At 39.8% G+C, this 72,089-nt stretch overlaps 4 protein-coding genes across 4 annotated transcripts; 1 reads left to right on the plus strand and 3 right to left on the minus strand.

Annotated features, from left to right (window-relative positions):
* Window positions 1–2,098: 2,098 nt before the first annotated feature.
* On the minus strand, window positions 2,099–12,784 carry LOC124118428 (acanthoscurrin-2-like). Its single transcript, XM_046480538.2, has 3 exons — window positions 12,763–12,784; window positions 3,192–3,292; window positions 2,099–2,800 (listed from the first exon to the last, which is right to left on the minus strand). The coding sequence occupies exons 2-3, from the start codon at window positions 3,195–3,197 to the stop codon at window positions 2,099–2,101; spliced, it is 708 nt and encodes a 235-aa protein (XP_046336494.2). The 5' UTR covers window positions 3,198–3,292; window positions 12,763–12,784.
* On the plus strand, window positions 9,519–10,585 carry LOC124118429 (DBF4-type zinc finger-containing protein 2 homolog). Its single transcript, XM_046480540.2, has 2 exons — window positions 9,519–10,025; window positions 10,556–10,585. The coding sequence occupies exons 1-2, from the start codon at window positions 9,519–9,521 to the stop codon at window positions 10,583–10,585; spliced, it is 537 nt and encodes a 178-aa protein (XP_046336496.2).
* A 7,057-nt stretch (window positions 12,785–19,841) lies between the features above and the next one.
* LOC125376086 (filaggrin-2-like) lies at window positions 19,842–23,889 on the minus strand. Its single transcript, XM_048387681.1, has 2 exons — window positions 23,884–23,889; window positions 19,842–22,433 (listed from the first exon to the last, which is right to left on the minus strand). The coding sequence occupies exons 1-2, from the start codon at window positions 23,887–23,889 to the stop codon at window positions 19,842–19,844; spliced, it is 2,598 nt and encodes an 865-aa protein (XP_048243638.1).
* A 7,796-nt stretch (window positions 23,890–31,685) lies between these two features.
* LOC124118430 (hornerin-like) lies at window positions 31,686–56,653 on the minus strand. The gene is made up of 3 exons (XM_046480541.2): window positions 56,648–56,653; window positions 54,261–56,339; window positions 31,686–34,085 (listed from the first exon to the last, which is right to left on the minus strand). The coding sequence occupies exons 1-3, from the start codon at window positions 56,651–56,653 to the stop codon at window positions 31,686–31,688; spliced, it is 4,485 nt and encodes a 1,494-aa protein (XP_046336497.2).
* Between the last annotated feature and the right edge of the window lie 15,436 nt (window positions 56,654–72,089).

Consider the following 72,089-nt stretch of genomic DNA (forward strand, 5'->3'; position numbering starts at 1 on the left):
CCACTCTGCACAGCGAATCGCGGCGCCTCAGACGACTGGGCCACCCAGTGTCCCCCTTTCCCCTTTGTATATCTGAAAGTGAAACAGTAACAGATATAATAGAGTGGTCAGAATTCATACTGGGTATCATATCGCTGCCTTCAACTTACTGTAGCACATTGTGTGAGACTGAAAAATAACCCAAATGAGCTTTCTTTATTGTTGTGGGTTGTAGCCAGGTGTATCTTCTTGCAGATGGATATAATTCCCGCCATGGGTCTATAGGATCTAAACTATCAATTGTCTCCAAAGTTTTTGGTTAATATGTTTATAATGACAAGTGTCTATATCTTATCAATTATTAAATTCCAATGACCACATGGAATGATTCTTTCTCCTGTTAATTCTACTGCGAGTTCCTTTATTTCTTAAATAAATTCTGGTTTGTCAGAATTTGTTCCATATAAGTTAATTATGGTATATATTTTATCATCAATACTTACATCTAATGCCACAAACTTACCTTAATATTTATCTATAATTGAATGCATTACTTTGAATTCAAAATTGTTATTTAATAAAATAGCAGTAACTATTGCTTTGCTTTTAAAAGGACAAATATAACATTGTTTATAACCCCATTGCGGCTTAATTTGGCTTGATCAACTGTGAAATGTACATCTTGTAGACAGTAAATCTGGGCTTTTTTTATTTTACAAAAAATAAATACTTGTTTCCTTTTAAAAGTATTATTTAAGCCTCTACAATTGAGTGATAATATCTTAAATTTCCCCTTTTTTGTATTTTGTCATAAATTAATATTTTGCCATAATAAATAAGTATAGTTTTGTCTGTGTTGTGTATATTTGCACACTGCAGGTTTGGATGGAAAAACGTTGATAGATGACAGATGAACGATTTAATGTTTCCCCAAACTGTCCTGATTCTTTGAAAATAGTGATGTAACTATATCTATGGTTACAATGTTTAGGACACATGCTTCATGGATTAAGGAATGAAGTTTGTCGAGTGGCCAAGTCGTGTACAGCTGTTTTGACATAATTGAAGTTGGTTCATTTGTTTATTAAGATTACTGATGAAGCAACATTCACGAATGTAGTTTAAGTTAGTTCAGTTTTCCTTGGAACAGAAACCAATCCAGACGACTCAGCTAGATGCACAGAAGGGATATTAGTGACAGTTATTGTTCAAACTACATTACGATTAATGTAGGGATAATGGTCGCCACTAACATTAATACTTCAATACCTCTGATAAGTTTTGAAATAAAATAGACACTCCGCAGTCCCAAACCCTTTGAAAACCGTTACATTAGCATGGTGGTGTATTAAAATATTGAGTACCTATTTGTTTCGGGATTTTATTACTGGGTGAGGTTTTGAGCCATTAAATGGGTGAACGAAAGAGTGTTAGTAGCTCATCATACAAGTCGAGATTACGGGCAGGTATACACTACTAAGCACGGCCGCTGATGCCTAAGAGACACTATGAATTTAATTGAGAATATGCCTATCTTTTAGTTATTGGTTTCCTTAAAGTCATTATTATGTGTTCATCAGCTTTTAAGTTTCAACTGTGGAACTGTGATATGATAACGAAACCCTTCCCTGTACATATATTCGGTCTATGATGTTTAGGGCAAAACAACGTCCCCTAATGTTTGTTAAGTGAGAGTGTTAGATATTATCATCACTCAAGATGAATCTGGAAGAGTTGGGTGTTACGTCTCCTTTAGCATTAATCAAACCATATATCTGTTTTGAATAGTTTATATGTATATTGTGGTTATTCAGTTTCTATTTTTCACCAAACTACAACACAAAGCTATACAGTCATTCCAGCAGCAGTGCAGAAAGCGCATCGATATTTGATAAAAGGAGTGGATGAAAGTGAGAAGGGTCTTACGCATTTCTTTTCCATGTTCCAGCCATGTCATGGAGAGAGACATTGTGCCCATGCAGGAAATCGAGCCCGGGCGTTTGGCATGACGGGCCAACACTAAGCTAACCATACCGCCTTCGGGAAGATGAAAAACAAGAAAGTGCTCATATGACATCATATTTTTTTTTATTTTCAAAGATCAACCCATAACACTTTATTAGTGACCAATGCCGTGCCCAAAGAAGGACCCCTGTCCTCCAAAGAGACCGGCAAAGCCATGACCACCAATAAGACCACGCCCTCCAAAACCTCCAAAAAGACTATGTCCTCCTAGCCCCCCGAAAGCTCCGTGTCCAGCTACCCCATGTCCGCCAAGAATTGACCCAGACCCTCCTAAGCCATGTCCACCGACGAAGGGACCAGACTCTCCGAAACCCTGTCTGCCGAAGATTGAGCCAGCCCCTCCGAATCCATGTCCGCCGACGAAGGGACCAGTGTGACCAAAGCCATGACCACCGACGAAGGCACCAGACGCTCCGAGACCCTGTCTGCCGAAGATTGAGCCAGCCCCTCCGAAACCATGTCCGCCGACGAAGGGACCAGCATGACCAACTCCATGTCCAAAACCACGTCCGCCCATAAAGGGACCGGCATTTCCAAATCCATGTCCACCAACGAAGGAACCAGCATGGCCAACACCGTTTCCAAAGCCATGGCCAGCGAAAGGCCCGTGGCCATTGCCGTTGCCGTAGTTGTTGTAGCCTTTGTAGCTGTAGGTATAGCGGCCGTGACCAGAACCGAGGCCTCTTCCGAAACCGAAACCGTTTCCTTGGAAACCGCCTCCAAGGAGACCATGACCATTCAGAGGAAAGCCAGCATGAGCACATGCGCAAAGAGCGGCGAGCAAAACGGCAACGATCTGAATCAAAATAGAAGATCACTTCAAAGGTTTCATGTTTTATTCTATTGATGATTCTAATAGCAGATAAATTCAATAAGAAAGAATTGTATTGTTTCAATTGAATCAACCCATATAAGTAAAAAAATCAAATTTTGAAGATGTTATAAGATATGTGATGAAAGGTGTACGGATTTATCAGAATTGAATTGACTTGGATAAGGACATCGAAATTGAAAGCATAGTTTAGGCCGCGTTCAGAAATATTCATGCAATACTGATACAACACCAAGAGTTTTACACAATATACCACTTCTGGGACTAAAAAACACTTAACACTGTGCAGACCATCGCCTACAAGCCTAGAAGAATGGCCCATGAAACAATAGACAACCAAATTCAGATATCTTACCTTCATGGTTGAGTGTTGGGACGGTGCTCGCTGTTATGAAGCCCGAATCTCGAGTTGGTGTGATGATTAGCTTAGCCCGATGACTCTTATATACACAGCACCTGTACAGTAAAGTAATAGCAGCCATTCGTATCCTTTTGTTATGATAATATGAATCAGCGATGGGGGTTGTGACCTCTCACAGATGAAAGCACCCTGCGGTTTTAGAACCCAAAAGTAAGGATCACAAGCAATGTCTGATTAATATTTGATCAGGGATGCAATAAAGTTTGGAGAGAGTCAGTATCTGGGATGAATACCCAACTGTTACTATTCATCTTTAGGTTCAAGGAGCACCTTAATTTGCATATTGATAATTGAAAGGTATGGCTCTGTAGCCATGTCATGGACAACATATGTACTGAATTGAGAGCCTTGAAAGGTCTATTCACACACAAAATGTTGTTTGGTGTTTATTGCACTAGCAATATTCTCGTAATATGACATTGACTTGAAAATAATCGAGTCGGGATTTGACAATCTGTTGACTGATATTGATTGATATCTACGCCTTCGGGGTACGATGACACGCAATCAACCACGTCAAGAATCCCTACTGTCCGATTCATATGGTCATCTCTTGGGACCAAGATACATTGTATCGTAACTGTGTGTGAATGTAGTTTTTGTGTCATGAACTAAACTGTAGTTAAAAGGAAATATTTCATCAAGAAAACATGATTTTGTTCATATATATTTAGATTATAATCAGATAAGAAATTGTGTTGAAGTAGTGACACCAACGTTATTCACATGGTTGAGCATCTTGTGTCGACGTCTTATCCAACTGGATACAATCTCGTTTTCCAACAATGTCAGTCACTGTCCAGTAGGACATGATGCAATGTATCGTCAGATATTGGTTGTTCGGCAGACAGAGGTGATATGCGGCTATTATCTGAAGACTTTTCTATCTCACAGTTTGGCCGATAAAGCCATCTTATGTCGTTACATATGTACATATATTACAGATGTTAATATGAGAATGTAAACTACAATGGCAAATTGCGCAACGCCAGAGAACAACCAGCCTCAATTATCTACCGATTACAATGAGCGTGAAAGGCAAAATAGCGGTGAAAATTATATGAATGGATCACTGAAACTGATACCAGGTGTTCGCGAACACCGATACAAACAGGGAACGTCCCTAAACCTCATGTAGGTAGTCATGTACTTGTATTTTGGTGTAAAACCATGTAGATAAAATCTCAATATTATCCTATAACCGGTATATACAGTTGAACTGTATCATTCTCTTACAACCCCCCTGTCTTTACTGCACGTTGAATGTTGTAATTACATATGTACGCCCAGAACTCGAGTTAGTTATAAAGGATGTGTTAAATAAGTTGTTTTCCAATTGGTTCTATATATTGTTTGTAAAAATAAATTTAGGTTTTTTGTTTGTAAATGTCAATAATGGTTGCATCCTCTTCCAGTTTGGATTTGCTTCGCTAGGTGTATACATCTATCAAAAATGCATTCATGTTGTTTTTGGTACTCTGTACTCTCACATACATACGTAGATTGAAATACAAACATGTACAATGTACATAAAAAAAGGACACACAGTTCACCTTTTGAGTTTCGATCTGTCTTTGTGTACATAGCAAGCATGAAGGACCAAATATTTTGTGCGAATAAAAGCGTATATTCACTTCAAAATCCAAAGCATATTCTCGTTAATATGTACATGTATGCGCTTGTGTGTTGTGTCGGGGTTGGGGTGAGGACGAATATTCATTTAGAATATGGTTAAATGAGTATTTTACTTATTAATATATATTGTAGCTGTCTCTTAACTTGACCACCATCAATTCTTAATGTATAAGATCTCATGAATCATCATTGTCACAGCTTAACACTCTATACCATTTAATCAAAGCAAGAAATTCAATGGCAATGATATTAGATGAATATATGTGGTTATTCATTGATATTGTGAGGAAATAAAAACGACACTGTGTCAGATACAAGACACTGAATATTCGATTCCTTGTATTAAATTACAAGCAAGAAGGCTGAATGTTCCTTACGCTGACTGATGAACTCGTTAAGGTAACATTTAATTTTAAGATTCGCTCGCTGTGTAGACTCGGTTACCCACATGGGTACAATATATGAGAACACTTCTTACTGTCACGTCCTGGAATTCCTGGGATATATCCAAAGACGACATAAAACTCTACTTAATCTCTCACTTGCGTTTTCCTGGGACAATCACATTATTTTCAAATGGATTTAGTATCTTACTACGTCTTGTTGCATGATCTCATGACCAATTGAAAATGTATAACTGCAATATACAGAAAAAATATTGTAACCACTGCATCATTTAACTTATACGCCATGCTGTATCTCACATTGATTTCCTGATTCACCAAGAGCACATAGTTATTAAAATCAACATGCATTCATCCTCTAAAGTCATTTGGTTTTACTTTACGAAACGTTTATGAAATTTAGTATTAACAATATTTCGAAGCTAGAGAAATCCATTCAATTCCAAATCTCATAAATACATGTAAATATGTGCGATTTGAAACTAGATCTAGCTCTGTGAGGGAAATTGATTAAACAGTTTTTCTTCCATATATCATGCAAGTTCAAGTCAACTATTGAGAACAGTCTTGTGAGCTTCGCGAAATGCTGTGAATATTCATCATAGTTTATTGCTGTTTGACCGCAAATGAATAAATTTATTATCCGTAACTTTGTATTTAACATAACAATAGAGGATTGAAGGAAAGCAATAATTTATTCGTGATTTGTGTCTATATATGAGCGCTCGTTTCAACAAGTCTTCAAACCTTTCTTCGCTTCTCATCAAAGAACATTGCCAGATTCTGATCTCAACCATGAAGGTACAGTATTTGCATTTGGGTAGTCTAATTTCCGAGATAAATGCGCTTCACAATTGTGGAAATGGACCTCTTCGAACTTTCTGCTTAGACCATATACTCATGTTCAAATGTCCGAAAACCGCCTCATGAAAACCTCCACAATCCTTCATATTGACACATTTTATCCTTACCAATGCATTAACTGTTTCTGTTATAAGTCCCAGACATGCAATCGTTGAAATGAACAAATTTTAGTTCTCATTCACATGGACACATCTAATAACTTTTCTAAAACATGATAATTCTGAAAGTTTAATTGTACAGATCATGTGGGCCAAAACGAACGGCGTTAAACCCAACTCACTCACTGATTATCTCCATTTGAATGAAGAAATAATACTATTTCACCCTTGGGCTTTAAATACTTCCTTAAATAACAAGTGTATAATATGATAAAAGAGACACTTTGTTTTTGTTGCAGTCAGTTGCAGCATTGCTCGCTGTATTTTGCGCATGTGCACATGCTGGATTTCCTCTGACTGGAAACGGTCTCCTTGGGGTTGGTTTCCGTGGTAACAGGGGCCTAGGAGGCCTCGGTAGTAATGGTTACGGCTACTACCCTAACAGCTACAACGGCTACAACAACTACGGCTACAGCAATGGTCATGGACCTTTCGCTGGACATGGTTTTGGGCAGGGCGTTGGACATGCTGGTTCCTTTGTCGGCGGACAAAGCTTTGGGGGGATCGGTTCCTTCGTCGGCGGACATGGCTTAGGAGTTGCTGGTCCCTTCGTCGGCGGACATGGAGTAGGCGGACATGGGGCTTTCAGTGGCCATGGAGTAGGCGGACTTGGAGGTTTTGGAGGACGTGGTCTTGTTGGCGGACATGAAATAGGCGGACATGGAGCTTTCAGTGGATATGGAGGTTTTGGAGGTCGTGGTCTTGGTGGCGGACATGGTTTCGCTGGTCATGGTCTTAATGGTGGTAATGGCCTTGTCGGCGGACAGGGCCTCTTCGCTGGACATGGCGTTGGACATTATTAAGTGCGTATTACCATGATCATATTATGTTAAATTGTTGATGTATATATTGTAATACACCATCGATGATAATAAAATCATCGACACAATATTGTCCTTCGTTATGTGCTCTTTTCCGAACACGTGTTGGGGCTGGCGCTTGACTGTAAGTTAAACAGTCAAAAAGTGATGAGTCAGCTCAAATACATCGTCTCAAACAGAAATGTAAACATACACGAAATTCTTATGGAGAAATTATTTTAATGCGATTGAAATATTTGGTTGAATAGTTAGCTTGCAAGAAAGGTTCATGACAGGGAATGAGTTCTTGGTAGAGGGGGGGGGGGGGGGGGGGGGGGGGGGGTGTGATGTGTCGTGACATCATGTGACATCTTCTTTGATTGATACACACATTGATCACAAATGTATATTTGTTTCATACCTCAAACCCCTTTTTACATCTCAAAGCAGGTCTTATTTATGATTCAAAGTTAAACCGTTGGTCTTACTTGAAAGACGTAAGACCCCCTAGTAGGCCTTTTTGGGAAAGTAAGACCTTCCCATATGTTCAAAGTCGTTCCCTTCTTCGATTGAAACTACTTGGTCAGAAGAAAATCTCCTACAATGGTATGAAGTCACCGGAAGTTTACATTTTGAAAACACACATGTGTTGGGAGCACAGGTGGCCTTCTGCGGCACCTAGTTGCGTCCCTTAGTTGTGCATGGATCAAGTGATCGTGAGTCCTTGATTACTTTAGGTAGGTAGGTTTCACTGAAATGGATATAGATGCCGTGATATACCTGAAATACTGTTCAAAGCTCGTTACTCTCAACTCACTCATACCAGACGTTCATGTCACGAAAATAAAATCAATATTAACAGTAATGACTAATTATTATGCCTTTAACATGGTTGGTGCGAGTTTGTTATAGGAAAATTACTATTAGTAACATTTTTTCGGCGTCTCCTGCGTAATTTTCATTTCATATGGTTTGACATTTGAATACATGTACAAGCCAATCTCCCGAAGGACACAGTGCCATCTTTCCTGTCACCTCTCAGCTTGGTTCTTGGAATTCGTTTCTCATAATTCATTTATTTCATAAATTAACGTTGAAAAGGAAAACTAATTGTATTATTCCAGTGCATCGTTTCATGTAGATGACACGATGACGTGTTGAGGTGTCTCAATCAGTCGGAAAATACATTTTGCTGCATCGGGGGATTGCAGATTCGTATAGGCCCCGGAAAATACGTTATACTTCGGAATTCCTTGATAGTTAATCCTATCAAGCAAGTCCTGTGTAGGATTACTGGTTGAATTTTTTTAAGAATCTAATACAGGATTGGTATATTAGTAGAAACATTGCCTGAAGATCGTGAGTTAAAATAGAGATATATGTAATACGATAAACAAATTTACGGCGACGCCATAGAGCCCGACCACCCGATCCAATTTTCAGTTGGCTCTTACACACCACTGATGATGAAAAACAAACCTGATTTTGTCATAGTTAAATTTCAGTTTAGTTAGGACACACAAGCCCCCCCCCCCCCCCCCCCCCCCCCCCCCCACACACACACACACACACACACACACAAACTCCCCCCAGTCTACATACGGCACTGACACATCATTCCCTGTCTTGGGCAACTCATTCCCTAGAAATGTTTTAGATTATATTTTGCACGTATAGTTTAGTACATTTACATAATTCAGATGTCCCTCACAACATCACATTTGAAGACTTTTACTTTTTCCAAAAAAAGAAGGTTAGAATACATACAACGTTACGTCGGTCTGCCTTCTCACGTTTAATGTTATAACACATGCTGAGTTTGTGGTTTTGATATTGGACAGAAATACAAATACAACTTGGGCTTGATGTTATACATTCGTTAGTTATGTACACGACCCTCTTTACTTTACGTTAGAAAACAGCTGTATGCCCAGTAAACCGGACAAGTCCCTTAATCTCAGCAATGATATAATCATTTGAGTGTTTAGTCTCCCAAAGTCAAACCTTAGAATGATGCTGAAGATGAGGGAGTTTCTTTATCCACGTCGTAAATGTAACTTAATCGTGGTATGTTTGTAGCCTAAGCATTCATTTACATTTTGTCCCCGTTTGATTTTCGAAGCGTCCAAAGAAAAATGAGACGGGAAATAATAAGTTTAAATGATAGCGTTTCGCGAGAACTGTCAAAAAAATGCGATCTTATCAATATAATATTCATGTATAAGCGTATATTACCTTAATGTTTTAAATCACGAAACGAAAAAATTGAACATAACAACGTTTTTATTCACTAACCCAAACAAATATTCATGATGTACAATGCATAGGCATCAGTGCCGTTTAGTAACGCTCAAAAGAGGACCTCCGCCCAGCAATATGACTTCGATTTCCAAAGAGAACATGACCAACGAAACTGTGTCCGCCAATGAGTCCATGTCTAATAATTCCATGTCCGCCAACGAAGGGCCCTGTCCCACTGAAGCCGTGTCCGCCAACGAAGGGCCCTGTCCCACTGAAGCCGTGTCCGCCAACGAAGGGCCCTGTCCCACTGAAGCCGTGTCCGCCAACGAAGGGCCCTGTCCCACTGAAGCCGTGTCCGCTAACGAAGGGTCCTGTCCCACTGAAGCCGTGTCCGCCAACGAAGGGTCCTGTCCCACTGAAGCCGTGTCCGCCAACAAAGGGCCCTGTCCCACTGAAGCCGTGTCCGCTAACGAAGGGTCCTGTCCCACTGAAGCCGTGTCCGCCAACGAAGGGTCCTGTCCCACTGAAGCCGTGTCCGCCAACGAAGGGTCCTGTCCCACTGAAGCCGTGTCCGCTAACAAAGGGACCAGCATGACCAGCACCGTGTCCAAAACGATGTCAAACCAAAGGTCCATGACCATTGCTGTAATCGTAGTTGTTGTAGCTGTAAGGGTAGTAGCCGAAACCAGAACCGTGACCGTTGCCAAAGGAGAGTGTCAAGAAACCCATGCTTGTTATAACAGGAGTTATCGGGTGGTCAGGTTCGCTGACTTGGTAGATCACGATGCATGTCATGGTGTCCCAGTTACGAAGATCGATGCTTATTCTTTGATTGTCTGGTCCAGGCTGATAATTTATAGACCGCCATCATATAGCTGGAATATTACTTAGTGAGGCATTAAGAAACAGAACAAACTTGCTGATTAAAGAGGACACACGCCGCTTGTAATTAAATGGAATGATTACAAAAGATAATTGAAAGTCAGTAACATTGCAATCATAGCAAATATCTATATAATAGAACCTAACATAGTTTCTTTTACCTTCGTGCATCTTCGATCACCCAGTGTATTATATCTCCATTCTAGTATAATGAATATGAAGATACATGAATTATACACCGGATCAACGAGGGTGGACATCGTGATTCATGTTTTCATGTAATCACCTAACTACGTCTTGCACTTTTGTAAAAGGTTACGTGCATCGCTGGAGCTGTTTTGTGACTACAGAAAAAAGATATATGATCTCTGACATTATGATTTTCTGATCAATCCGAACTCGGCCGTTGTTTGAGATTGAGCTCTGCTGCCAACTATAAGTGAATAAAACATGTTCAATACCAACGAAATGTCAGATTGTCATAGATGTACATCGAAGAATTAGTTATTCAGACAGTTCGCTTTTGCTTACGGCAGAAAAGGAATGTGTTTGCGCAACAATATTTTAATCGACGATGTCAGTTCATTGCAGTCTGTCTACAATCCGCCTTAGCATCAGTATGACGATATCATTCTACTAAAATTCGGTATAATAACTTCACAAATCGTGTCCTTCAGAACAAAAAGAACACTGCGAGACTAAAAACGTTCATGAGAGAACGTGTCTTGTTTATAAATCTTCAAGTATGAATAGAAGATGAATATCATTTTGTACTGATGTGGAATTCTGGCTCTACGTCAAAAGAACATGTATCTCGTGGAAAATAACGTGTACATCCTAATAAATGAAAACTCAATGAACTAACGTCTGATCAAGATCGAGTGAACACATGAGCTTGCTATTTGCAAATACAAAGTAATGCTGTCAGTAAACACTTTAACTTAAAAATAATTTACTACACTTATCATGGTTCTCTTTAACCGTATGAATACAATACATGAGCTGATTGCCTCATAACAAACAAAATAACTTCTTCTTCTTCTGTTTCTTCATAATGTACGTACCTGGTTCGTAACTAAAGCGTAGGGCTAAACGATGTACTGTTGCCTTATTAAAAGATAACTGAGATCATCTCAGTTCAAATGTGTCTCTGTTCACCCAGCAGGGAATGGGTACCCGATATGTGAGGTGGGTGTAATTATAAAAACCTTCTAGCGCCCGTTGGCAGCTTGGGTTGTATTCTCCCCAGGGAGTTGAAAATGATAACTGGAATGGAAAAGGACCCACTGGTCGGGGACACATATAACCGCATTTGCATATATAATACTACCTGGGTAAACGTGGTATATAAATGTATATAATAATGATATTTTTTATAATATTAATAATAATAATAATAATGACAATAATCTGTTGACAATGAAAATCACTAGTTCTCATGAAAGGGACATAAAAGAATTTACAGATTGTTTTGCACACAACGAGTACCTCGCCAGACAGACCAGGGTACCTTAACCTCGTCCTTTTAAAGCGTAACAGTATCTAAAAGAACCCACCTCAAATATTTTCTCCATTTAAACTGCTGTACATCTCAAATAAGGAAAGAAAATAATCGGTATTTGAGCATGACCTATGGAAGGTAAAACACATTGCAACCCATAAGCCGAAATGAATATCAGAACAATGTATATCTATGGGGATCAATCGACAACCCACAGAAACACTCGACTTCAATCTTCAAAGAAAGGACTTATGAATTGCTTCTAAGAAATATAGCCAATGATGACATGATCACAGTCACGTTTGACTTTCAGTTTATGTCATTCGAAATCAACAGCTTCACACGGTTAAAGTTTCACACAGAGTATAGTCAGTGTATGCATCGCTCGTCAGATGGGTCAGAGGGCAGTCATGAATCAGAATTATGTAATCAAGGATAGGATCAAATTTTACGACAACCAATCATTACCATATTCATTAGGCCTGACAGTGAGATGTCCTTATGTATATGTGATTGGACCAACTGTATTTAGGAGATGCACTGACCTTGGCTTCCTTACCGGAGTCTTTCAGATCAGACTGGTACCATCCTTGCAGGGCACCCTCTTACAATCATGAAGGTAATACCATGATGGAAATAAATCACTGGTTTCACATCATTTGAATTCAGTAGTATGACGACATATATTCGTAAGTGTCAATTTTATGTGGGAAAGGTTCAACGAGAAATTGATGTAATTGACAGACAAAAACGATTCAACGTTAAAGTTTGATACAGAAGTATATGGTACTAAAGGATGAATGTTTATATATGTACCAGTAACCGTCAACATTTTGGTATTTTTCGTACATCATATTATGATGAACATTACCGTTTTACAACTGTGTGATATATTGTAATTCATGTATGTATAAGACGCCCGGTAACCTGTTCTGGTCGTAGGCGTCGACTAAATTGGATCGGATGATCGAACTCTGTGGCCTTGTCATCGGACACTCACTCATTCACTCACTCACACACCGTTATTCATTCCAGGTCACGCTCATTGTCTGCGCCGTGGTTTGTTCCTCTACCCTCGCTGTGGGCCCAGGGTACCTCGGCCTTGTCTTCAATGGAGGACTTGGCCTCACCAGAAGACATGGCTTCAACATGGGCCTTGGTCTCAACAGATTCGGTGTGGGCGGGGTTGGCAATGGTTTTCCTGGCAATGGTTGCTTTGGCTATCATAATGTTTATGGCAAACGCAAAGGCTACAATTACAACGGATACAACGGTCTGAATGGACATGGTCTCCTTGGAAACGGTCATGGTCATAGCAACTGTGGCTACAATGGCTTCAATAGCCTTCTTGGTTTCGGATTTGGAAAATTCGGAGGTGTTTACCCTTAGTGTAACCTCGAACTATGTGATAGCTATATATACAGTATACTATCCATGAACACTATTTTTACATATCATTTTACTTTATTGTGAATAAATGGTTTCTTAAAAAAATTATCTGGACTATTGTTGGTGAATATCAAGTCATTTTAAGCAGCCAGCATTAACAATTTTGGATCACGTATATTATCCAAAGAGATGAATGTACATTAATCACATGTACAGTGACATACACACTCTATTACTTTAATTGTTTAATTTGTGCCTTGGGCACGCCAGAAACATTTGATCTTGGGGTCAAACCCCGGTTCGCCCCGATTATGTTTCTAGGTTTGTCAGCACCATACCCGTGCTCGTGGGTTTCACCAAAGTGGCAAATGTCAAAGACTTGCATCACTTCGGGCTTTCCTCCTACAGTAAGCTGACTCGCTATGATAACTGGAGTACTGTTCAAAGCATCGTAAATCGAAACTCTAACTCACCTATACTCTAATTAGTCTTTGTGGGACACAAAATAGCTATACATTGATATCCACGACATACCCACGGATATAAATGCGTCTTGTATTGATCGAGGTCTTCGTCTTTGGAAGAGAATAAGCTCGAAACGATTCAATGGAAATTGTTCAGATATACCCCGCCTCCCAGGCTTATGAGTAAAGAAATCCAGATCAATGATGGAGACAAAGGTGTTAATACAGCTATCCATAATCTGGTCTCTTCAATTCTATGTGTCACACAATCTAATCCATAGTGAGAGAAAGCCATGCGAAAGAGAGAGTATAATTCTGAATTATGCATAAAAGTGATCCGATTTGCTATTTGAAGGAATATTTATGCTATAACTTTTTTGACTGTATAGTGCTAGCCCAATGAGATACCAGCGCTGCTTAACATGCATATCCCACTCAGACACAGTATACTGACTCAGAGCCGACCAGCCCTTCTTTTTAGCCCCTTAATGTTGACCTTAATGGTAACAACAAGGACCCTCTTTTAACGTCTTTTGGTATCACGCGGCCGGGTATCGAACACACGACCATCCGTTCTCCGGACAGACGCTCTATCCATTAGACCACGGAGGTGATGTCGCTGTATAAAGTCAATATATACTGCAGCAGCTATATTGTTTTGAACAATGAAAAACAACACTGTAAGTGGCAACCCTAGATTCGCCATGGCCCACCTACTATGGATGCGTGTAAAGGAAAGATGGTCATTCGGGGACTTCAGCCAGGCCCCGCCTACCTCTACCGCATCCTCTTCCCCAAACATCAAGGGATCCCGATGTAACTAAAGGACCTCAAGCGCAATATAATTGATTCACGTTCTACGCCTAATCTACACGTAAGTGTAGTACTTAGTTTTCAGGTTTTCCCTAAAGTACTATGAGATTTAGCAGTAATTCTTAATATTCATCATCTGCCATGATAATGGAAATCAGTTTTCGATTGTTTAAATAGAAAAATGTGGCTTAATTATACCATTCACAAACAATTAGTGTAGATCGGAAACAATAGGAAACCGCCAGTTGCTCACATTGACTTTCATCTCATACTAAATCATTTAAATAACTGACTGAGAGGGTATGCTCTGTCCGCCATGCCCTAGGCGTAATCCTTTGACCTTTGTAATACCTCTTTTCCAATAACCCCTTGTGGTTAAAGACGCCATGATCTTATGTCATTAGCCCGTAACAACCTCTTTGTGGAACTCGTGAAAAACTTTACAAGCCATGATGAAAATATCGAGTTTGAATAATCCTTTGTCCTCCGATAACTGAAAGACACCCTCTGTCATTAGTAGATCATGAATATTTCCAGATGAACTTGCATCTGTGTTTTGATGTCCTCTTTAAACAGAGAAAATACGTTTATTTTACGATTCACTCGAGAACGTACTTTAAAGGTTCTATGCAACACTCCTTAAAAGAAGAACGTGCGCGTCTCCAAGGCAATGATATGGCGACTACCTGCTGCAGCTGTTCGTTGGGTGGTTTATCTAAGAGGTTGTCGAATTGTTACATTATTATGCTATTAATATGGTAATGAATAGAAAAGTAGCTATGAAACTCAAGGGAAATGCTAGTTATTAACTACGTAAGAAAGCACATCATTTTAACATAATAGATTTTATCACAATAATGTGAACATGTACCCGGCAAGCTTAAACGACGAGCCTTCTCTCTCTCTCTCTCTCTCTCTCTCTCTCTCTCTCTCTCTCTCTCTCTCTCTCTCTCTCTCTCTCTATCTCTCTCAGTCGTCTAAGGCACCGCGATTCGCTGCGCAGAGTTGCGTCCCTTCGGCACGCCAGAAACCTATGATTGTGGGTTTGAATCCCGGTTCGCATCGATTTTGTTTCTAGGTTTGTCAGCACCATACCCGTGCTCGTGGGTTTCACCGAACTTGTAAACGTCTGAGACCTGCATCACTTTGGGCTTTCCTCACACATTCAGTTGACACACTGTGGTATAACTGGAATATTGTTAAAAACGGCGCTAAACCAAACTCACTCAGTCACTCTCTCTCATTCCTCCCCTCCATCTTACATTCAAAGCAGTTGCTTTAGTCAAACGATCCAATCAAAGTACCACTTACACTATAACTACAGTGTACACTATATCTACACTACTTGTGAACAAACTAAATCAGTTTCAACATCGTATTTACTTCAAATTGAGTCTCTTTATTGTGGAATATTTCATTATCGATGGATTAATAGAAGGAATGTTCCAAATATTGAATATCGCTTTATTCGTTATTTGCTTGTAATTTGTAAATTAAATTAAATTACACGGGGATTATATGATTGAACGGTTAATTGTTATACAATGTATAGACTATATACACCTAAAACAGCGTACTACCATATTGTTACCAAGTTGTAATCATGTCAAAACAAATTATTTTTTTTGTTTAACGCCGCACTAAGCAATATTCCAGCTAAATGACGGCGGTCTGTAAATAATCAGACCGGGTGCTTAGACTCGATTATTTACCCACCGACGTCATTTAGCTGTAATATTGCTGACTGCGGCGTTAAACAGCAAACAAAATGCAAATGATCGAATCTGGACCAGACAATCTAGTGATTGGCATCATGAGCCTCGATCCACGCAATAGGGATACGATGACATGCATCAACCAATTGCAAGTCAGCGAGCCTGATCACCCGATCCCGTTAGTCGCCTTTTAAGAAAAGCCTAGTCGCCTGTTACGGCAAGCATAGGTTGTTGAAGACCTATTCTATCCCGGATCTTCACGGGTCCAAAACATATATACCTACGTGTAAGTCGAATAGAGTTCATGATGCAGGATAACGTTACCGGGTTTTGCCACAAATTGAATTGAATAGTAAATTCATGATTGTGAACACCTGATCATACACAACTGCATGTCGTTTGGCTTAATACTTCTGTCTATAACCAAAGCTTTTATCCATATGCCAAATTTATCGAACCTTTTCCGATCCGATCCGAAAAAACATGTACATGAGAAAATAAAAACGTAAGGCGTGAATGAATGACTGAATAAATAATGTTTAACTTTGATGTATTTTAATCTAACAATAATAATTTTAAATGGTGCAGTTATTACTAGACATGCCTGCGCAAAAACACTACTGCATAAAAAACAACTTATGTCCACGCTTTGACTCTTGCTAAATGACAGACATACATACACATGAATTGCCTTTGAAAACGACTGGTACCAGCTACAGGGTGATAAAACTTGTTTCCATGTATACTTATATTGTCGCAAATTTTAGACTTTTACAATGCATGACGTACACGTATGTTCAAAGAAGAAATTTAGCAATGTCCAAGAATATATCCGGGAAGTTAATATATTTCATCCTTCTGCAAGTACGGGAACGAACGTGGATATATGATCGATCAAATGGATATAACAAACTATTCAAGTTGTCCTGATTGCAGCTGAAGAAAGGAAACACCATCTATGACTATTAAGTTTTGATTGTTTGTTATTTAGCGCTGCAATAATCCCCTATATTACGGCCTGTGTAGGCCTGTCTGAACCAGACAATCCACGGATCGATGCTTTGAGAAACGATATTCACCCTCGGGTACCATGACACGCCATCAGCCAAGTCACTGAGCCTGACCATCCGTTCCATTTGGTCACCTCTAACGACATGCACACATGTGTTGATACATCAACAGCATTAATCTGAGAGTAGAGGATGTTAGCAACGTTGAGTTTGTGTGATCTGACGACCAGTTCGCAATTGATTCGCCAGTATTAATGTTAACACCATTGAATGAACGAGTGAGTGAGTGAGGTTTTACGCCGCTTTTAGCAACTTTCCAGCAATATCCCGGCGGGCGACACTAGAAATAGGCTTCACACAATGTACCAATGTCGGTCTCCGACCGCCCCTTGAAAGAACGACTGAAAAAAACTGTTAAATAGATTGAAAACATTTTTTGATGTTTTTTAAAGTTTTCAATTATCATTTCAATCCAGAGAATGGTGGACATATTCTTTAGTTTCACGAATAAAGAACAAGGGTTATAACGAACTGATTTTCATGGTGTCTAGGTGTTCGTAATAACGAATAGTGTTACTATATGCACAACATTAAAAGCACAATTCTTGGCAAGATTAAGAAGTCATTTGGAAAATGTTAATAAAACCCCTTGTTAATATAAAGTAAATAATGTGTATGTAATTTTTTGTGTATGTCCATAAAAAAATGTATGGACATAACATTTTGTTTTGTAAATAGTTAATCGCCAAGACGAAACCACTGAACAATTCTGTTTATACCCAATGGTTAACAATAACATAGAACCTCCATCTGAAATAATTCAACGAAATTTAAATACCGTGATCACTGTAAACGCAAGATTAATGGGGATAATTTTAAGTGTGGTGAGCTTATCGCTAAGAATACGTTGCAATGGCAACCAAGTAAGGTACGCCCAGATTTCCCCATGGGGCGGATCGCCCGTCGGTAATATACAAACATTAAACTTTATGTCAGTTTGATTGCTACATTGCAGGGGAAGCCGGTTATCAAACTTGTTTATTCTCCCATGACGCAATACAAATGCCATCAATATACAGTATGTTGTGTAACTGTGCTCGAATTATTCTTATAGTTTCCCTTCCATGTTTGTGCCTCACCCTTCATCTTTAGCCGACTTTAATTTCAAAGTATCACCAGTATTATATTATAAAAGCTTTTGAAAGAAGTCAGTTTAACTAATAGTTATAACACGAAGAAATAACCTTTCAATTCTATTTGTTGATAAACGATGGCTGTTGTCATCAGACGTAACAATCGTGTTTAGGTCATTGTATGTATTTAACTATAAGTTTGGCTTCAAAAATGAGTTAACTTATCAGGGAAAATGTAACATGTTTTTAACTATAAGGACTATATAAATTGAATTCGAGCCAACCGGGAATTCAGCAAATCCGAGTTGGAGACAACGAGGTTCAACCGTGTATAATTAAACAAATGTGAGTGGATTTGGATACGTATATATATGCATCTAAGTATACATAATAAAAGAGCGATATCACGTTTCTCATTTGCTTTGTATCTTAATGACCCAACTCTCAAGCGACTCAAACAGTGGCAAAATTTGTTTATCAGCGTTATTTGGTTTTCATACATTGTTAAATTGATATAATCCAAGAAGAGATACTTGTACATTTAGAACCGATTCTCATTTCGGTGACAAGCTCTACAACAGCGCTTGTAATATGGTAGTAATGTGACTGTATATGTTTTGACCAAATATGACAACAATGTTTTCGAGATAATACAATATTGTAATAGGTATTGATGATTTCACGTTTACCGTAGGTATGAAATTGAATTACAAAGACCGACAACATTAAAGTGGTATATTGGATGTTGTTCGTTGTTTTATTAACGCAGAACTCTTCAATATTCCAGCTATATGTAGTCGGGCTTGTATACTGTGTTTTTCAACTGAAATGACCTGATTATGCAGTGCATGTTCTGTAATTTGGAAGTTATGTATGTTCGTTGGCTTGTGTTCATGAAGAGTCAATACCTCGATGAGCATGCGTGATCAAATGTGTTATTACTATTCCAACAATTGCAGCTAAATAAGACCACAGTTTTAGTCAAATCCGGATTGACCAGCATATAAGGTAAAGCCAGCACTGATTTGTAGTCATCAATCCTTGTGTTTGCATTATTATACATTCAGATAAAACAGCAGATACGGTCATATTTATCCATCAATATAGTTCCCAACTCTGGCGTTAACTAGTCTGGTGTGATATGCACCTCATAATTAGATGATAATTAAATAGTATTAAATCTGTAAAAATATTTAAGCTGTGTTCATGGAACAGAGTAATTGAGAGAGGGAGTATAGTTTCACGCCGCGTTTAATAATATTCCACCAACAATACAGTAAGGACACCAGAATGGGCTTCTCACAATGTACCAATATGTGGAATCGAACCCAGGCCTTCGGAGTGACGAGCGAATGCTTCAACCATTAGACTACCCCACCACCCCAAAAATTAAGACTCTAATGATAAGAGTCATTGTCTCTTCACACACAACACAATTGTCTATGTGACATATGCAATCTTTATTCAAACAGGAATAGTGCACTACACGACTGCTCCCTTTGATGCACAGAGATACTAGTCTGCACATTTTACCCCAACCGAATAAGTTAAATACCACATGATAGTCAAATGTCTTTAGAAAAGGGGTCCTTTGGAACCTAGGCCAAAGCCAAATTGTGGTTTAGACCCAAAAGATGATCTGAAAGGTTTGGGTTTATTGAATGAACTTCCGAAGGAGGAACTAAACAGTCCTCCTGATCGGGGCACGGATGTCCGTTCACCGGATTTGGGAGCATAGCTTCTTCCAAATTTACTGTTACCTCGTCCACTTCCATGTCCAAAAGAACCGAAGCTGCCAAACAGACCATTGCCGAAACTACCTGTACCATGGCCAAAGAGGCTGCTTCCAAAGCTATTGGCATGGTTATTTCCGTAGCCAGATTGACCATGGTTATCCAGATTACCAACCCGCCTTTGACCGCCGAAGTGTTGACTTCCAGTGCTGCCATAGGAACCAGCGTTGTTGTTGCTGTTACCGTTTCTGTAGCTGTTACCTCCTTGGTGAAGGTTATTGGAACCATGGACATCATCTCCCTGGTGGATATTGTTGGAACCATGAACAACATCTCCCTGGTGGATATTGTTGGAACCATGAACATCATCTCCCTGGTGGATATTGTTGGAACCATGAACACCATTTACAGCACCAGAAACACCGTGGACTTCATTCCTGTTGGCCCCGGTAACAACGTTGCCATGAAAGTCATTGTCGTGGGCTCCAGAAGCAATGTTTCCTAGAACACCGTTTTTATCATCTCTGTAAGCAGCCGATGACCCAATGCCGAATCCATCGTTAAGACCAGTTCCGCCAAGGATGCTGCCGCTAGACTGTTTCTCCTGAGCCTTGGCATTCTTGTAACCATCAGCACTGACTCCAAAGGCTCCAATGGTGTTGTCATGGAGTTTTTGCTGTTTCTGCTGCAGGGAATCCTTTTGGTTCTTGAAGTCAGACTCAGCAATATCCTTCTTGTTTCCATGAGCCTGCTGGGCAGCCTTGTCGAATGTATGAGCATTGATGTTCGACTTGGCTGCTGAATCCCTGTTTGCTTTGTTGAGGCTGAATCCACTGGATGCTTTCTTAGCATCCTGGTAGTTGTCTTTTCTTGAAGCAGCATTATGCTTGGCAGATTTGTGGGCGTTATCAAACTGGCCCTGTTGTTCCTTCTGAGCAGCTTGTGTATTGCCAAACTCATTTTCGACCCTCTTTCTGTTGTACTTGAGTCTTTCAAAGTTATTGCCTCCGGACTTCTTGTCATGGTAGAACCTCTTTAGTTTCTTGAAGTTTTCACTCTGATCGTGCTGCCTCCTTTTTAAGTTTTCTTTGTCAAAAAGCTCCTCGTCGAGGTCGTGTTTGGCAGCTTTGGCATTGGACTGGGCAGCAGCATCAGCATATTTCCTATCATCCCCGGAAGCAGCCTTAGAAGCATGACTGTCCTTATCGCTGAATCCATTATTTTCGGCGTTGTGTACTCCCTGTGCAAATTTGCCATTTCGCTCGTTCTTAAGACTCTTGATTTGGGCAAAGTCCTGCTTCTTCTTAGATTGATCGAACTGCTTCAGGGCGGCATCTGATGTTCCTGCTTTCTGGGCAAGATGTTCTTTGCCCTGGTCAACTTGGTTTTGGTTTTCTCCGTACTGATGGCCATTAGATCCGCCAGTTCCCTCACCATGAACTCCGTTTACATCTACACCATGGCCCCCAACACCGACAGACCCGTGACCATCATTGCCATGAGCTCCATAGTATTTCTTGTCAGCATGCCCTTGAGCTCCAGCATGACTAGCAGCAGCCTGGCGACCAAACAGATTGTCCTTCTTAGCAAATTGGTTGGCATTGTTAACAGCTTTCTGTTGCCCTTTGTCCTCTTCGCTGAACTTACTGTCTTTTCGATCATAAAGGATCGCCTGAGCATCATTGGTTGTACCAGCCTTATCAAGTTTCTTATCGTTCTTGCCGTATTTACCATGAGCAGCTTGCCTCTGGGCAGCGTTCTGGTTGAACTTGCTTTCTTTAAGGGCGTGTTGTGCATCTTGTCTTGCATTGGCAGCTGAATGATCCCCTCTGAGAAGTTTCCTTGCCTTTTCCTTGTCTTGCAGTTCATCCAGCTTGTGTGATGTGTGTCCAGATTCTTCCTCAAAGCCTCCTTTCTCGCTCAGGTCTTGGTTGAACTTCTTATCGAAACCGTATGAGATGTTATCATTGAAGACCTTGCCTCTGTTATAGGCGTTCTTCTTAGCAGCGGCGGAGTTGTATCCACGGGCTCTGTTATCATCCACGTTGTCATACTTCCCCTCAGATGCAGTCTGATGGCCTCTCACCTTGGATGCATCGGCAATTTGGCGAGCAATCTCGTCATATTTGGCATCTTGTTTGGCGAAGTTCTGTTCTGCTTTGTTGCCATGTGCTGATGCTTTAGCGTTATCTTGTCCAAAACCGCTGGCATGGCCGTTATATTTGTTTCCACCCTGGAAGAAACGATCTCTGGCGCCCCCAAAACTGTCGTGGTCTTTTAAAGCTTTTGTAGACTTGGCTTGATTCTGTGCATGACTGCTTTCCTGGAATACGCCTCTGAATTTGTCAGAACCGCCACCGCCGTAGCTGTTGATGTTTGTGTCCGCCAGTACCACGGCTGCGTACAGTGCTGTCACCAGTGTAGCGTAGACAGCCTGTAACAATAAACAAGTTGTAACTTACAATATATAAGCAGCAACATCATCAATGCCATTCTGTAGCCATTTGTGGGGTCAATATTGTCCTTACACCATGGTATGGTCAGATGTTTAGTCTACACGATGAAGTATTTGACTATTAGATTGGTATACATCGCACAAAAAGAGAGCCAAGGTGATGTTTAAACTACTACCACTGCCAATTTGTATCACCCTCGGGCTAAAATCAACCGTTCACGACATAACTATTTTCAGTTTGCACATATAGAGAGTAGGCTCTGTGTAAAAGAATATATATAGATAGTATACAAGTCTGAACTTTCATCACTAATTTATGTATGGCAATTTGAAATATTTAAATGATGAATTTAGTCAAAGAGTTATGAAGGTTCCCGTTTCACCAATGCTTCAGGTTTGTAGATTCGGCCACAGCCATATTTATTGTAACTTTTAAACATGTTATCAGTAAGGACTGTATAGTAACCGGTAACACATCACATATTATACTTCAAAATCATATGGAAAGTTTGTACAATAAACCAAATAAATAAAAGCGACAAACCCTTTCCATAATCATAAGAAATATCTACTAAAAGCAGAGTCCACTGTACGATTCCGACTACAAAAATATACGAAATACAATTCGGGCTTTAGACCACCAGGAACCGGAGTTGCTAAAAATGCGACGATCGCTAAAGCAACCCATTATTTATTTTTTATTGTATTTCTTATCTTCTATCTCAACCAACAAGAAAAGAAGCGGGTGATATGAAATAAGTTAAAAAGGATAAAGAAATTAAAAACTGTTTTTCACTATTTGTGCAACTTATCTCATGACAGTTTAAAGTTTAAAACATATGGCACCAGTCTTTAAAATAGTTTATGATGTATATGAAGTCGCTTTGCTTCGGAAACGACTGTTTAATTAATAAAGCTGATGAAAGATCAGGCTGACATGAGTTTTTTCATGAGTGTGATCGGGGCATAACTTCACTAGCGCGGCGGGAAAAAAATAAATAAAAACATTTTCATTATTATTGTGGATGGTGGATAAGGACAGCCTGACTGGTAACTATTTGTTTCTACGCATCGACAAAATATTTTTTTCTGTACATGTAACTTTTCTTCAAACATAATATTTCTGGTAGTATTAAAATATTTGACAAGACGTATAAATTAAATGGTTTTGTGACAATTTCATCTTGAAAATATTTCATATATATTTCATGTGTGTATAGCGCTTCTCAAAAGGAGACACCTACTTTAATCGATTGTAATTAAATCTTTTAAAAGAAGCATGGTGAATTTCTGCAAACAGTGGATAACCAGTTATTTCTAATATTATAAATTCACCAAAATGGCTGAATTTAAAATGAAAAACATAATTGAATTAGAAAATGTATAACAATTTTGTGTAAATACAAAAAAGGATTAGTATTAAACTTACCTTCATGATTGCAATTCCCGTTTGGGATAGCGTAGAAACAGAAATATTACAGCGGCCGTATACTGTGTTGTGACCACTGGTTCAATGCTGTTGAGAAGGTAGAGAAGCTGTTGTTTGAATGAAACCACAAACCGGCAACTATTTATAAGAAGGTCCCACACACCCATAAATCTTATGACATAAGTCCTACAAGCTACCCTTTGTCAGGTTAACAGGAAATATGCTTAACCCGGAAATAAAATTTATTGAGATTGGTAGGGGGTAGGATGGTCAGTGTACCATTGTGCCGTAAACGAGTAAACTTTGACTGGGCTAAACCAATAAAATCGGATTGGATTTCATATTGAACGAGCAGAATATGTTTAACATGTACCAAGTTCATTAGAAGTAAATCACACTCGGTATATTCTCATAATATTTTCAGAGGCAATGAAACATTCATGAAATGAATTTGCATACACGTCACTTCGTTTCCTTATAGGAATTAGTGGACATTTAAATAAATCAACTGAGACTGGATTATGTTGATTCACTATAAGTGAATTTGAAATCTGGTTTATGAATGTACAATATGGCTTTACAAGCCAGTATGGTAAAAGTAGTACTTATTCTTCCATTGCTGATCGTAAGAAAGCATCATTCCACTTCCTTTCAGAATATTTGGCTTGTAAAATCTGTCTTGTTCATTATACAAAAATACATCCAAATCTGAGAAGGCGTATCTTAAAAGTGTTAATTTCAGAATACATTATTATTACAATAACAAACAGAAATATGAATGCAAACTGCAAGTAATATTATTATCCGATGGTGAAAACGAAAACATTATCAAGGGAAAATGCAATATCAGACTCTGAAACATTATTTTTCTCCCAGCTTTATTTTATAAACTGTTTATATACAAATGTATTGGATGGGGGTAAGATGGTCAAACAGGATTTCAAACAATATCACTAAACCGCTGTGATCTTCTAAAAACTAAAGAAATACCTAATGATATTTGTCCCAGAATAGTATTTTTATTTTTTCTTACAATAAGTATAAAGAACGTTCACAAAAATATCACTAAAAAAGGTTATAAAAAACACAAGGCAGGGCCATAAAGTTAAATTCTTACTGGGGCTTCTTTCACACATGAAGAACAAATGTGTAAAACAGTCAAAAAAGTGTGGAACCTGTCCTCATGTTTTACAAAGTAGTTCTTAAATATTCAAAGAGGGAAAAACTTCCTATGTCCGTGGAAATATGAACTCTGCTTCAAAAAGGTGGTTTATGCAATAAAATGCGCTGTAAGGAAGAATACTTTGGCCACACCGCGGGGTAAGAGGGTAAGAGTCCAACGATAACAGATACGGGATGCCTCTTGTGGTTGTTTGTCACTTAGTCAACACATTGATCAATGTACAAGGACTCAAGAACTAGATAATTTTATTGTGATATTCCTGTTTTAAGAGATATTGTGGGAAAATGATGCACTAAGGAATATAAAGTCAAGTTATTATATTTACACTTATAAGCCTAAATCAAATGACCTCAATAATCAATCTATACAATTATTTTACTTTGTCCTGCTGCTGTAACACTAATTTGTGTATTTATGTATTTATCCGGCTTTGTCTTGTGACGTCATAATGTTAGAATGCACTGTGACGACAAAATAATGTAACAACCTACACACCTACATACCTACCTACCTACCTACCCATCTGTCTATCTATCAATCTATAATAATGGGGTTTCACTGCACTGATTGGATGAGACATGACGTCACGATGGCATGATATGACATCACAATGGAATGTCATTAAATCATGTTTGTTTAGTTTAGTTCAAATCACCGACCCTGACCACCCGTTCCATTTAGTCATCTTTACTATATATTTACCCAGAACCCCCACGAGTTTATTTATGCCATGATTCAATTGATGACGTCATGCTTCCGTGACAACTGCCCCCCAAATGTATAGCAGAATGTGGACAAAAATCAACTAAACAGCTTTTTTCTTAATATATATATATAATTTAATGTAATTGTGTGTGTGTATAGGCACACACACACACACACACACACACACACACACACACACACACACACACACACACACACACACACATTAAATTATATATTGCTCAAATTTAATGTAATTGTATCAGTGTGACATCCATTTCACCAAGCAAAATGGTACGTTTTTCAAATTTGAGATTGCAAAGAAATATACGCATCAAAAGTATTCAGACTTACGTCATACTATTACATCTGTAATCATATGAGTAATATCGTAATACGTGGGGTGAATCAAGAAATAATAAAACTATCCCTATCAAAGTTGAGTTGCATATATTCCCAACTCTGTAATGGCCCAAGTCAATCTGTTAAAGGATGTAAACCTCATGACCAAAATATCAAATTTCCGAAATTGGGACAATATGTCTGAGACTCGAGTGTACGATCTGCATGCACGGCTGTAGTGAGTGAGTGAGTATGTTTTACGCCGCTTTTAGCAATATTTCAGCAATATCACGGCGGGGGACACACGAAATGGGCTTCACACATTGTACCCATGTCGGGAATCGAACCCGGCTCTTCGGCGTGACGAGCAAACGCTTTAACCACTGGGCTACCCGACCGCTCCTGCACGGCTGAGAGGCGACATGACAGCAGAGTGTTTATAACGGTGCCTTCCTTAGACCCTAAACGTGAGCTAAAGTTGGTGCATAACAAGCTGTTTACATCCCTGATGCGCTGGGTGATCCGTCACAGAGTTGTACAGTATACGCAACACGCTGAATTGCCACGTAATAGTCTGCAGAAGACAGCGTCAAGTACATTTAGGAACAAGACACACAAATTGATCTGTATATTGCGTGACACACTTGCAGTGATCTTAGATATTTGGAAGTCTAACTGGAGAATTGGTTTCATGCAGATAATCTCTCAAACAGCACATACATTCATTCTCAGCTGTGTTCTGTTCTCTAACGATGCTCCTGCAAGGTTTTTTTGTCATCATGTTTATGTTTTATCGCTAGTTCAAATGTAGCATAGTTTTAAGTTTTTTAAAGAAAGAGGAAATATTACATTTGGATTCAGTTGATGATGGTTCCTGGTTTGCTTATAAATGTAAGGTTGTTTTGATAGTTTACAGACATTTTAAACGTCCCTATCGTGACTAAACACAGACTGACACTGAATGACACATCTGGTGGACTGCACCGGTGGTAAACATTTCAACTACACTCCATGACATCTGCAGCATAAACACCTGAACATTTCCTAAATGTTCTTTAGACATGAAAAACATGTACAATCCCTGCTTGACATCTTAAGCACAAGAACAAGTGGAGTTCGAGCTCCAGGCGTTTCCTCTGACCGAACATCCAGCTTTGGACACAATGAGTCTCCTGAATAACATACTGTTTGCGCTGTGTCTTCGTGAAACTGCGATGTTATACATTTAAAGTCAAGGTCGCCGATGTATTTCAGGCATCCGTTTAACGGGTGCTGGTTAAAGGGCAACAACACTCCAACTTTAAAAATATCGAAATATAGATGGCTTTTTCTGTGCTTATTATGGACTATAATCTTGCCTGGTTTGACTTGTGTTCAGCGCTAATAGGCATCTGGTGATTACGCAGGCTAATTAAAGGAGACGACTGAGAGGTTGAGTATCGGTGCCCTTATGGTTGGTGTATATTCACCCAGAGAATGAGTTAGTAATTGAGTGAGTGTAGAATACTTTACACTGCTGTTCCCACAGAGATGGACCAAAAATGGAGTTCATACATTGTAACCATTGAGAATCAAACCCCGACCTCCGAAATGACGAGTCGACGCTGTAACCACGACGTTAACCCATCGCCCCTACATATACTTTGAAGGGATGCGTAAAAAGATCATTTGACATTTGAATTTACAGAATAATAACAGTTGTCATGCCGTGATAGTTCTTCGACCAACACGCAACACATGTAGCAGGAGAAGAAAATGACATCACATCCTACTAGGAGCATATTTCATATAAATATGACAGAGCGGACAATATGATGTGTTTAAGGTTAATATTGCATCAGATATGTTATATTATTTTTAAAAATGAACTGAAATGGCGCTTAGTCAGCACTCAAAGAATACTTCTCCATGGAAATATATCAAAGTATAATTTCATTTAACTTTTAAAAATTAAAAAAATAACTTCCATACTACACAAGTGCTCCGGGGGTCTTCATTGAACCATATTTATTCTTACACAAAATTACCCAACCACAAATTTCCTTTTACAAATTGGGCGATAATTAAATTGTCATTATCACATTTAACAACAGTTTTTTTTTCATTTTTCAGTTGCATGGAAAAATAAACTCGATATACGTTTTTGCCCCTCAGCTTAGGAAAGAGAATTAGATTGTTGACTGTCAATTATTGAAGCAATATAATTGGGTTTGCAAAAACTTTAAAAGGTGTAGATTTACACCCGTTAGTAAACCTCAAACAACAAACTACCTTGTTTATATATTGTCGTGTATATCGACAAAGACATATGCAAACTCAAATTATCCCTGAGTATCATCAGGTATGACTCATGATGTTATTACTTCGAAAAGTCATTTGCATTTTTCAGGCGGCCAAACGTTCAACACTTAATAATTTTTTAATTTGAAGTTTACACGATATACGGCTGTTCCATTGGACGAGAGAGCGGTCACATGACCGCGAAATTGACGTTCATAAGTGTATGAACGACACAATTTGACGTTCATACGTTTTTCACGAGACCGTGTTCTTGAAATGACGTAAACACTGACGGACTACTTCCACATTCCTGGGGAAACCCCTGGGAATTCCCTAGCACGAAAACACACATAAGGGTTCTTTCTGATCATTTAGAACCTTTATTCTAGGTCTCAGCGTTTCAGTATACATTGAGAAATGTCAGAGAGCGTGACTGCATGATTGTTCACGAATATCCTCGCTGCGACCTATCCTAATGAACAAACGATGAAATGCACATCTAAACTATCGTAGTGTCGACTCGATCCGTGCCTAGGCTGACATTGACCTTCTCCAGCAATCTATGAATTTACCTTAGTGTCTGTTTGACGCATCTTTATTCACCTTTCAATGATCGGCCATTTGATCAATGATGACTAACACATGTAACCGCCACACGTTCATTAACAACTTCGGAAATCTCTCCCGTCACGTTTATCGTCAAGCCGAAGACCCGGATTCGATTACCGACATGGATACAATGTGTGAAGCCCACCTATGATAATATTGTATTATCTCGAAAATATTGGCCCATTTCTGGTGATATTGCTGGAATATTGCTAAATCCGGCGTAAAACCATTCTCACTCACCCTCTCACTCAATCACTCACTCAGCTGGTCAATAACAGGTTCTCCGCTATTTGCCTTTTAGTTCGATGGAATATGTTTCGCTGGATTATCGAGACTTTGTATTCTGTGACGTTGATGTTTTACAATTTCTATTATTAATTTCGTGCTCATCGATTTACAAAGAGCAAATAGTTATTTGTAGGTTACGTGATCAATTACAACGGAGTAACAATACTCGATATTTTACACTTGAAAACGGTTGGGAATTATATGTAACATCAGTTTGTTTTGTTTTTGCCACGCTCACCAATCGGATTATCCTATTTTTTCATTAGTCTCGTTAACCGGGATGGTATCATCACCGATAAAATCGTATGAATTAATAAGGTTACGGATTAATGAACCCTTCGTATGTAGTAATGTCCTTCTAAAAAAATAGAGACAGATGCGCAATTAACCAAGTCACCGAGTTTGATCACCCGATCTGTTTGGTCGCCTCTGACGACAAACATAGCTAGGTTGCCGGAAACCTATCACAAAATCGGAATCTCCACAGGGGAGCTGTGAGTCAGAATGAAATGCATGAACCAACTTCATCAACATGGAATAACAAACTTTTCATGACCCATTAATCCAGGATCCGGGTGTTGTTCTAGACACTGATTGGTTAGTATTTCGTTGATATGGCTCTGATTGGATGGTATTTCGTTGGCTTATTCTATTCGTAACATCGAGTTATTGACGAAGATGCAAATTCTGCAGATGTCAAGGAAGTGATGATTTAATCTCCTTTATCACCATATTCAGTAAAAAATTCAAAGTCATAAAATATATGACACCTAGCTTTACAGCAATCAATATGTGAGAGCATCTGTGCATTAAATGAAAAACTCAAATGTATAAATACAGCATGCGTAAATACCCAATGAAGCTTTTTCAGCATGCGTACAACGGAGCTAATTCACTTTCCGAGTCATGCCTATATTTAGAACCTGTATATACATCTAAGACATTTCTTTTTTTTAAATCTCAAAATGTTTAGTCATTTTGGGAAGAAAAACAATAGAGTGATGAATAGATAAAAGAAGAAACATTGGTTACCAAATGAAAAATGTAATAACCCCATTAAACTTGAAACCTTCGAATAAAAACTCAATTGCTCAAAAAGTTATCTGGAGCTCTTTATCTCAGTGGGCTAGCACTACAAAACTGACATACGTCTGAAGTTGTACAGGCAGCCACACACGTGAATACATGTCGCTGTACACGTGTATGTGAAATAATCGTGAATGCGACGTTAACACTCATTTCACCTGACCTCACCTATGGTTTCAGCAAATACTGCTCTTGTGCGTAACCTACATGTAAGACTACGTTAAAGTTTTCATTACACCGAAACAGCTGTTGAGCGGCAAAAGATATTGTGTGCATAAAGTAGTTTTGACAAGCACAGATATCTCGACTCTATTTTTTGTGTATACTTAATGCTTATACACCTGAAGAAATCACTCACAGCGCATTATGTCGCTTGAGACCAATAGCTCACGTTTGACCTGCCAGTGTGCATATAATCCCCTGTCACATATTGTTTTCAGTTACTCTGTGCATTCAAGCAGTAATTTTGCAATATTAAATACATCTCCATGGATACTAACGCATATATGAATACATATAGTTTTTTATGTCTTATGTATCAGTGAATGAGTGAGTGAACGAGTTGGGTTTAAGGTCGGTGTGAACTCTCTTTCAGTGGCGACGGACATTGGCTGCACACATTGCACCCACGTATAGAATCGAACCCGGACCATCGGCATCAAACTGAAGCCAAATCTTTATCCACTGGGCCTTCCGCCGCCCAGCATCAGTGGAGATCCTGGGTAATAAATAGGTAACCAGTAACCTATGATTGTCGTAAGAGGTGACTTAATGGATCCGGTGGTCATGATCAGGCTCGGTGATTTGGTATATTGTATGTAATCGAATATCATTTGTCAGGGTCGATGATCATAATGTCAATGACTGGATTGTCTGGTTCAGACTCGATTATTTACAGTACCGCCGTCATGTAGCTTGAATATTGCTGAGCGCGGCGTTAACAAACAAACAACCCGTATTAGTGAGAAAAATGCGAAACTATGGAGCATTAAATCAGCATCATATTTAGGATAAAGTGAATACCATGGTCTATTTTTTTTAAAACCAGCAATATCTTAACAAAGGGACACAGTCCCTGAATGGATCCACATTGAAAACATCCTTACACCTTTGTTGCCATAGCATGAATATCAGTTGTTGCTTTTAATCTATCATCACTGATTGTTATTGTGTAAATAAAAAGTAAAATAAACAATAATGATTGTATACGATGTTTATTTCAAGTTATAATATACCAACTTCAAACTACATTTTAATTCTTCCTCCAACCAAAGAAGTGGTTTTCAGCGATGGTATTGGTCAACTGGTTCTAGTAAAGACTTCCTTTAGCGCTATGTCTGAACCCAAATTGAGGTTTGGCACCAAATGAGCTAGATCCACCGAAAGAGGAAAAGCCGGAACCAAAGAGGCTTAGGTCACCTCCTCTGTGAGGCACGGAAGACCTTCCGCCTGATTTAGATGCATATGTTCCACCAAAGGAATTGCCCTTATTCTGACCGAAGGAACCAAAGTTGCCGAATCCATCATTAAACCCACCGAAGCTCGACCCAAAGCTGTCCCCATGCCCGCGGTTGTTGCCGTATCCAGAATTGACAGAACCAACAGATCCTAGAGTTCTTCCTCTATGTTGGTCACCTCTGTAACCGCCGAAGCTGTTATCGCCAACATTGTCGAAGTGGTTGGTGTTACCTTGGTAGACGGAACCTGGTCTGCTAGCGCCATGGGTGTCAGATCCATGTACATTATTCACAGCTTCGAAACCTCTTCTTGGAGTTCTGTGGGCACCGTTGCTGATGAGGTTACCACTGATGCCACCGCCGTTTCCAAGTTTCACAGTCTCGGCAGCAGCAGCGTTCTTGAATCCCTGGGATGTTGCTGCAGAAGAACCAACAGCATTATCATGAAGATTCTTTTGCTGCTTAGTTAGAGCATCTCTATTGTTGGAAAAGTCAGCCTCTGCAACGTCTTTCTTGTTTCCATAAGCCTGCTGTGCCGCTTTGTTGAAGGCTGCAGCTTGGTTGTTAGCATTTCCATGAGAGAGCTTCTTGGCGTTGTTGACGCTGAAGCCATTGGATGACTTTTTGGCGTCCTGGAAGATATCCTTCCTTTGTGCTTGGTTGTGCTTTGCAGATTTGTGAGCCTTGTCAAACTGGTTCTGGTGATCTTTCTGGGCAGCTTGTGTCTCTCCAAACTCGTTCTCGACCCTCTTCCGGTTGTAGTTGAGCCTCTCGATGTTGTTGCCACCAGATTTCTTGTCATGGTAGAACCTCTTTAGCTTCTTGAAGTTCTCGTTCCTGTCTTGTTGGTTCCTCTTGAAGTTCTCCTTGTCAAAAGCAGCCTCGTCAAGATCGTGTTTGGCAGCCTTCGCGTTGGACTGGGCAGCAGCATCAGCATATTTCTTATCACCCCCACTGGCTGTTTTAGCGGCCTGGCTATCCTTGGCATTGAAGCCATTATTTTGAGCATCGTGTACTCCCTGAGCAAATTTACCATTGCGTTGATCATGAAGACTCTTCAGCTGGGCGAATTGTCCTGTGTTCTTTGCCTGCTTGTATTCTTTAAGAGCAGCATCTGTGGCTCCAGCAGCCTGGGCAAGACGTTCTTTACCTTGGTCAACCTGTTTGGTGTCCTCTCCATACTTGTGATTAGCTAGTCCTCCACTTCCTTCGCCATGGGTGCCGGTACCAGTACCAGATGAGCTGCCATGGACACCATTGTTTCCGTAAGCAGTGCCTCCAGTAATGCCGCCGTGGTTTCCATCATTGCCATGACCACCATAGTATTTCTTGTCAGCATGTCCTTGAGCTCCTGCATGACTGGCAGCAGCCTGGCGTCCGAAAGCGTTGTCCTTGTTTGCGAATTCGTTTGCCTTCTTGACAGCCTGTTGACGACCAGCATCCTCGGCTTGGAACTTGCTATCCTTCCTATCATACTGAACAGCTTGAGCATCCTGGGTAGCACCTGCTTTGTCGAGTTTCTTGTCGCTGTTTCCGTATTTACCATTGGCAGCCTGCTTCTGAGCAGCGTTCTGGCTGAACTTGCTTTCTTTAAGAGCGTGCTGAGCATCCTGTCTGGCATTGGCAGCAGAATGATCCCCTCTGAGCAGCTTCCTAGCCTTTTGCTTATCCCTGTACTCATCCAGCTTGTGAGCGGTGTGGCCGTTCTCCTCCTCAAAGCCTCCCCTCTCGGTCAAATCTTGATCAAACTTCTTATCAAATCCATAAGAGATGTTGTCATTGAACACCTTCCCTCTGTTATAAGCCTTCTTGTTTGCAGCTGCACCATTGTACCCACGAGCCCTGTTGTCATCCAGATTATCATACTTCCCCTGAGCAGCGGACTGGTAGCCTTGTGAGTAGCCAGCGTCGGCGATCTGGCGAGAAACCTCGTCATATTTAGCATCCTGCTTAGCGAAGTTCTGAGATGCCTTGTTACCACTTTCCGCAGCCTTTGCATTCTTTTGTCCGTATTGGTTAGCTCGTCCGTTGTAGTTCCGTCCATTCTGGGCTTGTCTGTTCTGTGCTCCGTTAAAACTGTCTAAGTCTCTCAACGATTTGGTTGACTTGCCCTGGTCCTGGCCGAATTGGCTGTCTTGTACCACCGATTGGGTTTGGTCCCGACCACTGGAGCCGTATGAGTTGATGTTGGTGCCATATTCTGCTGGTGCCGCGGCGACACACAGCGCCGTTACCACGAAGACGTAGGGAAGCTGAAATTAAAGAAATAAAATATACACATTTTGTAACATTTAGGGTTTTTTCGAATAACATATAGCAGGTACTATAATTTCATATTATATATTACTATCGTTAATTTGTCGTGCCATGATATTTCTACAGAAAAAACATAAAAGAATTGGGTGTTTGTTAACTTCTTTTGAGTAGTGTATAATATAAATTCATACGTACATGTTGACAATTGTTGTATCAATGACCTTTTCATTCAAAGTACTGACATGCTTATAAACATATAGGCAATCCTGGATGATTAATAATTATAAGATAGTAAACAGAACAGTAAAACTCTTTCAAATGATAGAAATTTGAAGTGTACAATTTATTTCTGGTTATAATAAATATTTTAAAGAAAATAAAATTAAACGGAATAGTACATCGTAAGCAAGTTATGAAATAAGGTAACAGCGTCCTTCGGGTGGTACAGTCAGGTTATTTCCACTCTCATCTATCACATCAAAGGACAAGTTATAAAACTGATCAATTGATCTTGTTTTCGTTTACAACAATTATTTCGCTAAAACGATATAATATTTTCTAAAATAGGGAATGGATTCAAATAATTCAAACATATTTACCTTCATTGAATCAGCGCTAGTAAGATTAGGTGGACAGAGCACCTTCGGTTCAACTACCTGTGATGAGGGGACACCCTTTGTCGTTAGGTCTAGGACCGAAGTGTTGTGGTGGATGTCCTGTTCAAACCCTTTTATAAGAAGAACTCCACATCCATAAACATCACAGTACATGTCATACACACCAAAACCTGTCATTCCAACAGAGAATCTCATGAAAACGACATTAAATGTAATTCCTTTTAGCTGGGGGCTGGACCGACAAGCTTGTTAAACATTACACCTGCTGCCATGGATAACATTGTTGCTCCACGTCATAATTAACAGCCAATCAGAAGCCGGTATCACTTGCAAAGCAAAATATCAGGTGATTCTATTTAAATTATCTTAATGACACATAATGACATATCATTGTTGCATTCAATGACTGTTCAATGGTTAACAATATAGTAATGGTAATGCGTTAAAACGCGTGACTTAAGACAGCTGGTATCAGTGTTTGCCAAATTCAAATTGTTTTATTGTGAAAGTTCATGTTGAAAAGTATCAGCGTACAACTTAAAATGGAAACTCCATAGTCTATTTGTCTGTAGTATATTTCCTCTTGTTGTCTGAAAGCTTTTAACATTACATACGTGAAACAAATTCCAGGATATGAAAGTAAAACTGAATTATGTCAAAGGCAGCGGAAAATGTGTACATGTATGGATAGAACTTTAAAATGCTTATACCTGCGTGACTATTAATTGTTCATATCACATTTGACACAATCTGTATGGCTTTGACCAATGCGTCTGAGCAACATATTCACTCACGTCTAATGCTACAGGAGGAGCATTGCATGCTCGCTTATTTCGTGAACACATGATGTTATCAGTGTCATGTAAATAATGACAATTTAATACAAATAATGCCAAGATATTTTTCTATACATTTTACGCTTTCACGTTATAAATCTTCGAGACACAAGTTCGCATATATATAATAAAATAATAAAGTCCACGTTAGTCCATATAAAGAAGATGATGGACTAACTTGGACTTTATTATTTTATTATATATCACATGTGCACCGAGTGAACATTTACCTCATGTTTGTATATATATATATATATATATATATATATATATATATATATATATATATATATATATATATATATATATATATGTATATATATGTATATATATAATATACCACCGACACTTAGCGTTTAGTATACAATTTGTAAATATAAAACATCAACGCAAGAGAAAAAACAATCTCGATTTTCCGCCGAAATAGAGTCCATTGTAACAGGTGAACAAGCGTCGGACCTGTTCTTGGCTAACTGAAGGTGTATGCATCTGTTCGTAGACATACACATATATTTTCAACGGCCTAAAGATACAACTGCAATTTAAACATGGTTGAACATCCGGAAAACAAAAAAATATATTGTTGTCACTATTATTACTACGTTCGTGTAAAGATTTCTATATTTTATTTGTTACACTTGTGGCATTCATGTACAGGCAGTAGTGTGTTAGTGAATGAGTATGACAGCCTGTCAGTTTGAACCGAAGAGCACCAGTCAGGATTTGAACCAATCATCATAAGTTTCTGGCTAGTCTTAGGAACGCAGCTCTAACGAATTAGGAATGAACGCAATCACACACACACACACACACACACACACACACACACACACACACACACACACACACACACACACACACACACACACACACACACACACACGCACGCACGCACGCACGCACGCACGCACGCACGCACGCACACACAGGCACACACACACATGCACACGCATACAAACGGACAAATCCACACACATTCACACACACTCACTCACTCACACATACACACACACACACGCACGCACGCACGCACGCACGCAAGCACACACACATGCATACACACACACATGCACACGCATACAAACGGACAAATCCACACACATTCACACACACTCACTCACACATACACACACACACACACACACTCATACATACATTAGCATACTCACACACACAACACTCAACCACACACTCACAAACACGCACACGTACACTCTCTCTTACACACACACACACTCACACTCAACACACACACCTCACGGCACAGGGATGAACACCATAAGCATTCTCTAAATCTTCAATATTCAAAATTAGTTTCCTCAGTCATTTACCTTTCCTTACACAATTTGTCAAACTAACGACTATAAACAGCAACAGGCGGTACCGTTTCCAGTAAAAATGTCCGAATTAACAAGTGTCCAAAGTAACAAATTCTTGTTAATAGACGTTCCCAAAAGAGTTGTCTGGAAAGTAGGTTTCCGGACTAACAAGGTTGTATTGTATTAAGAGGCGGGATTTAAACTTCAAACGTAATGTTGATACAGATAATACTTAATTCAACAAAGCGGACTTATCTCTGTAGAGGAACGCATCATTCTTAAATCTATATGTGACAACGTATATGTCAATAACACAAGCGGAGGCAGGAAGCAACCCTGACTTTTATTATGTTAATGGTCATTTGGGTTGTGCCACAGACACACTAATACCGCAGCAGCCAATGCCGATGCTAAAAGTCAAGCAATGGGTCAGTGATTGATCTCCTACCCTGGCAAAGGAAATAAAACCGACAGGTTAATTTTCATGCCTTAAACGTTTTGTTCATTTGGAAAGTCCCCATGCAATGTTAAATGCCAACTAGACTTAAGAATGGTGCATCCCGCTGGGCAGATACGGTGATTACAGAGGTGACGCGACAACCGCTGCAATCAACTTTCGCCCTTTGTGATAAAAACCTTCATTTAAAGAGTTCTACTGGGCAAGTACCAGGGCCGACTTGCATAAAGCGATCTTAGCGCTAAGATGATCTTAACTCCCATACTATAACATGGGCTTACAATGGTCTTAGCGCTAAGATCGTTTTGTGCAATTCTGGAGTTAAGCTTGTGTGCATATTCGTTTACATACATACTTGGTAACAGTACTGTATACGGGGAGTATACGAAAGCCACAAACCCCTTTCCATAATCATAAGAAATCATTGTATAATTCCTACTATATGTTAAGCATGTCCCCGAGTTTTATTATAAGTCCAGTAGCATCTATCTATGCTGTGTCAACGACAAAAAAATCGTTTGGACCGAGACATTAAAACTGCCCCAACTCTGTTGCAAAACGAATATATTTCTTAAACGTTTTTTCTTTATTTATAAGAATCAAAATATCTGCACATGCACACAGCAGGCGTAATTCAAAATTAACATTTTTAATTAGTTTCAACAAAATCAGCAAATGCACTATCTTGTCACTGGATTTTCTGTTTCATCGATCACTGGATTCTTTGGTTACCGCCACACAGTAGTAAACAACGCGACGACGGCCTGTAAACAAACCAGGCAATAAGTACAAGTAAATACTTACTTTTCTAATGCTAATTATGTCAATGGCTGGTACTACGGGCAGGAAAGGACAAGTTTACCCTTTTCGTGAACACCTACTGTCATCACTGATTTTCAGACGCGTGAAGATAAGGGTTAGAAGAGGTCTTCATCAATCCATGCGTGCCGTAAAATGCGACTATGAGATATGAACATGTGTGACGTACATGGACATGTACGGTATGAACATGTGTGACATACATGGACAGTGTCGGTATGAACATGTGTGACATGCGTGGATAGTCTCGGTATGAACATGTGTGACATGCGTGGACAGTGACGGTATGAACATGTGTGGACAGTGTCCGTATGAACACGTGTGACATGCGTTGATAGTGTCAGTATGAACATGTGTGACATACACCCACAGTGTCGGTGTGAACATGTGTGACATACATGGATAGTGTCGGTATGAACATGTGCGATATACATGGACGGTGTCGGTAAGAACATGTGTGACCTTCTGAGACAGTGTCGGTATGAACATGTGTGACCTGCATGGACAGTGTCGGTATGATCATGTGTGACATACATGGACAGTGTCGGTATGAACATGTGTGACATACAGGAACAGTGTCGGTATGAACATGTGAGGACAGTGTCGGTATGAACATGTGTGACATACAGCCCGGAAAAGTGTCAGTATGAACATGTGTGGACAGTGTCGGTATGAACATGTGTGGACAGTGTCGCTATGAACATGTGTGGACAGTGTCGGTATGATCATGTGTGACAGGGGGCACGGGTGGCCCAGTCGTCTAAGGCGCCGCGATTCGCTGTGCAGAGTTGCGTCCCTTGGGCACGCCAGAAACCTATGGTTGTGGGTTCGAATCCCGGTTCGCCCCGATTATGTTTCTAGGTTTGTCAGCACCATACCCGTGCCTGTGGGTTTCACCGAAGTGGTAAACGTCTAAGACCTGCATCACTTCGGGCTTTCCTCCCACATTAAGCTGACACGCCGTGATATGGCTGGAATACTGTTAAAATCGGCGTTAAACCCAACTCATTCATTCATTCATGTGTGACATACAGGAACAGTGTCGGTATGAACATGTGTGGACAGTGTCGGTATGAACATGTGTGACATACAGGGACAGTGTCGGTATGAACATGTGTTGACAGTGTCGATGTCACCACGTGTGGCACACTGATAACATTATCATTTGAGTCATATAATATATATATGGCATATATTACTTGTATTTCGCAAATCTTGAGACAATTTAAATCTGAAGAAGGTTTACCTTCTGCGAATATCACTAATATTTTTAAGCTTATAACCTACAGAATGACAACTGAATGAGAACACTCCAATTCCATTAGGGCTACGCATATGTGTTATTTAACATCGTTTATTCGTAAATACATTTTGATCGTCTAACAAATTTTTATTCTTTTTTTTGTCAAAAGTTATTTAAGACTGGTTCAATTTCATATTTGATATTCCCTAGCTCCCAGATGAGAAGATTGCCTATTGCCTTCTATCAAAAGTTCTGCCATAAACTAGATGCGAACAAAACTATGAAACTGTCAAACGCAACCTGACCCCCGTGGAGCGCCCCTGTGTACCCGGCGATACATCCTTATAAGTGGCAACCCACCAGACATTAACTAATCCACATAAACAGATACATTAGGACCACCAAGAAAGGTAATACTTTGGGTATTTTCCGACACGGAACGCGTGTAGGTCAATAGACAACATGCAGCATGTCGTAAAATGAATATTACAAGAGAAATGAAATGCAGCATTATATTTTGTGGGCATTTCTATGTGGAGTGTTGTTGTAGTATCGCTACTTTGTAAGCTGTACCGTTAGATTGTATGTTTACTATCAGAATATCTAAATCATTCACTGAACAATATGAAGTCCTAATCTATTCATTGATAAAAATTATAAAGCTTAATTCTCAGTAATTTAATGTGTTACAAGTTCTGGTAATAAAACAGCAGGTTAATTGCAAATCCAACGGACAGTCTTTGAATAAATGAAGAGCTTAGAGCCATAAGGGCCAATGTCATGTGGAGTCTGTTTGGAGAAAAGTGATGAAAACACATATTAATATTATGCATGTTAATTAACCTTTTTTCACCAATAAATTCCTAGACATTTTCGCATTCTGACAGCATTGATATAAATGTTGTTATAAAAAACATTCAAAAAAGGAAATAAACTTATGTTTTTGTGCGAGTGTCTGTATTTTGGCCCTTTTTGACCCTCAGGCATTTGGATGAGATTTACCATGTGAGATTGATAAACTACAACTAAAAGTACAAACACATGCTTTTGAAGTACTTTTAAATGATTTAAACTAATGCCAACTTTGTTGAAATAGTTGAAATATGATAGTAAGGTTCCAAACTTTTAAAATCTCTCTCAGACAACCAGCTGCAGTGTCAACCACACGAGGAAATGAGAGCTAAAAGGGCCAAAATCTAACAAAGTGACTTTGGCCCTTTTGAAACTTGACTTTGGCCCTTTTATAGAATTTTAAGTAGCTATATTTCAAAAACGCATCAATGAAAACATACAATATTTTTTCTACAGGTAGACAAGAACTCATAGATGGTATTTATGCAATAATATGCAAAAAGGGCCAAAGTGCATTTTGGCCCCTTTTAGCTCTAAGCTCTTCAAATGTGAAATGAATCCACTCATGACTATATTTTGACATTTTAAAGCACAAACAAATATTCCAACGAATGAATAAATGTTGTAGGACTGAGACCGAAGAAATTTCTTTTTAATAAAAGATCACTTCAGTTACCAAAATCATCACCCCGTGTAGATTCGGGTTAGAATTGGTCTTCAGCAACCCACGCGTGACGTGGCAGGCGACATTTACGGGATTGGCCAAGGGTGGTCGGGCGCGCTGACTTGGTTGATGCATGTCATCGTATCCTAATTGCGTAGATCAATGATCATGATGTCAGTCACTGGATTGTCTAGGCCAGGCTCGATCATTTACAGACAGCCGTCACAAAGTTGGAATACTGTTGGGAGTGACGCTAAGAAAGAAAGAAACAAACAAACCAACTAAAATCCTCAGTGACCAAAATGATGTCCGGTGCAATTTCTTGTTTTGACTTGTACCATATGTTCACGTTTCTGTTTAGGTGAACACTTGACTTGCCTGTCCGTTGCATGTGTGTGATGCGTGCCATCGGCGGGACAGTATATGCTTACAATCTCAAGCATACCTCGTATCACCACTAATTGATAGTGATTATAAACACATGTTTATGATAAAGTCGGGATCGTACAACGGACTATGTTTTAAGCAGAGATTTCTTACGACGAAGGAAATAGTTTTGTCGCTTTTTGTATTATGAACATACTAAATGGATATCTTGTCCGAAGGGGGCTATCGGGTAGCCTAGTGGCTGAAGCGTTCGCTCGTCACGCCGAAAACCCGGGTTCGATTCCCGACATGGGTACAATGTGTGAAGCTCATTTCTGATGTCCCCTGCCGTGATATTGCTGGAATATTGCTAAAAGCGGCGTTAAACCATACTCACTCACTCACTCACTCACTCACTCACTCACTCTTGCCCGTTTGAAATGGGAATAGTAAATTTTTGATACTCTATCGACATTTTTAAGGAATGGCATAAGGAACAGACCATTCGATATTCGGAGGGTGGGAAGGTTGTTGGATTGGCTGGGATTTTGGCTGGGAAGAAATATGTATTTTTTGCGGCTGCGCTTTTCAACAGTCGAAAGAAAATTAATAATTTGGTTGCAGTATTATATTGTCTAGGACAGTTTATTTTGTTATAAAAAGAACAAACTCCTCATTCCCCACCCCCATAATATTAAATGGCCTGTTCTTAAGAATGAAAGAAATTGAAATGGAAAAGAAATTCTCATCACGCAATCACAGATCGTGAGGCATGCATTATATCGCAAATCAGCCTTCTCGCCTCGTGATTAATGATGCACTGTCATTGTAAACACGGGATTTAATAGCAAACTGGCGTCAGATTGTTTATTCTTCAATCATCTTCATAATAAAACGTGATACCAGGCGACTGTAAATCTGCAATCTGGCGGGAACACATCACAGTCGGTTCATATGCGACATGAGCAAATTGGATCTTGATCATATCAACACGGTACCTGGAAAGGAACTGTTAGATCAATAAAATAAAAGCGACAAACCCATTTCCATGTTCACAAGAAAGTCTGTCAAAAGCACAGCCTATTGTACGATTCCGACTATATCAAGGGCATGTGTTTAGGAATTATTATCAAATAGTGACGATAGAAGGGAATCCGACAGTCAGCTTTATGTCCACCCGTGAAGATCCGGGGTAGAATAGGTCTTCAGCAACTCAAGCTTGCCGTAAAAGGCGACTATGCTTGTCGTAAAAGGCGACTAACGGATCGGGTGGTCAGACTCGCTGACTTGGTTTGTGCATGTCATCGATCTCAATTGCGTGGATCGATGCTCGTGATGTCAATCACTGGATTGTCTGGTCCAGACTAGATTATTTACAGACCGCCGTCATATAGCTGGAATATTGCATTAATTTTTAAAACGTATATAACTCGTTTTAATCTTGTTTCGCTGGTGAGATATGTTATGAAATACCCTGAACGCAATAATAACGATATCTAACAGTGACTCTTTCAGTAGATTATATCTATATTTATCAATCTAACGACACGTCTCTGTTAACAGAGACTGGGACTTGGTGAACGACAGATGTTATTCTGGTCGGGTAAAAGGTGTGAGAAAACAATTTCGCAGTTGCAAATTTAAGATATAATGCAAATAATATCTCACAATACACTAAACAACCAAACAAAAAACCACAAGGAAATAAATATGTTTTAATTCTTCTTTGAAACAAAGATTTTTCCTCGCTGGAATATGCATATGCATGCCGTTGTATCTGTACATGTATGCGTACTTTAAGATATCCAGGTTCCCGGGCCCGCAGACAAGCTGGTCTAAGGTATCACAACTCTCTGTGAGGAGTTGTGTCCCTTGGTCGTTTCGGGTCTTGCTCCAAATAAGATTTTTGGCTTGTCAGGATCAAAGGCCTGTTTGTGTTTTTCACAAGAGCGATAAACGTCCACTTTCCACCTTCCATTGCACATGCCTTCCACACGAAGCCAATACTATACGTCACGCCAACCACTCATTCATTTCAAGGAAGCGACGTCTTCATATCCCTTTGCCTGTAATGAGTGTGATAGTATAGCAAAGACAGAGAACATCTGCATTACAAGTTTGAAATCGTCATGAATGTTGTCAGATGTGTCTATATGAGTGAGAATTAGATTTTGTTCTTTTCAACACTTACATCTTTTAGACGTATGTTGAAGTAAGGTTAACATGTGTAACTCAAAGTGCCAAACCCTTTCCATATTCATAAGATATCTTCGTCCAAAGCAGAGTCTATATTGTACAAAATCGACCCTATAATATATAGGTTTTTTTATATTCCGCATATTTCCACAGCACTCAAGGGCATGCTCAAAGCGCTATTGTTAACCCGGTCACTGGATCAATGTGCACTCAGTAATCATTCTCAACTCCCTGGGAAGTATACAACCCAAGCTGCCTGTTAGGCAGCTAGATGGTTAATAACCACTTTGCCATCTCATCCTACCGGGTAGCCATTCACTGCTGGGTGAACAGAGGCACATTTCGAACAAAGTCACTTGCCCAGGAAGACGCCACACGTCTTACGTGTGCTTCAGTGTGGAGAAGAACCGAAGCCCTAGAAACTCTCAGGAACCAAGCGGTCACCCATCCAAGGACTCTCCGCTACCGACGTAACTTAACTTCACCTGATTTGCGCGTGCCACCACATCATGAACATGCGTCCTTGAATCACCATCGAATAGGGATGATACTAGGTATTTGCCGTACCGGTGGCACCCGTCACACACAAACACATGCAAAAGCAAGTCAATAAATATAGTTTACCTAACAAAACCACAGGAACACATGGTACAAGTCAAAGTAGGCAATTTGCATCGGGCATCATTTTTGTCACTGATGGAAATGACATCCACGTATTTAAGCTTTACTGATCATGAGGCCTTGAATGTTGTAACAACTTCTGATCAAGAGCCGTATCACGCTTTTTGAAATCTTCATAGAAAGAGCATTCTCGATTGTAAAACATGCTGATCGGAGACTTTTTCAGGAAACGTTTTTGTCATGATACTTGTACATGAACACGTCTCTTTTCTTAAAAGTAAGCCATACATCTAAGTTTACCATTTTCCTTGTCAAAATAGTCATGAAAGGTCGTCTCTGACATGGAATTCATGCTGTAGGGGTTCCACATATTGACTCACATTTGACGCAATGTTTGGATGACGCATCACACATATCATGGCAATGTGCTCCCCAATCCACATTGACAACGTTGTATTCGTTGGAATATTTGAAAGACTCAGGTGAGGTGAAATCGGCTTTAACGTCGCGTCCAAGATTATTGCACTTATATAGCGACGTGCATGTACGTGCGTGTGGCTGCTTGTACTAGTCCGGACTAGCTCACTGAGATACCATGCCGCAGTTTAACGTGAATACCCCACTCAAACACAGTATACTGACACCGAGCCGACCAGTCCTTGTTTTAGCCCTTTAATGCCGAGCGCCAGACAGGGTAACACGTACAATCTTTTAACGTCTTTTGGTATGATGCGGTCGGGGATCGAACCCCGGACCTTCCGCTCTCCGGGCGGACGCTCTACCACTAGACCACGGAGGCGATCTGAAAGACTAAGGGTTATGTTTAGTATCTGAATCATATATGTCTGTTTCAAGTATATCTTGAGTGAAACAGTCTTATTATGGTTTAAGCGATATTCTATTCTTGAAAAGTACCGCCTGTACCGTGTTATCTATCTTGAGAATTAATGAAAGAGCCTTTTTAATGTGTAAGGACATTTACTAGCGAAGTTCCTTGACGTAGCTTTGCGACTGATTAACGATAACATCTCCCATCTGACGTTAGGTTATTATATGAAGACAGCGATATCCCGATTGACGTCAGCTTAGTCATTCTAATTAAAGAAGAAACATATATCATGTAAGCTTCGAGTGGGTTGCAATTGTCTTGTTTGCAAGTGACTATCATATACAGAAGAAAGGATCAATGAAACCCTTCTCAATATCGCGTACTGAGCCATTAAATGTTAATGCAGCTTATACCGCTTGATAAGAATAACTTTCTTCTTTCAGAATGCAAATGCCAACACACATGAACATGCAAATGTACAGTGCAAATAGTATTGTGATTAGTGCAAGAATGACACCCTCCTGAGAAGGTAGGTATAAAAAGGTGACTGTAAAAAATCCTCTCATTGTCCTGTTATTAAGACACATGATCCACTGGACCACAGGAGTCCGTATCTAAAAATAGACGCCCTCATGCATATTCATGACCATCTTCGGGCTCGCGTGTGGAGATGGTCATGAATATGCATGAGGGCGTCTATTTTTAGATACGGACTCCTGTGACTGGACATATCAGACAGAGACAACTAGCTTCAGATGATCTTAATAAGAATAATAAATAAAGCGACAACCACAAAATCTTTGCATAAAGCAGAGTCGTTTGTACAATTCCGACTACATCATGAGCATGTGTTTATGAATCACTAACAAATAGTAAGTATAAAACGGTGTTAAAACCCCCTCTCAATTGTCCAATTATCGAGACCCATGGTCTACTGGAAATGTCAGCCAGAGTCAACTAGCTTCAGATGCTCTTAAGCAACGTTTGTCGTGGAGGGAGGTTGGATGGGCGACCGCGTTCAGCTGCTTCACGACTCCTAGTAGTTTATTGGGCTTCGGTCCTGCCCTACACTGAAAGAAGTGTAGCACCTGAGGTGTCTGCTAAGGCGAGTGATTTTGTTCAAGGTGTCTCCGTTCACCCAGCATTGAACTGGTACTCAGTAGGATGAAATGATAACGTGACCGTTAACCTTCGGGCGCCTCACAGGCAGCTTTGGTTGGATATTCCCCAGGGAGCAGAGGCTGAATATTGAGGTCACACTGATCCACTGGCCGGGGTTATAATGTAGCTTTGTGCGTGTTTTTGGGTGTGGATTTGGCGCATTATTAATACAAATTATTATTATTATTATTATTATTATTATTATTATTATTATTATTATTATCATCATCATCATCATCATCATCATCATCATCATCACCATCATCATTATCACCATCATCATCATCATCATCATCACCATTATTATTATTATCAATATTATTATTATTATTATTATTCTCAAACAATATACTTCCTTTGGGCCTTTTACTGAGAACTACTAAATGAATATTAAGCAATGTACTGTTAATGAACAAAAGTATAAGTCAAACGGTGTGTGGGACCGATTGTCTGGCAATTCCGGGTTGCAAGTTTGCCAGTCGTAAGAATCGCTAAAGTTAGTTCTGTGGTCAGTCTCAGTGACTTGGTTGATGGCGTGTGATCGTGTCCCGACAACATGGAGATTTTATGGCCCAGTCTTTATGATGTACAGGTCTACGTCATACAGCTGGAATATTGCTGTTTGCGGCAATAAACAGCGAACACACACGCACGCTTGTCTTGGTTACGTTTTTAAGAGGGCACTGTTTTCGAGTGATCTAGTGATTTAGAAAAGCAAACATACGTCGGTGTTACAAGTACACATATTAACGTGAATGCTATGTGGGCATTGTAATCCGCACCAACTACTGATAATCAATCAGGGAGCGTGGAGAATGACCGCTACGAATGGTGACGACACTAATAGCCAGCTTATTCCGGTTCAGTCTGACAAACGCATAAGCTTCTGGCGAGATGAAGCATGTAAAACGAGTATGTAGCACAGATGAGGATTGACACTATTTTGTTAGGGTCTTGTTAGCCAGTCAAGTCATCTGTGTTGCATCGCTATATAAACTCGAGTTATTTTTCACTGGTTGTACGGTGCTGACAAAAGTATCGTTGTTAAGAAACTGTAGATGAAAGCATACATGAGAAAGATTTTATTTATTCTGATTCCAAGGGAGAAAGATGCACAATCGAACAACTCATGTTACGTGGGAGTCATTCAGGCTCTGAATGTAATTCACTTATCATAAAAGAATGAAAATATATACGACTATTATAAATCTGATACACAATATACAGGTTGCTATGTCACGTGGAAATTCTTCTCCGACGTGCGTTCCTCACAGTTGAGTCCAGTCCGTTGCCTATTTGGCCTTTCTTTGGATTAAGCTGTAAGACCCTTGTCAAGAAAGCTGTTGGTGTGTTGGATATATGATACATTACGCCTCTTATTGTAACAGTTAATTGCAAAAATTAAGCTATCATTGGATTCCGTGTATACATATTCATACACGTACATTATACATTAGAATGTGACTGATGTTTTGATCCTTTAATGCAGCATTCCTAATCGAATACCATAAAAGTCTTATCTGTATTTAAAGGACAGCGATTATTATTCAAATAGTCAAATGAATGGACGCGATAAAATCTGGTTGATGATGATTAAATCCTTTTCTTTTGAAAACATAGGTATATATATATAGCCTCTCTATCACTCTCTCATTCTCACCTCTTTCTCTCACACTCTCTCTCTCTCTCTCACCTCTCTTTCTCTTTCACTCTTTCTCCTCCCTCTCTATCCACAAATGCATTGAAAATAATTGACTACTGACACACGCTTTGGTAGGAGCATGCCCTTGTGAAGAAATCTGGGGAATTTTTAAGATCTAATATATTTTTTTCTGACCACTTCAAGACATACAATTGTTTTGTTGTAAAGCAAGAGTAAAACACATTGATGAGCCACACCATAGGGCATTCAGAAAAAATGGTTTGGGTAAATCCTGCGGCAAATTTGTACGAATTCAGTATTATCTTTTCCAAGAAAGTCCAAGCAAGAACCTCACAGGACGAAACCTGAGAGCCAACAAAACGAGCCGTCTGGTGGTGATAATGGATGAAGTGACTGATCGTGTGTCACCATGCCAGACGCGAACACCTGCTGTGATTACTGCTTTTTGTGATTCATTCATATAAGTTTCACCGCTCTTTTGCAATGTACGCCTGATGGAATCAATTTCGGAGGATGGTCAAGACTAGATACTCGCTGGCATTGACGTTTTACATTTAGATTTACTTGAGTATCGTCATTGGTTTAGTATGTAAACAGGTGATATTCTGCAAACAGGTGATGTACTGACACACTGCATATGATAAACATATTAAGTCATCTAGTTGTCGTACCACGTGGGGATTTTGGGTTTGACTTGGACCCCAGTTACCTACAATTGTCAATATGTGTACGTGGCGATATAATGGATCGGGTGGTCAGTCTCGGTGATTTGGCTGACGCGGCGTTAACAGCTAACACATATTTATGCGCACATACATTGGTTCAGGCCAACGTGATGAATTAACTATTATGAATAAGGGATTTTAATAAAACTGAGTTCTAAACCCAAGTGTCCAATGAGTCAGACACGCCTTGCCCTTTACTTAGTACTGAAACTTAACTCTCCGGGCAAAAAAAGTAAACACCCCTGTTTGGTGGTGGCTAAAAGTGAAACAAACAAGAAATAGTTATTTGATGGTGAAGTATATGATACGGGTATCATTGTTGTGTTTTGGACTTTAAATTTGGAGTGTCTTGGCGAATCGTCAGCACAATTACCTTATGATAATGTCTGTAATTTTTTGTCAAATCCTATTTACAAGTGTATACTTTCTTTTGCCCCGCAGTAAACCTGTCTGTGAAATATGGGGATTTAAGATATGACGTTGTTGTGTATGTAGATAAACCCATGCTAATAATTATTAGCATAGGTATATATACTAACGCCGCGGATCCCGTTTAGCAACTTCTACTTCAGGAAGACATATTATTACTTCATAACAATGATCTATTGGACCAGAAACCTCTTAACTGATTAAAATGCCGTTTAAATGGCTTTTGCCTAATTACATCAATAATTTTAATAAGTTCAGCTTGAACAAATATTAAAATTCATAGTGTTATAAAGTCGAATTGAGAATGATTTTAAATCTATAATTCTAACACCCACTCGTTTACTCAAAATCTCATCCTCAAGAGATCATTCATTTAAACATTCTGACATACTGCCCCGTCACGTTAGACCCGTGAAGATTCCGGGATAGAATAGCTCTTCAGCAACCCATTTTTGCCGTAAAAGGCGACTATGCTTGTCGTAAAAGGCGACTAACGGGATCGGGTGGTCAGGGTCGCTGACTTGGTTGATACCAGTCTTCGATCCAAATTGCGTGGATCGATGCTCATGATGTTAATCACTGGCTTGTCTGGTGCAGGCTCGATTATTTTACAGACCGCCGTCATATAGCTTGAATATTGCTGAGTGCGGCGTTAAACAACAAACAAACAAAACGTTTAGCGTTGGAGGTCCCTGTAAGGTTCTGATAGCGAGTTTACCTGGTGAAGCTCCACGACCAGAAAAACAGTGAGACAAGCCAGACCCTTAGCGTTGTCTATACCGTGCAGTACACCAGTAGGTTCTTCACGTTAGCTCTCATCTGTTCACTTCCCTTTCGTCTCATTAGCGGTGTCGCCATCTATATCCTGTCTGCCCTGTATGGTACAGACAAGGCGGTAGTGATGTCGCAATGGGACAGTGTGTGTGTTCGTTGGGAGGACTGAGGCACCTCACCCCAGTGCCTGCATGACAGAATAAAGGATAACCTGCTTCTTTAACTGCAAAAAATGTTGAGGTTTTTGGTTGTTGTTTTTTGTATTGGTAGAGGAGGGGAGGGGGGTGTATTCTATCATCTTTTACGTTAACAATGCATCAACTTGTGACATATCTGGCAGGTTCGACAGCCTACTAATTAAAGAGCCTTTTCGTCCTGCTGGTCTGGTTTCAATTCTTAACATTTGTGTTATGTGTGAAACCCATTCCTTGTGTTGCCTTGATATTACTTGAAACATGTTTGCTTCGTTAAAACATGCAACGTCACTTATTCATGTCATTTTGGTTGATTCGGGTTAAATGAAATAATGTCTTTAATAATTCTGACTACTAAGAAGTATTTCGATATTCCTCATGGAAAACAACTCAATAACTAGAAATAAGTATGACATTTTACCATAAATATCATAGGCCTAATGATTTATGTTCAACTCTGCTGAATCGCTATATTTGGTAAATAAACAGGAAGTGTGTAAAAGCATATTTCATTTTCTGTGCAGATTCCTAATGGAATGGTCCGGGTGAACGAATGATTGGAGTGATGGATGCCATTACCGATAAGCCAAATCAAGCCAGCCACGCCGATACCAAACGCAATTTCAATTTCTTATAAGCTGTTATTTAAACGATACATGTTGTCGTACATTTGCATCCGTTTTCCAAATGGATCCGATGAGATAACCAACACCACTCTTCTCCATGTCCAATATAATGAGTTCAGACAGATTATATAATGGTGTGCTTATATCGTCGCCAGATCACCAATTTCACCTGACTAGCCAACTTCACAGCTTCTTTGAAAAAAAGCATGGGCCGATATTTGATAGGGGATTTTTATGAGCCGGCATGTGTTGGCGCCTTGTCAGCATACTTATTTCCCCTGGGGATCTTTCCATCAATGATATAAAGGTTAGCTCGGATGCTGGCATAAAAACTCTTGGAGCAGAAATTTTGACCTGGATGTTTCTACAACCCTGTCACCAAAGAAAGCCATTTCTGTTATGAATTCATTACAAAGGCTCCTTGGTGACATTTTACAACACGTTATGACAAGAATCCCTTGCTCTGACGTCTGTGTGCAGATCACCGTGTACATAACTATCCAATAAAGCCTTGTTAGGAAGTTTTCTTGTCAGATTCATCAAATGCATTGTTTGTGGGCGTTTTCTGCGTCAAGAGAGACCTCCTCTACCTGCTTTCATCACTTGAAAAAGGAAAGAGTTCTGTCAATGTTCTTTTGAGAAATCCTCGATTCCATCGTTTGAACTTTAACGACAAAGGGTTAAACACCGCATATTATGTGATTGATTACTCTCCGGGGACAAGATTGATTACATCAAGAATAATGTAGGATGTTACAAAGTGAATGAAATCCGTTTCAGACATCTGACGCTAATGAGATCGACAAATGAGCTGACGACATCATTAAAAGATGAAAAGAGAGTCAGTGCCCGTGCAGGTTACTTCAATAAGCATGAGTAAAGTTCTTCTCCATACAAAAAAACACACATATTGATCTGCAAGACATCGTTTATTTGCATGGCATTGTTAACAATACATACAGCCATCGTGTATACGAGTAATCAAACTGTCACGGTTCGATCGAAGTTTTATGGATCCTTAATGCGTTTTTTTAACAAAACATCATGTGTTTCTCATATAACCAAACACACTGAAACCGCATTTTGAAAGCGCCGTGGGGGAAGGGGGGGGGGGGGGGGGGGGGTGGGGATCACTTTACACTAGGCACTGGAAATATTCTCTCATAGTGGCAGTCCACAGAAATAACACTATCGCTCTGTAGGACTCAAATACACGTCTTATGACCTATTCGCTAGCTGTGTAAGTACTCATATATGGCAATCATATGGCTTGCCTTTACACTTTGTGATATTCCTAATAATAACAGAAGCATGTGTTTAAGAATTACTATCAAGTAGTGATGATACCAGGTTTTCGCGAAATAAGTGAGCGCATAAGGCCCCACCGATTGCACCAGTCATAAACACATACAAAGGCAAGTCAATTGTTCACCAGACGTGCCCCACACTTTGTGAACACTAAGAAGTCATAGTGTTTGCCGGGACCAGTGTCGAGGGACCAGCAAGGAGACTTCTCTGATTCTGTCACTTGAATCGCTGTCATTGTCACACCAAGCAAATCTACGTCAAAGCAAAAGAACTGTGTTTATTTTCTTTATAGAAGTTTTGTAACCAAATAACTCAAAACTATAGCTACACACTGCTCTCTTTATCTCTGTAGATTCTTATTGCTGTCTAAGAGGGTTAATAATGTATACTAAAATTTAAACAAACTTTAAAATTATAACTGAACGAAATTGAAAATGTAACCTTTTTTACAACTACGCATTTAAACATTAAACGCAAGTGGTGTGGAGTTTAAACAGCTGGAATATTGCATTGATCAGTCTGTGAAGCCATGTGGTCGATACCGTCACTGTTGTCATTAATTTTCAGTAACAATGAATACATCAGATACTTTTCCCTCAGAGAATATAATTATTGATTCACAAAAGACGGAAGACCTTATCCATCACTACGTCACAAAAGAACAAATGTGAGGAACCTTGATAGAACGAATCTCGCAAATGAGAAGAAAAAACCCTGGATGTCAAACTTAGTACAATAATGAAAGACTCGTTTTGGTATTAAGCAGCGAACTGAATGAGCGTTCGATGGTTACCTTTGCTTGAATATATGCAACACAGTATATCAACTTTACAACACAACGATTCCAGCGCCTGGTTTGGCTGTCCGGAGATGTTCTCATTCAGCGTGTTCTATCACGTGACAAAGTTTTGTGTAAATTAGGCGCCATGAAGAGATGCAATCGAAACAGAAAGGATATCCGGGAAGTGACCACACCAAAAAGTGCCGCCACATCCGCGACACTTATTACACAGATTGGAGATATTTTTGTAATTTTACCTCTAAACGGATCTATCGGTAAGGTAGACGGACATAAATGTCTCAACATCTAGGAGAACCAGACAGCCTTAATGTAGCTAAGCAACTTAAAATACACGTTGTTTGATTCCGGAGAAGCAAATTAATGCGAGGAGAAATGAGACTGCTGCAAGGAGGAGGCAGAATGCTGCGAGTGGTCAGAATGCTACGAGTAATCAGGATACCGGGAGTAATCAGGATACGGGGAGTAATCGGGATACGGGGAGTCATCAGGAAACGAGGATGAAGCAGAATGCGAGGAGTAAAAAAAGTGCAGAGGAGCCAAAGGCGAGGAATAATAAGAGAAATAATGAAAATGGGAGGAGTGGTCAAAAGGTGACGAGTAATCACAATGTGAGGAGAGGACAGAATCCGAGGAGTAATCAAAATATGAGGAGTCAAAGGGTGAGGTTTTTTTTATCAGAATGTGATGAGTGGTCATAATACTAGGAGTAATTAAAATGTGAGGAGTCAAAAGGCGAGTTTTTTATCAGAATGTGATGAGTGGTCATAATACTAGGAGTAATTAAAATGTGAGGAGTCAAAAGGCGAGTTTGTATCAGAATGTGATGAGTGGTCATAATACGAGGAGTAATTAAAATGTGAGAAATCAAAAGGCGGAAGTAGTTGTAATCAGAATCTGATGCTTTGTCATCAAGCGAGAAGTTATAGAATGAGGATATGCAATTTCATGGAATGGCCAAAGGGTGATCAAGATGAGTAATCAGAAGACGATGAGTCAAAAGGTGACGAGCATTCAGAATGTGAGGAGAAGACATAATCCGAGGAGTAATCACCACGTGAAGAGTTTTGTTTGTTTGTTTGTTGTTGAACGGCGCACTCAACAATATTCCAGCTATATGACGGCGGTCAGTAAATAATCGAGTCTGGACCTCACAATCCAGTGATTGACATCATAAGCATCGATCCACACAATTGGGATGCGATGACATGCATCAACCAGGTCGGCGAGCCTGACCACCCGATCCCGTTAGTCGCCTCTTACGACAGGTACAGTCGCCTTTTACGTCAATCATGGGTTGCTAAAGACCCGGACGGGTCACGTGAGGAGTGGTCATAATCCATTTTGCGAGAAGTAATAAAATGAGTATATGAAATAATATGGATGACTACAGAACAAAACACAGGCACAAACACACGTATAGGTAAGATTAATTTACTACCTCAAACATACTTGTATTACAAGTTAACGAAAGTAGATCGGGAAATCTAACAGTCCTGCGAATACATTGGGACATTACGGGAACTGTCAGAGAAGCCAAAGTCTTTTCCGACGTCCACATCTTTGAAACAGTTTTTCTTCCCAGACTGGTTACCATTGTTGAAGTGGTCACCGCAAGCAAGTTGTTGTTCAAGGCACCGGCATGATTAGCCAACGATGTGACTGCGCCTTACATTCTGATTTTGGGCACCAGTCAGTTGGACACCACCATTGTTGTAACCGCCGTTTCCACGAGTGCCAATGTTACCGTGACTGCTACCCTGACCAACATTGTTGTTGTAACCGCCGTTTCCACCAATGCGAATGTTACCATGACTGTTACCCTGACCAACGTTGTTGCTGTAACCGGCGTTGTTGAAGTTCTCGTTACCATGGCCATTATTGAGTCTACCGAAGTTGTTATTGTTACCATAATCACCATTGTCACCAGCAAAGCCTGCATTGTTGCCATGGACGTCGCCGAAGCCTCGTAGATTGTTACTGTAGCCGGGACTTCCGAGACTGACTGATCCAGAGTTGGTATAGGAACCTCCACGGTTGAACCCTACGGCGTTTCCATTCCTTCCAACCAAAGATCCATGGTTTCCCCTGTTAAGACCCGTTCCGCTATTGTAGATACCGCTGTTACCATTGTTACCATTAAAGGCTTCCCTATAACCATTGTTACCACCAACAAAACCTTGGTTTACGTTGCCAACTCCGTTATGTAAGTTGCCACCACCATTGATGTTACCTATGTTACTATGGCCACCATTAATGCCATCATTGAATTTACCTTTGTTACTATGGCCACCATTAATGCCACCATTGATATTACCTATGTTACTATAGCCACCATTAATGCCACCATTGATGTTACCTATGTTACTATGGCCACCGTTAATGCCACCATTGATGTTACCTATGTTACTATGGCCACCATTAATGCCGCCATTGATGTTACCTATGTTACTATGACCACCATTTATGCCGCCATTGATGCCACTCCCAATCCCCTGACCGGATATAACAGAGCCACCATCGTTACCATATCCAGTACTTCCAACACTACCAGAGTTGCCATGGATACCAGTATTCCCTGATATAACACCATTATTATTATACAAAGATCCTCCATTGTTGTTATACCCTGAATTAAAATTATTGTTTCCAGCAATGCCGTTACCTGTCACAAAACCGTTATGGTGGTCTCCAACTATTCCTCTCTGGTTGCCGATACCCGTGTGACCTACAAAGTCATTGGAACCATGGATCCCATTGTTTCCAAAACCAGAATTCCCATTAACAACGCCAGAACCATGAATGGCATTTCCACCGAGAACAGAATTCCCACGTCCAAAACCGTTGTCACCGTTAAAGTTGTTTCCGCTGTAACCTTTGATACCACCAAGAACAGAGCCACTATTGGTTAAACCAGAGTTACCATGGATACCTGAGCCTCCAAACCTATTGGAACTGTGCATGTTATTACCACCAAGGCCCGAGTTTCCATGACTGAAACCATTATTATTTCCAAGATTTGAAACCCCATTGTTGTATCCATTTCCACTATTGAAATTATTCGACCCATGGATATCGGATCCAATGCCATTATTAGCGTCAAATCCTCGATGTCCCTGGAAATTCTTTCCAATAACCCCAATGTCTGAACCATGCCCTGAACCTCCAATGTTACCGTTATTAGAATAGGCACCATTTCCCCCAAGAGACGAAATTCTGTTGTTGCCAAAACTATTACCAATTCCAATGGTGTTACCATTATCATAACGGACATTACCGATGGAGTTCTGGCCGTAGCCGGTATTTGACCCGACGTTACCGTGGTTACGAAGACCGCCGACATTACCATTATCATAACCGCCAGTGCCTACACCACCAACTAAACCGTTCTCGGTTCCGTAGCCGTTAGATCTAACAGGGGAAGAGCCATGGATGTTGTTGCCACGAAAATTGTTGTTACCATGGTAGTTGTTGTTGCCGTGGGTGTTGCCGATGCCGGTGTTTCCATGGATACTACCAATGCGTCTGTTTTGATTACCAAGGGTGTGTCCATTGCCAACAACACCTCCATGAGATCCAACCGAACTACCCTCAGACAGTCCAGATCTATATCTGCCACCGTCGTTGATGCTGCCACTGTTGCCGACCAGCCTTCTATTGTTCAAGGAATGGCCTTGTTTGTTGTAATTGCCATTGTCAACGTCACCAGCAGACGCAATGGCTACCACCACGACGACAAGAAAGGCTTGGGTCTGAAAGTGATTTGAAATTATGAAAGTGCCCACACATCACCGACAGAGTGCAGTTTATTAAATGGTTAGAAAGTAGATACGAAAAGGATATTCTATTTCTCTTTAGGATAGTTTTAACCTCGTGATGACAACGGTTCTTACATGTAAGCATTGGTCTTATCACGAACATAGACCTCATGAAGTTAATGATGCTGGATTTATATATATGACAACATTTTCTGATCAAGGTTTAAGCAATCCCCTAGAACATACAGTCTGATTGATCATGTTAACTATCACTAGATACCTAAATAGTAAGACATACGTACCAGCATCTTTACCATGAACCGTTTGCAAGACTGTATTTGTCTGGCTGTGTCTCTGCAAATGGAAAAAGTTGCTTTTAAAGGAAGAGGTAACAGCCAATAAAAATTAAGTATCCATAAAGTTGTTTCATCATGTAATTCGAAGGGAGGGTTCGGTTTCCAAAACCATGGGGTGCACACGGGTGATGGAAAGGGCAGGGGGTAAGAGTGGATTAGATTTAAGGGTCGGGGATGACAATTTCAACATTACTTTCGTTAATATATTCAGATCAGTGTAGTTTATTAAATAAATGTTTGACATTTATTAGGTCTCAAATTGCAATAGCTCATGCAGTGAGGACAACCGCAATAACAATTGTGGTTTGACAAGTTATAATTAGTTGCTGCTAAGAACAAATTAAATCATTAAAGAAATATTTTATATATTCAATAAATCTTGATGTATTCGCTGATACATGTATCACTGAGGTGCATACATTTATTCCGTAATTTATTTTATGATATTTTGTTACTTTGTCAATATACGTTACTGGTCAGCGTCTGGTTGGTCATCCGCAGGGTATTAACTAATAAACGTTAAATAGGTTGTAAAAGTGTCTCCGTGATAAGCTATCTCAGACCGGCGTCCCGTCAGCATTAGCCAAGAATATGCATAATCACATTAGTTCAACTTTTCTTTCACATTTGACATGGGAATTATACCTTAAACGAGAATTACATAAAAGTGTGTTAGTAATAAATGTTTCTCAAATACATTTAAATCTGTTGTCAGTGGATATCATCAACTATCTGTCGAATTATAGTATAAGGACTTTAAAGTCTTAAACGTCACATCGAAATAAAAGGGTTCGCGATGTCGAGATTGCGTATTATTAGATATGCTTTCATCCATTGTGGTGTGCTTTTTACATGTATCAGTGTAGCAATGCATGAAATGTTGTAAATCTTTTCTCTATCTCTAACATATTTGTTTGTTTCTGTGTTTATTGTCTTAAAGTCAAGAGTTTTTTCAACTACACTCACGAAACGCGAAACATAGAAACAGACAGAGACGTATGTACGTAAAGAAGAGACGTTTCCAATGTGTACCACTTAATGACAAAACAATCAGTCAAGTGTTACCACATAGTGCCTTTATTCTTATCACGATATGCTGCACGTCATTTCAAACTGTACACGCTAATCCTACGCGAGACAAATGTCTCAAGTCATGGGTCTATGACGTCACATGTGTTCATGAACGTCGATTCACACAACATACCAGTATGTTTGTTTCAGTGTCGAACCAATTTAATATCTCTTGAATATGAATATCTACATATATTAACTAACGTGTGGTATTCGCGTTTCCTTTTTCGGCGAGTATACATGTATATAACGATGTCCTGTAAGTAACTGATTCTTGGCCAGTAAATCAGTGGTTGGTAGTACGATGACAAAGTCATGCAATCAGCCATGGTCACCGACAAGCATAAAATGTTACTTAGGACAAAATCTAACCTGAAATCACCAAGGGACAAATATTACTTAAATAAAAGGCATAGCTTTTGCTCCGTCTATATTACAATACGTTCGTCACAGAAATGGGTCTCCAACAACCTACGTTTGTACCTATTACACGCGTCTTTTTACAATACGTTCGTCACAGAAATGGTTCCCCAGCAACCTATGTATACACCTAATACATGCGTCTTATGACAATACGTTCGTCACAGAAATGGGTCTCCAGCAACCTATGTTTGCACCTAATACATGCGTCTTATTACAATACGTTCGTCACAGAAATGGTTCCTCAACAACCAATGTTTACACCTAATACATGCGTCTTATTACAATACGTTCGTCACAGAAATGGTTCCTCAACAACCAATGTTTACACCTGATACATGCGTCTTATTACAATACGTTCGTCACAGAAATGGGTCCCCAACAACCTATGTTTGTACCTTATACATGCGTCTTATTACAATACGTTCGTCACAGAAATGGTTCCCAAACAACCTATGTTTGTTCCTAATACATGCGTCTTATTAGAATACGTTCGTCACAGAAATGGGTCTCCAGCAACCTACGTTTGTACCTATTACACGCGTCTTTTTACAATACGTTTGTCACAGAAATGGTTCCCCAGGAACCTATGTATACACCTAATACATGCGTCTTACTAGAATACGTTCGTCACAGAAATGGGTCTCCAACAACCTACGTTTATACCTAATACATGCGTCTTTTTAGAATACGTTCGTCACAGAAATGGTTCCCCAACAACCTATGTTTGTTCCTAATACATGCGTCTTATTAGAATACGTTCGTCACAGAAATGGGTCTCCAACAACCTATGTTTGTACCTAATACATGCGTCTTATTAGAATACGTTCGTCACAGAAATGGGTCCCCAACAACCTATGTTAATACCTAATACATGCGTCTTTTTACAATAGGGGGCACGGGTGGTCCAGTCGTCTAAGGCACCGGGATTCGCTGTGCAGAGTTGCGTCCCTTGGGCAATCCAGAAACCGATTATGTTTCTAGGTTTGTCAGCAAACCCCTGCTCGTGGGTTTCATCGAAGAGGTAAACGTCTGAGACCTGCATCACTGCGGGCTTTGCTCCCAGATTAAGCTGACACGCCGTGATATAACTGGAAAACTGTTAAAAGCGGCGTTAAATCTAACTCACTCACTCCCAGCAACTTGTCGTACTACGGGTCTAAATGAATCGGGTGGTCAGACAAGTTGACTTGGTTGGTCACGTGCAACGATAGCCCAATGCCATGGGGCATAGTCATATCAATCATGGTTTATCTGGTTCAGACTCGATTAATTACAGGCTGCCGCGTTGTATTACTGAGAGTGGCGTTAAACAAAACTAATTCATCAAAAGTGACCAGAGTGTGTAGTAGCGTCTTCCATGTATCATTCCATTCAGTTAGGACGCTTTATCTTGTGTCAGCGATAAGGCAGTGAGTTTTCTAATTTACATTCACAAAGGTGAGACGTAAAAGACCTTTCATTTAAAAGTCATCCATGACAACGATTATTCCAAAGAGACCATTTAAAGGGAAGCAATATAAACTTAATCACCATGTTTAAACTACTTAAATCGCAATAATGAGAGGATTTATCTATTTAAATCGCAATAATGAGAGGATTTATCACATTTCCAGGTGATGGCTACAGCATGCATCGCAAATCACAAGAGAAAAGGTTTAAAGATGAATAGGAAATACTGATTTTTAACATTTTAAACAAGTACTTAAACTTAATACATGCGTCGTATTACAATACATTCATCACAGAAATTGACGTGATTAATGACATTTTATTCTAACTGAATAATTTTTCACATTTATTCTACATATACGTAGTTAATAAGAAGACACACTATATGAATCGGTGTCACAAACAAAACGTTTATTACACACAGCTGAATACATTTTAAATCGTTTGATTAACACTGACAAAAATCTCTCATATGTAATATGAAATCGATATCTAGCAATTGTCGAAAGCGAGTTGACATGTAACGCTGAGCCCTACGGCTGTCTACTTTTCTCATAAACACAGCGATCTCTGATAGACGGTCATCGCCGTGGGGACGTGTCACAGAAACTGTAAGCAATCTTGTCATCTTAAAAATGTGAACACGTCTACATCCTCCTGGAATGTTACACATTAGTGAACAATGTACGTGTGGGTGATATACAATAAGTTGGAATGTAGTGTTTATTCACAAACCGGCATGAGATCATTTCTATATAATGTTTTAATTTGAAGTTGACACGATATACGGCCTTTCAATTGGACGAGAGGTCGATCACCTGACCGCGAAATTGACGTTCATAAGTGTATGAACGACACAATTTGACGTTCATACGTTTTTTCACGAGACCGGGTTCTTGAAATGACGTTAAACACTGACGGACTACTTACACATTCCTGGGAAAACCCCTGGGAAAGCCTTAGCATGAATACATACATAAGCGTTCTTTCTTATCATTTCGACTCTTTAATCTTGAACTCGGCGTTTTAGTGTACATTGAGAAACGTCAGCGAATTTGACTGCACTATAGTCCACGAATATCCTCGCTACGACCAATCCTAGTGAACAAAACGAAGAAATGCACATCCAAACTATGGTAGAATCGACTCGATCCGTGTCTAGGCTGGCAGTAACAGTCTACAGCAATCTAGGAATTTAATTAAGTGTCTATTTGACACATCTTTAAACACCCTCAATGATCGGCCAATTGATCAGTGATCACTAAACATGTAACCGTCATGGGTTCAGTAGCAACTCCCGAAATCTCTCCTGTCACGTTTATCGTGTCGGCCATTTGTACTTGATGTAAATGTATTACGATGTGATGTGTTGCGTAAGATGTTTCTGAAGAGCAAGTAGTGCATTCATACGCTCATATCACCTCTCGTTTTATTCCGCGAAATAGCTGGTTGTTGTATGGCTGTCAGTGTAAACATGAAGTCACACGTACTACATAAAATTGTGTATAGATCTTGGCCCACATCCTTTGAGGTAAGAAATTGTTATAAAAAATATAAGAATTGACTTTCTCTTTCATTGGAGTATGCAGTGTGCAGTTTTTGCAGAATTGCGTCCCTTAGGCACGCCAGAATCCTATGATCGTTCCAAATATGTTTCTAGGTTTGTCAGCACCAAAGCCCGTGCTCGTGGGTTTCACCAAAATGGTAAACGTCTGTGGCCTGCATCACTTCGGACTTGCCTCCCACACAAAGTTAACACGCCGCGATTTAGCAGTTCAAAGCGACGTTAAACCCAACCTACTCAGACACTCACTCATTCATTGCAGTTGCAATACTGACACGCATTCTTGTATATCTATTGTTAGTTAGTAGTGATATATAGGAGTTAAGAGAACAAATGCAAAATTTAACGTTTGAAACTGTTATCTTAATTTCCCAAACGTACAGTATGTCCAAACTAATCACTTATAATGACAGGTACCATGCTGAGTGTGCCCAGAAAGCAAACCTCAAATCCTAACTGTCCATTGTAGGTGTTTTCAACGTCGTTTAAATGGTATGTTCAGTCAAGCCAAAGTCATCTTGTAAATCACGCACATCCTTAAATACCCTATCCATTGGTTCTCTCAATAACTTTGGGTAATTCAAGCCATCACGCTGAAAGTCTTCACTATCGTTTAAGCAATATGTTCACTTAAGCTAAAGGCACAACATCTTGAAAAACATGTACAGCACGGGGCCTTTAGAGTACAATTATTCTTAAATACTCCATCCCTGTGCTGTATCACTATGACAGATGAGTAGTTCAGATGAAGATCAAGCACAAATAAGGTCCAAGGTTATGGTGTTTTCGCCGCAATATGCATTTCAATTATTCTACTCAATTATAATCCGCGAGAGGATTAATATAAGTCAACGGTTTAATATGTACATTTAGCTCCAGTGGGAGAATACCGCACTTTGTTCAGATTCAGATTTTTGGTTTCTCCATGGACTCCGACGGTGGTACACGAGCATATATACAGCTCAAAAATAAAATATAAGTACATCAAGATGGTCATTTGCATTCAGGTTTAGAATTCAAAGTGGTAGAAACAAATACAAATAATCCATATTTTGATAGACCCTTAAGCTCCTTTAGTTAAGGTGTTGAAAATAGACCTTTTATTGAAAACGAATTTGACCAATTTAAAAATCTGCTTGGTAAAAGTGAAAGTCTTTGTTTATCAAAAGCTTGACATCGAAATATATAATGGAACTCCTTAGCAATTGACGGAGAGTTAAAGAGTGTACATAGACGTTGTTCTCTGGGTGCATTATCCGGCGGCCAGTCTCGACTGGTAAATTGTGGTTATTGCTATGAAACTGTAAGAGCGGACAACAAACAGATTTAAGCTAGATAGAGCTGTTTTTCAAACACATGTTATGGCATTTCTTCAAGGCCTCACATTCAAGGCCTCAGTGAAGGTTTCAAAAGATTTTATGGTTGACATTTGGAGGACATTTCCGAATTTGACGCATCAGTGACAAAAATGATGTCCGATGCAATTCCCTATTTTGACTTGTACCATATGTTCCCATATTTCTTCAGGTAAACAGTTTACTTGCCTTTGGATGTATTTGTGACGGGTGCCACCGGTGGGGCAGGATACGCTCAACTTTTCGCGAACACCTGGTATCATTACTATTTGATAGTGATTGATAAACACATGCTCATGATATAGTGGGAATTGTGCAATAGACTCTGCTTAATAATTGGGCAGAGATTTATATTAGCTATGGAAAGGGTTTTGTCGCTTTATTTATATTATAATGAATTACTTAGTTGAAATATTTATAATAGAAACCTCTTGGGAACTGAGAAGTAAGTCAACGTGAACCTGCAACTGTAGGGTGTCTCGCATGCGTCTCTCAAGGCACCGTTACCGTGCGGACGGCATGGGATGCCTGCTGTAGTATCGATTAACGAGCTCCTATGAAAATTAAAGGTCATCACGTCCTCACTTTGATGTCATTTAATCCTCACAGGTCTTTCAACCGTTCAATGAGATTTTAACAAAAATGCAATTCTTCAGAAAGGTGTTTTCTCACTGTGCCGGCAGCTTATTGAAGATCACACGGAACCGTGTACATGTTGTTACATAAGGACGTCGTCCGCAGCTAATGTATCGGTAATCCCGGAAGGGGCTTCTTAAAAAAATGTCTGGCGCTAATTTCCAGTCCATGTCTTGTCATTGATATTAGTATCATATCTAAGACATTGTCTCTGTGTAATTAGGGTACTTATCAACCGTTAGATAAGCATCATTAAAGTGGAATTAACTGATAAACTGTCTTATGGGACTTGAATTAGAACATGCTTGGTTTGCCAATTTGTCCGTGCATTGTTTCCCTTTAAGCGAGTTGTCTGAGTTTCATTAGAGCATATGATTTGTAGTCGCATACAGCGTTAGGTGTTCCAGTATGGATTATGATTTTCTTGTATTGTGATTATAAGAGGTTGGGAACAGTGGGCGATTTCGGGTTGGTCAGTTGTTTCAGGCGCCGCAATTTACACCAGTTTAGAATGTCAAAAATGTCGGTTCGAATCCAAGATGTTCGCCTTGATTTTGATCCTAATCACATATGTGAGTCTGAAGAAGACGTAAACGTCTAGTAGCTGAGTTAATTTCCTGTCACCAAAATACTCCCTAAATCACAAGAGTGACTAAAGGGTAACAACTTAAATATATTTCACAGTCATGGGAGGACGGATGGCCCAGTCGTCTAAGTAGATGAAGCACAGGAAGTCGGTGCAAAGTTCCGTTTCTTTAGTCCCTCCAGGATCCACTACTCGTGGGTTCAAATCTCGGATACTGATATTTGGTTTGCCCTCACCATACCTGTGAAAATGTGTCTGACCTGCGTCGCCTTCGGCCTCTCTCCAACATAAAGTGCCCATGCCATGTCGGAATTAATCTTCTATTCGTACAGGTATACAATGCACCTTTGCGACCACCCACTGATTTGACATCACGTTGCCATGGTCGCTTCTCAAACAATAGAACTGTAGGCATTATTTTGTCAACCAGTGCAACATTATACATCCATTATATATTAATGGAACTTATTTCCTTTCTTTAGACACATGCGGCAGGTGGGACCATGACACCGGAGAACACACGGTGTCATCATTGTTAGTGCAATGATTCATGTATTCTGGGAATATGAATAATCATCAGATGACGCCGCATTTGTGGACTTTAGAAAGAGGTCACAAGTTGATAGAGGCTACAATTGCTTTTGCTTTCGATCTTAAATCCTTATTTCATTTCACTTTTTTCACGACGAATACACGAAGGGATATGCTAACCTACCCACCTTCTCGTATTGACTACTTCACGTGACGTGTGTTCTGTCCTCCGTACAAGGAGCCACACGACTACCACCACTACAATGCACTGGCGTGAAAGTGTGCACATAGACTAGCAATGTCCAATCACCGTAAGGATACATACACACATGACGTTTCGTTCATAAACTGTTGCTTTATTTCGTCTTGGATACATAATTATTATTATTATTATTTTTATTATTATTATTATTATTAGATTAAAATATATAAAAATGCAGCAAAGAGAGTTTGGGTGATCCTGGCACAGTCAGGCTGGTTAGGCTCATCATCAGCTCAGGGCCCTTGCCCCCTCTACACGCAGCCCAAACAGCGAATGGGACTTCTCCCAGGAAGCGCTGCCTAGTCAAACCCATCCAGAACTTTTCGGAGAATGTGAAGACTCCCCAACACTGCAGCCTTCTGCATTACCCAGATTGTCGGCAGGGCTGTATTCCTTGTAGCAAACCCGAGTACTCTCCCGATGTCAGTCAACAGATTGGGAGGTACCAAACCTAAGGCACCGAGGACAATAGGGAGTCGGACAACTTGGTACTTGGGATGCAAGCGTGATATTTCGAAAGCGAGGTCCGCATAATTGCCATGTTATTATTATTATTATTATTATTATTATTATTATAATTTTTATTATTATTATTACCATTATCATCATTATCATGATGATGACGATGATGATGATGTCATATACAGCTGTAGAAAGGCAAAATCGTCTTTGTGTCCAAGTGTTCAGCATTTCACCGTTTGACAGCTGCAGTAAGCTCGGGTCTCGAAGTATTCCAAGTTGATGACGTCCCTAGCTGACTGATCTGGGCAGTGTGCCCACACCTCTGCTGTGAGTATGTCCGCCATACATCGAGACGAGCCTCCATCTGAACACCCGCAGCATTCCTTCTGTCTTGGGACATATGCACAGCTTTTACACTCTCATTTCTATCAAACATCTCTCTTCAAGCTTTAATCAAACGTCTTTTTTCATGGTTATTTCATTTACGGCTTTCCGTTTTACATTTCTAGGGATTTTAAAATAGCTTTGAAAAGAGAAAATGAAACAAATTGGCTTGAATATTCTCCAACAACAAATTTGTCTTGAAGCCATTGTAGGTGGTTTCAACACGCTTTGAAGGCACCATGCTTTTTCTCGTTGTTGACGTGCTCTGTGAATATCACACGCTTACAAATTGAGAAGCATTGAAACGTTTTCCATTTCTATGACAATGACATTAAGAATTATTTTTTTTCTAAAATCTGCATTAATGTTGTTGTTTAAACATTGAGTATTTACACAAACAATACACAGAAAATACTTTTTATGCCTTTTAGAACATCTCCGGTTCTGCATAAACATGTAACATTCTCTCAACTCACATTTTTTGGAAATTGCAAATTGAATCTTTTAAGCAGCATGTATTGGATTTCGACACTTTTTTCAAATTCAATATGTTATTTTTTTTAAAACAAATCTAAATTCAGTTATCAAAGAGGCAGGCCTTATATTTGATCAAGCTTGGCTGCACATAAAAAAAACCAAATAGATTCGAATATATTATCATGATTACACATTTTTACATGGCGATACTAACTGTGGCTGTGGATTCTGTCCTTTACTCTAAAAATGTGGAGATGATGAACAAAATAAAAGTATCCATCAATCGTTCAATCCACGCGCTGTTTCAATCTCATTAAAATCAGATCCTAGTTCTCGCTATGCAAAACAAAGATCTGATGACATCAGATTAGGGGTCACGTCAGAACGACCTTTCATCCGACCAATCAAAGCGTCGCTTACCAGATCGTGAAAGTGACAGTCGGAATGTGTTTTCTAATCATGCAACCTCGAAAACGTTAACACGGGGTATTCCGAACGACACTTACGGTCCGAACGACCGATTCCGTCAAAATTATCGTCTATCTCTCGCTTCCGTGGGATAAACATTTGAACAGAGGAGGCGTTGCACAGTACGTGGGAAGCACTGCCATACTATTTCAACCATATATTCGACATTCCGGAATGTTCGTTTGTTCAGTTTTCAAAATTTTAATCGAGAACTGTGTCAACATATTTTTCAAGCGTAGTTTGAAATGGAAGTCGCCAGGTTGAGCGACGTGAAGTTCGAGAAAACTGTTTTCTAATTGGCTGATGTCGACTTCTTGTTAGTCATTTCAGTGGTCGGTCAAAGTTTGCGAAAGGTCGATCTGACGTGACCCGTAATGGGTTGTCCTCAGATCTTTGTTTAGCGGCAGCGAGAACTTAGCTCTGATTTTAATTAGATTGCGCGCTGTTTAATCCCCCACCTTTCTTCTTTTTGCGTCACCGAGCATACGGGACTGATTGGTAGTTACAATGGCAATACAATGACAATCTTTTCTTGTTCTTTTGGCCAAAAGACCCATACAACACATGCATGTACTTATATACTATAAAGTACACATAAGCGCTTGTTCTATATTTCAATGAATCTTTCACATATCCTGCGCTTAGCAATTATAAAAATTGTTTTCTTATTTTTTGATAAACAAATAGATCTTATACCTTCACAATTAATAGTATTTTGATGAAGAACGAATATCATTATATTGGGGACAGTGCAAGATCATAGTACATGCTCTACATCTTCTCAAACAGAACATTTAATACAAAGAATAGCCTTGTCGTGTACAGTAATGTAACAACACCGCAGTGCTGTCCACAAATGGAATTCCATTACAGTCGTGCCTCGTTTATACGGACACTTGCGTCATTTCACAATTCGTCCGTATAAGCGAATTTCCGCATAACTGAAACCAGCTTCTTACTGGAAGAGTTACTTCGCTTCAATTACGCAACTCATGACAGATGACAGAGCAAACAGATACATCCACTCAATCTTTGAATCGAGTGAGCCACCCACGAGAATATGCAAAGTCAGAAATGTCCATTTTGCCACCAAAATCGCGAGCTTTCTCTATCAGCATTTCATCATTAACGGGCACATTACGACTTGTCATGTCACACAACCAAAGATATAATGCATCTTCCATCTTCTGGTGTTTTTCTACACGGGATCGTGATAAGTTATTTGAATTTTCCGGGAGATTTAGCCACTTCTGTTTGTCTTTTAAAATGTCACCAATTGTCGATTTTCCTATGGTATGTCCAAATTCAGTGCCATAATGCTTACTGGTGTATGAGTATTTGGGTCACGTGTTACTGTAGGTCTTCCAGCCTTTGACTAAACTTGATTGCTTCCATCAAATTTGAATGAAATCCCCGCGTATATCACTTTTTATGATAGCTATAGAAACTTAAAATAAACATGATGTTATATGATATTTTACTCTGTTTTGTACATCCTCACGAATAACGCGAAGTTTTGTAGCCCCATCAGAAGAACCCATGTTGGTGAGGTGAGGTGAGGTGAAATTGGGTTTAACGTCGCGTCCAAGATTATTGCACTTATATAGCGACGTGCATGCACGTGTATGCTGCTTGTACTAGTCCGGACTGATGCCGATTTATAGTGCTAGCTCACTGAGATACCATGCCGCAGTTTAACATGAATACCCCACTCAGACACAGTATACTGACTCCGAGCCGACCAGTCCTTGTTTTAGCCCCTTAATGCCGAGCGCCAGACAGGGTAACAACAAGTACAATCTTTTAACGTCTTTTTGTATGACGCGGCCCTGGGATCGAACCCTGGACCTTCCGCTCTCCGGGCGGACGCTCTACCACAAGACCACGGAGGCGGTCAGAACCCATGTTGACAACAGAAGCGCATACAAAGGAAATCGTGTATACTTACATTGATGACACAAAATGTCGAAAATAGAAAAAAGAATGTATGAAGATCAAAAGTTAATTAATGATTCGATGTGTAAAAGCACATACAAAAGAAGTGAGATGAGATGAGGAGAAATTGGGTTTAACGTCGCGTTCAAGATTATTGTACTTATACAGCGACGTGCATGCATGTGCGTGTGTGTGTGTGTGTGTGTGTGTGTGTGTGTGTGTGTGTGTGTGTGTGCGTGCGTGCGTGCGTGCGTGCGTGCGTGTGTGCTCGTACTAGTCCGGACTGATGCCGATTTATAGTGCTAGCTCACTGAGATACCATGCCGCAGTTTAACATGAACACCCCACTCAGACACAGTATACTGACTCCGAGCCGACCAGTCCTTGTTTTAGCCCCTTAATGCCGAGCGCCAGACAGGTTAACAACAAGTAGCATCTTTTAACATCTTTCGGTATCGAACCATGGACCTTGCCCTCTCCGGGCGGACCACGAAGGCGGTACCACATACAAACGAACGATATAGAGACGTACATGTATCTGTACGACATTCTTGTATGAAATATTTAATGACGTGTCATTAAACGCGCACATGTCTCAACCACAACTATCATTATTTCCGTTTAACTTAATTAGATTTCGACTATTCATAATTTTGTCCCATCTGAAATAAAAGTATACAAGTACTACACAGTCTGTATTGGGTAATTTTAATCTTGTTCAAACAAACAAATTGTTATGTGAACCACGTGGTGTTATAAAGTAGGACTTGATACATTAATATTAACACGAACTAATAAACATAGAGAACCGTAGAGAACATAAGCGTGTAATTGTCAATAGTTTATGTTGTGACACCTAGAAGGGATTCGAAGTATTATGGCAATCCATATTGTGTTGTCTTTGTCTGTAATGATGATTTATATTTTGAACATTTACGCTCCTCACTACGTGTACAATGTCATTGTATTTGGGTGTAATAAACAATAATACTGATGTGTCGTGAACTCACTTATTATTTACACTTTTACCTCATAGTCACATTATTTCTTTTAATACATGACGTTTTGCTGGCAACTGATCCCGGTTTGGATTTCGCGTTAGAATCGGCCCAACTACCTACCCTTGTAATTCGAGGAGACTCAATAGATTGGTGGTCAGGCTCGGCCACTTGGTTGATTGCGTGTTATCGTAGCCGATAGCATGGATTTAATATAATATCAATCACTGATTTGTCCGATCCAATCGAGGTTATGTGCGGCCGCCATTATAAGCTAGAATACCACAGAATGTGGCGTTAAACAACAAACAAAAACATGCATGTTGCAATCTGAACACAACCTACAAAACCCTGCATACAACCCGTTTACTCCCACGGCCGTTCTCTTCCTCCTGAAGAAGGATCCAAATCCACCAAAGTGGACATGTTCTGAGTTGTCTGTGAACAGTGTGGACCTGAGACCAATTCCTCATCGAGGTTTTGTGATGCAGTTTAGTAAACATTGTCATCATCGGAGACTTGGTTGAACATCTTATTGATATCCAAGTCACTGCATCCTTGTTTTGGAAACGGTTGACTGGAATCATGGAACGATGTAAGGAGTAAGTATATCCCCCGAAACGTTGTGTTCCTCATAATTAAGAGGTTGACGGCCATAACTTCTCTTCCTAATGATATTAGATTTACCGTATCATATTCCCCTTTTGAAATGTCACAACAATCATATCTATTTACATTTTTCAATGTTCTTATGCTATTATATATGAACAGGATATAAAGTAAGAATTAACAGAAAATTATGGTGTGTCGCGATGACAAGATATGAGAATATTCATATGCCGTACGTGAACGTTACATGTTTCATATCCATTCTGGTTAACTCGAGTTGCGCGCATGATGTGATCAGTTCTGCTGAAGAACAATGTCTGAAGTCATATTTAGTTTGAAAGAGGCGTAGTAGATTTTGGATACGTGTAGAGTTGTATTGTATTAGGAGTTTAAATAAGGATATTTTGCCGAGATAAAAAAATTATGGCGGTTTATAGAGGGCCGGAATACTCGGATGCCGTTTTAGACAGAGTTCACTGCAGATAAAACACCAGGTGATGGATCCTTTCCATCAGCTTTTCAAACATACCTTATGTTGCATACTGAAAGCCCTTCTCGTATGTCAAAATTAATCGTATGTGATCAAATGCATACTATTATCAAAAGCTGAAAGAGAGTTTCAGCATTCTGAGAGCACTTTTCATCTCAAATATAAAGTAGTTGTACGCACACTATTATCAAAAGTTAAAGGATCACGTGTTTCGATATAAACGTTATTTCCAGACACGTTTTAAGACAACGTCACAGGGGACATAAAAGATCCGGTTACCTCGATAACCCTTCCTGCTGCCCTATAGGAATCTGTCGGTGCCATCTCCGTTGTACCAAGTCTTGATCTGTGTCTGTCTGGCATTGAAGCCAGGACTCTTACGTTGTCGTTATGCAAGACAGGGGAAATAATAGGCACTGTCTGATAAGACTAGGGGTGAGGATCAAGAGAGTCATCAAACATACGCATGCAAAGGGGTCTGTTTTTGAAAGCTCTCCATTACTCCGCTGTTGTAAGAGGAGAGAGAATTCATTGATTAGTGTGTTGGTGATACAACTCTCCCTAGCCAGAAGCATCTTAAACCCATTATAAGAGACAACATTAAAGAAATTGCTTTGAGGAAAATCACCTCTCAGACAGAACATATCTATTTCACAAATGGAGTAAACCAACTTCCTTTCGCTTGCCATGACACCTGACACAATATTTAATCATTTGATTTAAAATCAATTCTTATGTATGTAAAATACAAAATTATGGTGCAACCCTCTGGCCATTCAGACGCACACTTAGGTTACATTGTCAAATGAATCTGTTCTTAGCTGATATTTGTTCGTGTGGACAAGAGAAAAGGGACACTTTTTCTTCCTTGTCTGCTTCCTGTACGTCCTGAAAGTGTTGACCTAATTGACCTAATTGATGGTTCCCGATCAGCACAAACGGCACCAGCAGTGATCACTCCATCCCTGTTGCGGGACCTTGGGTGGTACATGTACATGGTGTTGAGGGGCGAAGGCCAGCATATGTCGTAGACCCTGTAAAAAAGTGTGTGAGGACAAGATTTCAAGCTGTCATCTGCATCAGTAAATAACGTCTTTATATTTTTATGGCCCTTGCAGAATTATTACATGTCTAAGCACAGAAGCTGCCACGAACTATATAACGTCTTCCACTGAAACATTAAGGTTATCGATACTAGAATCAAGGTGCGATCTTATAGTTTGGTGATTCTGTAAATGGTTTGGGTTTAATGGGATTTCTTAAAGTAAGTATTCATAGGTAATCCCAAATAATTCCAATTTTAATTAAAAACCAAAATGTTCATTATTAAATATGATAAATAAGTTTGTATTTGATTTTGGGGCGAGGTAGGGGGTCTGGACTGTGATGTCTCGGAAATACTGGAAAAAGGATTTACGAATTGCAGGATTTACGAAATGTAATATTCGCCAGATATGCCAGAGAAGAACCTGTAAGATCGTATTGTGTAAAGTAAAGAAAAGTGGCTACTCATTTCAGAAAAAAAATTTGCAAACTCTCCCATGCTCCATACCGGACTATACGACACCACACCGGACCACGCCACGCCACGCCACTCCACGCCACGCCACGCCACACCACAACACAACACAACACACTAACAGAGTCCTTAACAGAACCAACCGTTGACTTGCCGCTGAACATAACAC

Source organism: Haliotis rufescens, unplaced genomic scaffold (genome assembly GCF_023055435.1).
Source record: "Haliotis rufescens isolate VD_foot unplaced genomic scaffold, xgHalRufe1.0.p SCAF_7, whole genome shotgun sequence".
In the NCBI taxonomy this organism is placed as follows: Eukaryota; Metazoa; Mollusca; class Gastropoda; order Lepetellida; family Haliotidae; genus Haliotis; species Haliotis rufescens.

What these genes read in the sequence shown, in the direction of transcription:
- LOC124118429 (XM_046480540.2), top strand. Translation starts at nt 9,519, where the DNA reads ATGACCAACGAAACTGTGTCCGCCAATGAGTCCATGTCTAATAATTCC. An exon ending in TAATCGTAGTTGTTGTAGCT is followed by an intron (nt 10,026 to 10,555) that starts GTAAGGGTAGTA and finishes CTTTTGTAAAAG; the next exon opens with GTTACGTGCATCGCTGGAGC.
- LOC124118430 (XM_046480541.2), bottom strand. An exon ending in CTGGTGCCCAAAATCAGAAT is followed by an intron (nt 34,086 to 54,260) that starts GTAAGGCGCAGT and finishes CTTTAATTTCAG; the next exon opens with CTTCCCTACGTCTTCGTGGT.